The sequence below is a fragment of the Diplotaxodon limnothrissa genome, linkage group LG11, assembly GCF_057381915.1.
Source record: "Diplotaxodon limnothrissa isolate DT_005_m linkage group LG11, D_limnothrissa_male_GT1.1, whole genome shotgun sequence".
In the NCBI taxonomy this organism is placed as follows: domain Eukaryota; kingdom Metazoa; phylum Chordata; class Actinopteri; order Cichliformes; family Cichlidae; genus Diplotaxodon; species Diplotaxodon limnothrissa.
The window spans coordinates 14,376,657-14,446,922 of NC_140606.1; the positions used below are offsets into that span (position 1 = coordinate 14,376,657).

At 39.5% G+C, this 70,266-nt stretch overlaps 3 protein-coding genes across 3 annotated transcripts; 2 read left to right on the top strand and 1 right to left on the bottom strand.

Moving 5' to 3' along the window:
* Positions 1 to 17,623: 17,623 nt before the first annotated feature.
* Positions 17,624 to 23,746, top strand: ncam3 (neural cell adhesion molecule 3). Its single transcript, XM_085365165.1, has 17 exons — positions 17,624 to 17,827; positions 18,209 to 18,280; positions 18,437 to 18,634; positions 18,737 to 18,871; positions 19,124 to 19,270; positions 19,406 to 19,523; positions 20,068 to 20,222; positions 20,328 to 20,461; positions 20,645 to 20,780; positions 20,930 to 21,097; positions 21,247 to 21,363; positions 21,612 to 21,614; positions 21,742 to 21,869; positions 21,962 to 22,130; positions 22,323 to 22,509; positions 22,599 to 22,703; positions 22,798 to 23,746. Exons 1-17 carry the CDS (start codon positions 17,764 to 17,766, stop codon positions 22,838 to 22,840), a joined length of 2,079 nt encoding a protein of 692 aa, XP_085221291.1. The 5' UTR covers positions 17,624 to 17,763; the 3' UTR covers positions 22,841 to 23,746.
* A 10,893-nt stretch (positions 23,747 to 34,639) lies between these two features.
* mroh1 (maestro heat-like repeat family member 1) lies at positions 34,640 to 59,286 on the top strand. The gene is made up of 46 exons (XM_085366235.1): positions 34,640 to 34,770; positions 35,430 to 35,533; positions 36,533 to 36,635; positions 36,778 to 36,923; positions 37,703 to 37,834; positions 38,222 to 38,384; positions 39,162 to 39,260; positions 39,422 to 39,573; positions 40,193 to 40,333; positions 40,527 to 40,619; positions 41,791 to 41,869; positions 42,191 to 42,304; positions 42,527 to 42,600; positions 42,768 to 42,890; positions 43,382 to 43,489; positions 43,733 to 43,877; positions 44,077 to 44,117; positions 44,580 to 44,721; positions 44,965 to 45,017; positions 45,243 to 45,350; positions 46,055 to 46,174; positions 46,288 to 46,410; positions 47,031 to 47,177; positions 47,850 to 47,876; positions 49,140 to 49,262; positions 49,360 to 49,439; positions 49,772 to 49,913; positions 50,054 to 50,149; positions 51,139 to 51,243; positions 51,346 to 51,481; positions 51,694 to 51,806; positions 52,029 to 52,181; positions 53,181 to 53,237; positions 53,500 to 53,597; positions 53,748 to 53,913; positions 54,110 to 54,279; positions 54,393 to 54,530; positions 54,722 to 54,836; positions 55,005 to 55,151; positions 55,228 to 55,294; positions 55,435 to 55,556; positions 55,960 to 56,109; positions 56,234 to 56,368; positions 56,548 to 56,650; positions 56,811 to 56,876; positions 56,962 to 59,286. The coding sequence occupies exons 3-46, from the start codon at positions 36,614 to 36,616 to the stop codon at positions 57,036 to 57,038; spliced, it is 4,911 nt and encodes a 1,636-aa protein (XP_085222361.1). The 5' UTR covers positions 34,640 to 34,770; positions 35,430 to 35,533; positions 36,533 to 36,613; the 3' UTR covers positions 57,039 to 59,286.
* Positions 59,287 to 64,174: 4,888 nt separating this feature from the next.
* Positions 64,175 to 67,528, bottom strand: ccka (cholecystokinin a). Its single transcript, XM_085365166.1, has 4 exons — positions 67,429 to 67,528; positions 65,307 to 65,386; positions 64,864 to 65,047; positions 64,175 to 64,308 (listed from the first exon to the last, which is right to left on the bottom strand). Exons 1-4 carry the CDS (start codon positions 67,526 to 67,528, stop codon positions 64,175 to 64,177), a joined length of 498 nt encoding a protein of 165 aa, XP_085221292.1.
* Positions 67,529 to 70,266: the final 2,738 nt, after the last annotated feature.

A 70,266-nucleotide genomic window follows, 5' to 3' on the forward strand; every position in this document is an offset into this window, starting at 1 on the left:
GAACGTGACAAAAATGTATTTTTTGCAGAACTGTGCAAACCAATTCACATGAATATATAATACTATTAATAACATTGTGCAAAAGAAGGCTTACAGAACAGAACGCAGACAAAACGAATACAACAGTTTTATATATAAATGAATAAACCAAATCCTTCCTAACTTGTATCAGCTCTATACACTAACAGATTTTGTTACAGAGAAACTCTGAGTTAAAGAGTTTCTTTTTCAAGTTTGTAATAAAAACAAAAACAACCAAACAAATTAAATATTTAACCAACAAAACCATTTTATGCATAATACTGCACATTTTCTAAATCGTGCATAACATATTACCAAGTTGTTACCAGTTATAAGTTCATTAATTATCAAAAACTCAAACAACACTAGATATTGAATTTCTATTAATTTGGTTCCACAAATCAGTGCAATCTTACTAGTCATCATAAAATAGACTTAATTTCTGTTCCTGTTTATTTAATAAATCTATTTTTATTCTTTGGTGTAAATGCTAAAGAATAAAAATAGAGTTTGATATAAATATATACTTGTGTGTATTTTTTAAACAAATCAACATAAATTATCTTCTCTTTATAACTTAATTTCATACCACTGCCACTCTAACTGTCCCATGCAGCCTGTGGGTTGTTTGCAGTACGTGGGCGCATACACGTTCAGCATCTTCGCCACATGATGGGCCCTCTTCCTGACTAAACCAAAACTAATAGTATGTTCATATTTGTAACTTTTTCATTTTGGCCTACGTTTTGTTTTTCCGTTGGCATAAAACACGATGGAGCCACTCCAGTTATGTCCTGCATTATCCATTGGAAGGAACATTTAATTTGTCAAGTTTTCATCAGTGACTATCATTTAAGAATTAACTTAAAATACATTTATCCATTACGCTCAAGATTTCTAAGTTTATTTTCTGATATTTATTTTTGTGAGACGTTTTTTCCCTCTGTATCTGCTAAATGCAAACATAGACTTTAGCAATCATTGACTCAAACTACTAAATTACTTTAAAAAAAATGTTGATGCACTCTCCTTAATTATTGCCTATTGTCCTTCAGTTTTTTCTGATGTTTCTTTTTTTACATAGTTAAAGTTAAGTTAAAGTAGTTTCTGGAACAGCTTCTCTGCATGTGCCTCTCCCCAGAGTTCTGACACTATTTCAATTACATGGTGGCCTTTTGTCCCCAGGGGAAGAATTGGGTGTGTGTGGATCTCAAAAAGTAAATGATGTGCTCTAGGACACCCACCTCGCTGCCGCCTTGTACCCGCTGGTCCTGCCCTGGGCTGCCCACAGGATGCTATCCTGCTTTGATGCTCTCATCATACACACACACACAGCATACAGTACACAAGATAACTAATAGTCCCTTAGAAGATCCTGTAATCTTAATAAAGTTTGCGACAAGCAGCCAGCATAGTCTTCCTTAGTGTGTTGACTTCCATCACCCAGAGCACTGTTCACACTAATCAAATGATTTTGCATTAAAGGTGTTTTTGACCAGCCTAAAAATGACAAAACTGTTTTTGTCCAAAAATAATTTGGACAAAGTTGCTTTGAAATAACATCTAGCAGAAACAATTAACTGGAATAGATGTAAACGTGAGCCTGTGATGTGGGCCTTGTGATGGCTAAGCGGTACTTAGCCATCACAAGGCCCCCCCCCCCTCCCCCGCCCCGTTAAACAAGTGGTTGTCTACAAAAATATCCTGCTGTTGTCTTTATAAGACACATGCCGCCAGCCCTCCCTAGGGTCATATAGCCTGCTGTAGACATCTGCAGATAGACCAGTGATAGCATACAGTGCATCTAAGCATCCGCCCAGTCTGTATGACCCAGTCCCAGAAAGGCCAATAAACTGTCACTGTTGCGTGTTGTGTGGCATATGTTACAGGCCGCTATCATTCATCACAAATACAAAGTGGGTGTTTCTCCATAGCTCCATTTTTATTAATTTAGAGCTTATGTGCATTTGATGCTTGAGACTGTTCATGCGCTCTCTGGTTTTTATACCTAATGCTTGCATCTCGCTTACACTTATCTGTCTGTGCTCTCCTTTATTGCCTTTCCCTTCACCCCTACACCAATCACAGCACTGCCTGTCACTGAGTCTGACTGTCCCAGAGGTCTCCTCGTGTTAAAAAGGGATTCTTCCTTCCCACAGTCGCCAAGTGCTTGTTTATAGCTAATTGTTGGATTGCAACGATTTTCTCGCTAACATTGTACGGTATATACCTTATGACAAAAACCACCCTGAATTTGACTGTTATTGTGAACTGCTGGCATATAAATACGATTGAATTTCACTCAGTTATCTACATATTTCTTCTCTGTTCCTCTGTTGCCACTGTTAAAACAGCACTCCTCTATCTCAGACATCTGGTCATAAACTCATAAACAGGTAGTTAGCATTTGCAGATATATGAAAACTTAAATTTCACAGACACACACACACACTCACATAGACGAACATACTCCTCAGTCACGCCCCACCCAGGGTGTCTGCACAGTTCCGGGCCGTGGGGCAATTAGGAATAATGGCAGGAAGCTAGTTAGTGTTATCTCATGTCACGGCGGCCTCCACTGGCACTGAAAGACCCGGGACCGGTCACGTAGAGACACGGACAGTCAGACAGGGAGCCTGGACAGAAAGAGTAGGAGGAAGAGGAGGCGGAACTGTAAGAGAGCCCTTGGGCAAATGGCCTAAAAGGACACCAATATTATTATTATCATCCACTGGGCTGTATGTTAAATTAGAAGTCACACTTGAAAAAACCAAGTTTTGTCCCAAAGAGTCTTCTAATGTGAAGATAAAATTTAAAATCCACACGTTCACATATCAATAAGCTCATAGTCCAGCGCAAAGGGTTCCAGAAATTTGGCAAAAGTGACCTAATGTCTCATCTATATGCCACTGCTTCGTCTGCAGTGTGGCTCCTGGCTGCAGTTAAGATGTCTTTCTATTGTTTCAGCAGCACGTTCCATTTCCTGTATGCATGACACTGTGCACATGCTTAGGACTACGTGGGTGTGTTTTGATGGGGGGCGACAGGGATGACGGTAGGAGTAGCGCTGAAAAAACGTAAGAGGATGTGGTCAGGGAGGCCCAAAAAAGACTAAAGAAAATAAACAAAGAAATCCCTGAATGAGGCTCAGGCACAACAAACAGTCACGTTCACCAGCTTCAGGTCACATCGTCAGACTGGCAGGCACACAGTGCTTGGAGAAGTCATGCTTCTGCAAGATATGTGTCAAGATCTGGCATTAATGTGGTATGGATTAATAAATTAGCAATGCTATGAGTGGGCTGTTGCTGAGAAGAAACATGCTGACGACATAAAGACAATTTTTAAAAATCCTATAAAAGTAATTTTGACAAATATGCCTTGTCTATGTGAATCCATAGTCTGTGTTCCACTACAGATTTTATCAGAAGGTTTATCGATGCTGACACTGGCCTGTTGTTGTGGACACAAATCTGTTGTGCGGAGTGAACTTTCATATCTCTTTGCGGCAATCTGTACTGAGTTTACTATGTATGAAAGTGTGGGGAATAAAGTGAGCTTACCGAATGTGTTTATTTGTCAGATCTTCTCTTTTCCCTTTTATCGTCGCACCATTTCAACAAAAGAAAAGGCCTCTGTCAATAGAAGAGGCCGAGATAAGACCGCAAAATACCCCAACAAACGATTTACAGTAATGCCGCATGTTACGTGCCAGTTTGCAAACACTGTCTTTAAAGTACATGAAGGTCACTGTTGCCACTATAATGAACTTCCTACGTATAAATCTGTCGTGTTTGTGCTGATTGTTGCTAATCTGCAATAATCTAAGTGGGATGACTTTCCAAACCTTCAGTGAAGCCTGTGCTCGCAAGTTCCCGACTGTATAAAGATCCGCTCTTTATTTTTTCTCACTCTGTCCAGATCAGAGCTTAAAAAGCAGTTGTTTGTCAGAAAGCATCCTTAACGGAAACCCTAGTAAAATATCAGCCACTGCCAAAGCACACTGTTTGGACATGTGTTCATTCACTCATGTAATGGCAAAAAAATAAACTATAAGACAAATAAACAGGCCTCTATTTTGGTAAAGTTTGTATTTGAGTTAAGAAACTGGGCTGGAATTGAAAACTTCCCACCAATTAACAATGTCAGCGTTTGGGTTATTTATTGTTTTATAAGCAAACTTTTTTTTCCCCCAAATGGCCAAATGATTAAATTTGAATGACCTCAGAATAAATGTGTGATTGAAATTCATCCAATGGCCAAGGCCAAACTGAGCCCATGCGTACGCTGCTGCAGAAGCTGCTTGTAGATAGGTATGTCCCTCTGTTTGTGTGCAAAAATAGCTGATTAGACTAAAGATGTTTAATTTTAGATGAACTGTCTTCAGAGCAGCCTACCATCTGTCTTCCTTCTATTGTTGTGGCTGATTGTATTTTGAATTTCAGTGACGTACAGTAGCATCGGCAGGCTCAGCTATAGTAAAACTAATTCCAGGGGAGTGGCTCCCAATCACAGACTGATGATGGATTGTGTGAGTGAGGAAGAATAGTGAATTTCTGAATAATAACAATGCTAAATACTTTTCACTCGTTTGAAAGCATGCCTGATATGCTGACTTCTTTAAGAAGAAAATATCTTGATGTTCTATCAGGAAACAGCTCTATTTTTAAGTTAAAATAAACAAAATGTAAAATGATGTAACTGCAATGCTCTGATGTTGGGTTTTTAAAAAAAAAATCACAGCAAGGAAACTTCACCGACTCATCTGCAGCTGGATCTGCCAGAGTGGGTCTGGATGTTCTCGATGTTCAGATGAAAGCTCTGGTGAGAGACTTTATGGCGACATCCAAGATTGTTTAGACTGTGGGGCTGTTTGATGAGCGACATGGCTTTGGCTGAAAAACCATTTCTTACAGTACTTTGTTTAGTCAATACATTTTAAGAAAAACATCTAAATATTTCCTGTTGCCCCTCTGGGGTCACTGGAGTGTAACTATAGTGCTTTACCTCTGACCCAAATCTTTCGTGATATCACATCTCATCAGAGAAAACCAAGCAATCAAATATTAGAAGGTCATGAGTATCACCTGTCTTTGTCCTCTGTGTATTCACTATGAGTTTCCTGTATGGCAAAAGAGGTCAGGAAGAGAGGAGCACCGAGCAGGAAACTGTGTGGGTGTGTTACTCCCATTACGACCTGGAGAAATGTGGAGGTGCAGGGTCGCACAAGATGCTGGATGAGTTCAGAATAGCCACACACAATGCACGTAAAAGTGGTATACACACAGACAGCCCACTGCGGTGTTTGTTTATTAGGTATTTATGTGACAACAATGGCTGGTGTAAACAGGGTGTCATGACCTCAGGGCATCTTTCTGTCTGTATTTCTGTGTATAAATACACTTTGTATAAATTTAGCAAGACGCTGCAATACTATCACTATCACTTCTTTTGTTTAGAGCCCGGTCCAGCGTTATTTTAGTAACAATGGCTGTGTCGCAATTCAGGGTCTGGATCCTTTGGAGGCCGCATTTGAAGGCCGATTATTTCACAGCGATGCGATGAAGGCGGTCCAAATTGGAAGGTTGCTCCAAATGTGGCCGACAAATGCATCCTTCATTGCCCGAATTTGAAGGATGGGTTGGGTGTCCTCCGTGGTTTGAACACCCGGTCAGCTATCGACCTGACTGGGTGGTCAAGGCTCACTAGAGCCGGCGAGAACAGCGAACTCCTGGCACATCATTTTCAAACCCTGCGCGGTCTTTATCTACTCAGGTTATAGATAAGTCACTTAGAACTTAAAAAATGTCATTGTTTGGCTTTTTTAAGTGTTTTATGAGTAAATTGGTTTGGCTGAGATTAAAGTTATAGTTTTTACACAGCTGAATAGACGTCAAACAGAAAACTGATTAAACAGAAGTGTGAGATGGTCGAGAATTTGCTCCAATGTCCTGTTACATTGGGGCAAAAAAGTATTTAGTCAGCCACCGATTGTGCAAGTTCCCCCACCTAAAATGATGACAGAGGTCAGTAATTTGCACCAGAGGTACACTTCAACTGTGAGAGACAGAATGTGAAAAAAAAATCCATGAATCCACATGGTAGGATTTGTAAAGAATTTATTCGTAAATCAGGGTGGAAAATAAATATTTGGTCAATAACAAAAATACAACTCAATACTTTGTAACATAACCTTTGTTGGCAATAACAGAGGTCAAACGTTTACTATAGGTCTTTACCAGGTTTGCACACACAGTAGCTGGTATTTTGGCCCATTCCTCCATGCAGATCTTCTCGAGAGCAGTGATGTTTTGGGGCTGTCGCCGAGCAACATGGACTTTCAACTCCCGCCACAGATTTTCTATGGGGTTGAGGTCTGGAGACTGGCTAGGCCACTCCAGGACTTTCAAATGCTTCTTACGGAGCCACTCCTTTGTTGCCCGGGCGGTGTGTTTTGGATCATTGTCATGTTGGAAGACCCAGCCTCGTTTCATCTTCAAAGTTCTCACTGATGGAAGGAGGTTTTGGCTCAAAATCTCACGATACATGGCCCCATTCATTCTGTCCTTAACACGGATCAGTCGTCCTGTCCCCTTGGCAGAAAAACAGCCCCATAGCATGATGTTTCCACCCCCATGCTTCACAGTAGGTATGGTGTTCTTGGGATGCAACTCAGTATTCTGCTTCCTCCAAACACGACGAGTTGAGTTTATACCAAAAAGTTCTACTTTGGTTTCATCTGACCACATGACATTCTCCCAATCCTCTGCTGTATCATCCATGTGCTCTCTGGCAAACTTCAGACGGGCCTGGACATGCGCTGGCTTCAGCAGCGGAACACGTCTGGCACTGCGGGATTTGATTCCCTGCCGTTGTAGTGTGTTACTGATGGTGACCTTTGTTACTTTGGTCCCAGCTCTCTGCAGGTCATTCACCAGGTCCCCCCGTGTGGTTCTGGGATCTTTGCTCACCGTTCTCATGATCATTTTGACCCCACGGGATGAGATCTTGCGTGGAGCCCCAGATCGAGGGAGATTATCAGTGGTCTTGTATGTCTTCCATTTTCTAATGATTGCTCCCACTGTTGATTTTTTCACACCAAGCTGCTTGCCTATTGTAGATTCACTCTTCCCAGTCTGGTGCAGGTCTACAATACTTTTCCTGGTGTCCTTCGAAAGCTCTTTGGTCTTGGCCATGGCGGAGTTTGGAGTCTGACTGTTTGAGGCTGTGGACAGGTGTCTTTTATACAGATGATGAGTTCAAACAGGAGCCATTCATACAGGTAACGAGTGGGGGACAGAAAAGCTTCTTACAGAAGACGTTACAGGTCTGTGAGAGCCAGAGATTTTCCTTGTTTGAGGTGACCAAATACTTATTTTCCACCCTGATTTACGAATAAATTCTTTACAAATCCTACCATGTGAATTCATGGATTTTTTTTTCACATTCTGTCTCTCACAGTTGAAGTGTACCTCTGGTGCAAATTACTGACCTCTGTCATCATTTTAAGTGGGGGAACTTGCACAATCGGTGGCTGACTAAATACTTTTTTGCCCCACTGTATATTTTAGATAGCAACGAGCAGACGGCTGAGTTTATTAAACTCCACCGAGACAGCAGTGACGCGAATCTGAAGCCTAGACCGTCCAATTTCACAGCGTTGCACAGCCTCTGGATGCAGCCCCTGCATTGAGACACAGCTAATGACTATCTTACAGACATGACTGCAGACCACGGCATTTTTGCACCTCATACATTTAACTACGGGACAAGCAGAAAAAAAAAATCTTCCAAAATTTAACTCTTAAACTGGTGGCAGGCATTTTTTCCCACTTAGATAGAGTCTTGTTACAATGTTTTCTTTTTTGTTCAAGTTTTCTGTTTCATCCCTTTCGCTTGCCCTTTTCCATGGTTTTCTTCCTTCTCTTCTCTTTCACTGCACCGATCACCTATTTCAATATGCAGTCACAAACAACGATTTTTACACATCTGCACGGCATAATCGTGCACTCAGCATCAGCACATCCACTACAGCCGCACAGCGCATACAGACATATAGGACCCACACGCACAAGCGCCTACACACTCGCTCATACAAATTAATATGCATACACATAATCAGACTTATGGAGCCTCTTGCCACATATTTTTTAAAACTTGACTGATAGATAGTAGTGCCTTTTTCCACACTCACTACACATACACAACTATGGAATATCACATGGAATATGCATGGAGCTTGCTCCAGAGAACAGAGGTTAAAGATATGTAACCAGCTTAAAAAACTGCAGGCAGATGTACTCATAGACTGTCACAGCTACAGATGAACTTAAAACACCCGAGTTTCCTAATGTGTTCTCTGCCTGCTATAACTCTAGACAAAGGGGAGTAGCATTTTAATACACAAAAATATTAATGTTACATACTCACAGTTATAAATCCAGAGGGCAGATTTCTAATCATTAAATTATCTGCACTTAACAAAACGTTTTGTATTGTGAGTACATATACTGGTATATAAACTGTTTAAAATCTACAGTTCTTTCAATTAATTGCTTCTTTTGTTATTCTTCTTCTACCCAACTGCAATCTGGAAATGTTAAATATTCCTCCTAGGCTTGCAGATGTAACTGCATTAAATCACATCCCACTTTTAAGGAAAGTAGAAGATGATCTAGATCAGGGGTGTCAAACTCAAATACACAGTGGGCCAAAATTCAGAACTGGAACAAAGTCGCAGGCTAACGTTAATATTTATTGGGGAAAAAATCGTCCTCTAGATATAAGAATGAATCTTTTCTTATGGACTCAAACAAGTTTTGCTGAAAAACTGAATATGGAACGAGCAAAGCTTAAAACTAAACAATATATATATTAGCTGTATAATACCAGTAGGCCAGCTCTAATAGTAATTTGGTATGGCTTTGCCAAATTTGGCCCGTGGGCCAGAGTTTGACACCTATGGCCTAGATGGAAGTCTCTACCCATATCACTCATGGGAAGAGTCGCTTCAAAACAAATGAGGGTTTTGCCAAGAATCAATTATTTATTCTCAATGATCCCGCGTAAACCATCTCCTGACTGTTTTAGATCTCTGGAATTTTCCATTTCTAAATTCCTTGGGAAGATAAGCTCTTAAAAAACCCTACAAAGGACCAAGGATAGAGGAGGACTAGATCTGCCTAACTTTCGCCACCACTTCTTAGCCAACAGGCTACAAATTCATCTCAGGAAGGTTAAAATACACTTTCTTAGATGAGCCCTGGCTAGATGTAGAACAGCCATTATGCAATTATATAGAGCAGGGCTCTCAAACTCACAGCCCGTGGGCCACTTGCGTCCCACGTTGTACATTAACGTCAACAAATATAATGCAATTTGGTCCTTACTTTACTTTTTTTGTTGGGGAGGATTTGATTGTTGTTGAGTGCAATGCTAAAATGCGTTCTTTAAAAAGCAAAAAATGATTTAATATGCAGGCAATATGAGCAGAGAGTACAAACATGTTGAGGGATTGGCTGTGTTAGTTCAGTGAGAGAGTTATTTGTAAAGAAAACTTTTCTTTCACCAGCAGTCAAAAACTAATGTGTACACTTTAGTACGCAGGCTTCAAACTACCAAAACTCTCCTTTAAAGAGGACAAAGTCAACGTCTCAAACCTGTCAAAGACAGTATAGCAAGGAACACAGACTGAGGGGCCATGAGCAGAAGGAGAGATTTGAACCCTAGTGGAGAAACCTTCTCATTAAAAAGTGTAAAAGAAACTTTCACAGGCTGCAGGGGAGGGCTCAATACAGTCAGTCTGCGATGCACTAAGAACAGAGTCAATGATCTGAACTAAAACACCCGGATTGTGACACTTAAACCTCACTCGCATCTGACAGCTTGGGTCATGTTGTTCAGCCAGGGCTCAGATTTAGTTTTTTATGCAGCTCAGCTCTTTAGTCTGGCCGCATAAAAACTCTGTAATTTGTTATTATAGATGTGCTGAAAGCTCCCTGAAAAGCCTTCAGTTGATCCAAAATGCAGCAGCAAGAGAACTGACAGGGTCTAGAAAGAGAGAGACCATTCATCCTCCCATGATGCACTGTGTGTGTTTCGTCTTCACTCACCTTTTTTCACTCACTCTGGATTTATACACCTCTCTACAATGAAGTATTAGTTATTATTAATCTCTGGTTCTCTTCCAATGTGTTTCTTTGTTAAACAATTTATATAAAATATAAATTTAAAAAAAAAGTCCGAATTTCATGCCCATGTTTTATTTACAGTAGAACATAGAACGTATATCAAATGTTTTAAATGGGACTGGGGCATTTTGAATTTAATGGCAGCAACATGTCTGAAAAAATTTGCGATGGGAGCAATAAAAAGCTGACAGTATAGGGGGTACTCAAAAGAAACATATGGTTATTATGTTGGTAACAGATCAGTAACATGATAAAGATAAAAAAAAAAAAGGGCAAATAATCACCAATCTGCTAAAATATGCATCTACAAATTATGAAATCATTTCAGAATAATGTTGCTCAATGTAAAATTGTGAAGACTTTGATTACCTCATCTATAGTACATAATATCACAATGCAGCATGCAGCACACAATAAACTCAATTAAGACAACACATACTCAGACAGCTTGATGGATTCGGTCTGTACTTAATGTCTACCGTTGCGCACATACACAGACACATGTACACAAGCCTTTGCAATGTCGTACGTGCACTGGCTAAGCATCCGTTATCATCTGTGTGCAAGCACTAAGTACTTCCTGCATCGTGATGTTAGAGAACAACAATACTGTGACCGCATGAATAGATTTCTTGGCAATGATAACACGATTCCTCCTCATTATATTTTCTATTAATATTTTTGTCTGGAACTTTTAATTCACCCGTGTCTGCAATATAGTTTTTATAAAGAACAAATTTGCATAAATCCTGAGAATCTGGAGTCATTTATGTAGTCTGATCTGATCAGAGATGAATGAAACTCGGATGGAGCAATGTGTGTTAGGAATGAAAAACTGTCCTCTGGGATTTGGAAAATTATTTATCCGTTACATCGCTCCATTGCACAGTTTTTCATATGTTCATAATCTGCCAAATTCTTTTGTTGTACTTGCCTCACTTTTCCATTCTTCAAACTGGAACGAAAACTTTTGCCTTTTTTCGAGACTCTGAACATTTGGAAACTGTTTAAACTTTTAAAAAGTTGAACTTAAAAATGTATCTAAGTAGCTTTTTAAAAACAATACAAAAAACATGAGCCAGGATTTTCAGCATAATGAAGACACTTGAGGACAAGCACATACTCACAGCGGTCTGTTTTGTTCACACAAAGGGGAGAGCGAGGGTGGGCCTCTCCTCAGTCACGAGAGCCTTGCTGTCTCTCACTCCTTCCTGCCTGTCTCGTCCTCATATCTTCAGCTGCTCTTGTTCCTGTCAGTCTGTACATGTTCGTGTATGCAATTCTTTTGTGTATTATCTGTCCTTAGACACATTTAAGGTCCTCTGTGTCTTTGACACTGAAACATGTTTTTTTAATAAGGTCTTTTTATCTTAAAAGATACATAAAAATATATACTTCTACACTTCTAAATTTCTTCAAATCTAACTTTGCTTACCTGGTTAACTTTAACGTACAACTTAAAACTAGCTAAAAGAGATCTTGGGATGTTATGTTGAATTTTTCTTTTCTTTTTTTTTTACAGACTTACCTGCTTTTAAAGGTTTTGTTAAAATGTTTGCTCTTCTGTGAAAACGAAGACAAACAGCAAGTTTCCAACTCATCTTTCTTTATGTCTCAAACTCCAACAAAGAAGGAGAATTTAGTTTTTTTTTGCTTTGTTTTTTAATCAGCATAGTTTAAAAAAAAATTATTATTCTTTACTATTTTAAGTCTATATGTCTACCATTTTAACTTATGTGTAGCCTTTAAACACATGAATTGAACATGAAAGAAGAGTTGTTTTTATTTGTATAGCAAATATTTGTTATATTCTGATCCACCAGAAAACCCCTTTAGCATCATTTTCTTACCTGAAAAGCCAACAAAGGAGACATGTTGGCCCATTGCGTGACCCCAAAGCCAAAGACAGTTCACATCCTGGAATCAGTTTTTCTTTTACACTTTTTAGAATTTTATTTCATTTTTTTGTGGTTGGGTTTAAGGATGGATGCGTCCTTCTAGATTTGGAAGACAAATTAGGCTTCTGTTATGTACATAAGAAAAACAAATCATAAGCCATTATAAAATTTGATTTGTTCAGCTCAACCAAAGGTGCTTTTTTTGTTAGATGTTTTAGCTATCATGCTATGCTTGGCACCACCTGGTTGCTGATACTCTGGAACCTGAAAAAGCAGATTATACAGAAGGAATATTGTTTAATAAAGTCTTAAATATTTTGTTAAAGATGATCATACTGTCATTATTGGAATATTTACTGAATTTCAGATAAGAGATAAATGAATCTAAACAACTTCCAAAATCTGGCTTGCATTCTTTTCAATAGTCCTAAAGTATAATAATTAGTATAAAGTATAATAATTTAATCAATTTCAATATACTTCTCCCCTTGATGTTAGAAAACCCCCCAAAACAAAACAAATGGATTCCACCATCGACAATATGGTACACAGCTTTACTTAGTTTTAGTATATTTTGTTTGAGTATATTAACTGGATTTAGTCTGTTTTTGAGCATTTGCTTGTGAATTTGCATGTATGTCAGAGACAGTTTGGCTATAAATATATGTAGTTATAAATATAAGCGTAATGTTGAGGTTTTGGCACCAACAGCTGGAACAATTGTTCTCAATTTGTTTATTTATTGGCTACAATGACAAAACAGAGGACGTGGACACCGTTACCATGCTGTGTGTGTGTGTGTGTGTGTGTATATTTGTGTGTTTGTGGATGGTGTGTCTTCATCGAAGAATGTTGTCTTGGGTAAATAAATGGCACATAGAAAGTACGATAGAGTTTTTATCTGGGAACGCTGTGTTACCGGATGTTAAATCTGTTTGTTTCCCACTAATCTCTGCAAAATGTTCCAAATGGAAATAAATTTTACACATTCTGCCAAGTCCTTCTTGGTCTTGTTAAACAGAGAGTTATTAATATAAGTACAATTTTGAGTTTTTGACAAAATCACCTGTTGTTCTAAGTTTATTTGTTTATTTGCCACAAGATCAAAAAGAGGGGTTGCAAAAATTCTTAGATGTCAACAGTGTTAGAGTTAATATTAAAAAATACTGTCTTGGGTTAATGTATAACTCACAGGCAAGAAATAAAGCTCTTGGATAATGTAATGTGTAACAGTTTATGGCCACTAGATAGCCCCAAAAAATGCTGCTGAGACCAACAAATGGAAAAAAAAAATGAGACAAACATATATATGTTCACTATTTACTGATTAGTCAGTCTCTCTGTTCAGGTAACATATATGTTTATGTATTTAAAGCTGTTATATTGAAACTTTCCTTTAGAAAAAAAACAAAATAAAAACAATGTGATATTTAGGGAGGTATGTAAACTAATGTCGTCTTTGCAAGTAATGTACTCTCAAAATTCATACTCACATTTACTTATGCTTACTACTTACAGTTTCATTTTTAGCTGACAGTGCATTAATACACGTTAAGCTTTAGCCTCACTAATTACTCTAACATGCATGTCTTTGGACTATGGGAGGAAACCCTAGTACCCAGAGAGTATGCAGGCCTCCAGTCGTGGTTCTAACCAATAACCTACTAGCTATAAGGCAACAGTGCTAATCACATCATTACTCCTCATGATCTTTGTGTGACCACTTAGATGTGTGGTTATTTTGGATTTTGCCTTCATAGCGCTTTGGGCCTGAACTAATAAATTGTTAGCAGCACCATGAATTAAAGCAAGACTTTTGTCAGTTTTATAAATTTTGCTAGTAATCAAGCAAAAAAAAAAAAAAGAGACTCAAATAAATATGATGCCAACAAGATCTGTGTGTGTGTGACCACCGTCGTTAAACGCCCTCGTTATGAGCGCACTCTGTTCTAATGAGCCATAATAACACCTCCTGATAATCAACCTGATAGGTGTCCCCTTTGGGCTCTCCAACCTTTGACTGGCTGGCTGGACGTTGGTGTGGAGACACTGATAGGCTATCAAAGGGAAAGAAGGAGAGGCAGGCTGGCAGTTGGCCAGTGGAAGTGATAGGACCCAAAGGAACAAGACTTGACTAACATCACATAGATGAAACACAGTGGCATAAACTGTATGCGTGCATGTGTGTACACTTTTACACGTTTAAGTTCATAACACTGATCATCATTACGATCTTTATGGTTATGATCAAAAGGGATGTAAAGTGTTCCCTATTCGTAGTTACTGTGTTTGATTTTGTCATAGTGGATTCCACGACACTCGGTGGACAAAGGTATTGGACGACACGGTCTCTCAGTTTTTGAATCCAAGTATTTTCAGTCGCATTTCCACAGGTGTATGAAATCAAGCACCTAGTCGTGCAGTGGACCTGAACAAACATTTGTGAAATAGTGGATCGTTCTAAAGAGCTCACTGTAGTTCAGCACAGTACTGCAATAGGATCCACCACTGCAATAATCTCAGGCACAAAGTGGCAGATAATGTGAAGTTACAGAGTGAGTCTCTGAGCACTGAGATACATAGCGCATAAAAGTCAGCAGCGCTCCACTGCCTCAATAACTGCAGAGCTCCAAGCTCCTCTGACATGAACATCAGCGCAAACACTGTACACCAAGAGTTTCAAGGCATGGGTTTCCCTGACTGAGCAGCTCAAACAAACAGTGTGGCCCAAACAGTCTTTGCTATTTTGTCCCATATACATGGCAACCATGTAGTATATGGGATTATGTGGCAGACCAACACTTGAATTTAGCACATTTATGGTGATGTAAACAATCGTGTTGTTTTTTTGAAACCAAGAGTGACCAATTTGGACTAAGTTATGAACTAATGTTGTACCGACTTTGGTTAGCAATAGATAGTTAAATCCACCCACTATAGATGCTGGATCCCAAAGATCATATCTAATTCTTGCTGACATCAAAATAAATTAACACATTAAAAATGGGCACAGGCACAAAGATGGTTAGAACACTTAAAGCAAGCCTTATTGAAATGTAACTGCATTAAAAAATGGTCTAAAAATGCTTCAGTGGGGAGCCAGGACTCTTTGCACACCTTTAACAATGCACAATTTTAAACCCTGATAAGATTTAAAGATAATCCTCAACAACATTAATCAGTTCTCATGAAAGGCACTGCATTTATATTTTGATATATCAGAAGTTGTTAAGAACAGAATCACTGATTCAGCAGTAACTTAACAGACCATGATAGATTCACAGAGCACGTAGTACAAAAAAAGCACCTACATCATTTTGCTTTTCATTGATTACTGCTGATTGTTTATTCTTGCTTTAATCTGATGTGAGTAGCACACGCTTGCTCAGTGGCATGTCTCATTTTGAGAGTGACAAGAGAAAAAAAACATTCTCCCGTGAAAACACAACATTTATGTCACCTCGTCACTGTATACACTTCGCTCCTTTGATTTGACGTCGCTTTCACATCTCAAACAAAAGCCTTTTTTTTCAAGGTCTGTGATCAAATGTAGCCAACAATTAACACTACCAAAGGCGATCCCAGAATACGAGCTGTTTTGCAAAGTTAAGAAATTGTTTTCTTTGCAGCAGAATGGGCATCACTGTGGTTTGTTGATCTCAGCTTCCTGCAGGATGTAAAATGTCTGTGAATGCGAGCGTTGCCATGCTGTATGTGCAGTCTGGTGCGCTTTCTTGAGAAGAATGTGACCCTCTTTAAATGAGAGGAACAAACGATGGAATGATAAAAATATCTTTCTCCATCTCTTCTTTCCCTTGAGGGCTGCCTCCCCTCACTTTCATCCGGCAGCCTGAAGGGACAAGGAGGGAACAGGGTGGAGAAGGTGAGAGAGAGGGAGCGAGAGAGGGGGAACGTGAACTTTAGCAAATGTAACTTTTTAACTGCAGATTTTAAAGAACCTAATGCCTCCTTGGTAATGAGAATAATACAAATATTCCCATAAAATGAGATAACAATTGTGTCCTTACACAATGCAAACTGAAGGACAGAGCATGCACATACACACACTGATGTGATGTAGAGGTATATTTAGCGATATATGCAATGTAAATACCGTACCTAATTTGTGCACATTGTTTATTCTGAAGAAAAATGTTGTTTTGCAGTGTTATAAAAAGTGCAAATGAAAAGATAGAAAAGAAGATAAATATGAATTAAAACAGGCCAACCCAACAATACTGGCAAACATACACTGTTAAAAAGAAATCCTAGAAAAACAGTAATATTCTGGCAGCTGGGGCGCCAAAATAATACCATGAAATAACAGAAAATAACTTTCCCATAAAAATAAGGTTTTTTTCAGTAATGACAATACAGTTGGTTGCCCTAATTTTACATGGGATTTTGCCTTTTTCAAGTGCTTTTAAACATTAAATTAGGAACATTTTAATGTGATCAAGCAATGAAATTACCTATAAACAAAGTCAATGAATGTGGCAATATGAATAATAATACTTAAATGTACAGAAATATACAGTTAACTTAAATAATAGTGGATTGCATGCCCTGGGACAGACTGACAGCTCGAACCGGCAACCTTCCGATTACAAGGCGAACTGCCAACTCTTGAGCCACGATCGCCCTATATAGCAATAACAATTATTATTTGATGTAAACAAAGTTTATAGGAATCATGTTATATATTTTTCCATAGCATTACATTTGAATTTAACAGTTCAATCCTTCACATAACGGACAAATATTTGTGCAATCATGATACATCTGTGAATGTATTTTAACAATCTAAATATGCATATGTACAGACAAATACATTTAAAAAACAAGGACATTATGTTTTATTACATTACAGTGATTTTACATTAATTTACATTTGAAATGTGAAATCACAGACTATTGATGTAAATTTAATGATATTCTAGAAGAACAGAACAAAACTGCAAAATACACAGTAAAATACTTTTATATTAGGACTTGTTCTTACAGTGTAGGCAGTCACATGAAATGAACTTACAAACATATAAACAAGCAAATCTACTATAATTGCAATTTTTCCCATTCTTGATGCACATTCATGGATTACCTATTAGATTGAGCTTTTCTGTGTCACACATTTTCAACTGCTCACGTGACCTATGCGCTGATAGAGCGTGCCGAATTGAATTGAACTGGCCGAGAAACTGGAGGGGAGCAAAGCAGAATGCGGTGAAAAAAATGAACAAAAGAGATAAAGATAATAGAACGTGGGGGACCATTTTGAGCAAAACAAAAAGAGAGAGATTAAGGAAAAGATGAGAGGAGCAATGACGTCATTCACTCACCACATCCCAGTTTTCTTCCTGAATGACCCAAAGTGACTCTGCTGGAGTTTTAGGAGGGATGAGAGACCAGAAGTCTGTTCCCCGCCTCCTCCTCCTCATTTCCTCTCATCTCTTTTGCCCTTGTGCCCCTATATAACCACTGACATAGACCCTGTTTCTCTCAGAGTGGTGCTCGGTGGATAGGATACAGGTGTTTGCCTGTCAGTTTCATACTCAGACAGATTTATTTTTTGACTAGCTGATTTTTCTGAATTTGATTTGCTGACAGCACAGTTGTCGTTTGAAAGATCGGTAATCTGCAGACAGGTGAGCAAGATGAACCAACCAACTTGCATCCTGACATTGGCCTTGCTGCTCCTGCAGCTGATGGACAGCATAGGTAAGATCTGCTGATGTTTTTAATGATTTTGAAGTGGAAATGCAGAGTTGTCAGAGTGGGAAAACTGAGACTGTGGTCTATGAAAACTGTGAAGTGTAAGGATGAAATTATTCAAGAAAACTATGCTTTATTGAGAGACACATCCACAGAGCGTTGGAGTGTTTGAACTGGATTTACTGGGGAGAGATGTGTTGTGCATGTCATTCAACTGCTGTCTGTTAAATGTTTAACAATGAACTAAAAAGTCCTGATAGGTGATTTAGGAACAACAGTGTTACTGTGTTTGCTTTGGATGAGATGTTGCTCTGTGTTTTTCTTCTTCCAAAGAGAGGAAAAACATCCCAGACTAAAACCAATCTCCTCTCCTGTCTTCTCCTCCAGATGCTAAAATGAGCATCATTTCCACTAAACTAGATATTAAAGTTGGAGATGAGATCTTGCTGTTGTGTAAAGGTGAGTCGTTTATATTTCTTATCTAATTGAAACGATTCAGCATGAACATATTTTGCAATCCAGCTTTATACTCTTGTGAAGGTATTAAAATAAGGCTACAAATTATATTTTTTTCCCCTCTCTTTTTCTTTTTGACCTTCTTGTCTCTCCTCTCAGCTGGAGCAGAGGGAGACATAACCTGGCAAAAGGATGGGGAGGACATAGATGATGAAGAGATTGTGAATAAGTTGGACGAGGCCTCCTCCAAATTGGTAATTAAGAAGGCTACAATGCAGGATGCTGGCAGGTACACCTGCCACTGCGATTTTGACAGCGGACATAAAGATGATGCTCAGATACAGCTGTTTGTTTATGGTACGTAACAGCTGGCGGCACTTTTTCCATTTAAACTTTAAACTCAGTAAAATGTATGCTAGGACTTGTTGCTTTATCCTTAATCTTTTCCTCTTCTGTCAGATGGGCCATCCTTTGGAAGCACTAAGACCTACCATGAGTTTCTGGAGGGTACAGATGGGCTGGTACCCTGCCTGGTGACTGGACAGCCACAGGTGGATGTTCAGTGGTTTAAGAACCAGCAAGAAATCTCTAATGGTAAGAGCAAAAAATGGGAACATAGGACCTGATGCTACCCTGCAATATGAAGGCTTGCTTTGTGATTTAAAAAGAGCGTTTTGTGAACCTTTTGTGAACATTCAGTTTCCCAAGCAAACTCTCCTGTAAACTTTAGAGTCGTAATAAGCAAAAGTTAGTGTATGACTATCATAGCCAAAGCTGCTCTAATCAATATTTCTGCATCAAAATAGTTTTTAGTTAATTTTTTCTGCCTTTCTTCTCTTGCTTCAGTGGGAGGGCATATGCGTAAGCAGTCTGATAACACGCTCCGTATTGAAAAGGTGAAGAGAGAGGATGCTGGGACATACGTGTGCAGAGCTCAGATCAGAGGGAGGCCGTCAATCTTTATGGAACTCTCTGTTTCTGTTGTTGTCAATGGTAAGTGACTGTTTTGCACCAACACATTCATGAGGCTGAATTATTATCATCACTTCCTCATTGAGTTTTAGAATGAGATTAACAAACAAAAAAAACCCACCTGAAAATGTACTGAAACTCAACCCTCTCCTGCAGCTCCCCCGACTGTGAGACTGAGAGAAGAGGTGAAGAAAGTGTTGGCTGGACCTGAAACTAACGTCTCTTTGTTGTGTTTGGTGGACGGTCTGCCACAACCCAACATCACCTGGACCATGTAAGACCACATTTTATGATTTAATAATAAAAATCAAATGTATGGGCTGAACACGATCTGAGCACGTTACATCCCTCTCTCTAACGGCATCACAAAACCTCTAAGGTTAAACTTGTCTGATTTTTCACACAGTTCATCCTTTCCTTTTTATTTAATTCACATATATGCATGCTTGTCACAAAATGTAAATAATGTTGTTGTTGTTGTTGTTTTTATTGGTTTTAATTACCACCATAGCTGAGGGAAAATGTACAATCAGCAAAGAAACTGGGTCACGTTGTGTTGATGTTTGGACTAGTCCCCCTGACGCTCTCCGTCACTAATGTAGCGTGACATCTACACTGTGCATCAGCGGGTGGAGCAGAGTGCACGTGTCTAAGGGGGCTGTGTGTGTGTGTTCCTTGATTTCCAGCTTTATCTCTGCCTCCCTCTCCTGGCCTCGTTTTCTCCATTCCTGATATCTAAACAGTCTCACTATCTCATATTGCATAGCATATTAACATGAAAAAAATAAGCAATTTTCTATTTATTTCATTTTTTCCAGGCCTGTTCAGTTTAACCCCTCCCGTCATCACTTCAACTCAGACAGCAGCCAGCTGACTATACAGTCTGTTGTGAGGGAGGACTTTGGGGAGTACGTCTGCACGGCCACCAACAAGATTGCTGAGAGCAGCGCTACCATCATGCTTCATGTCTTTGGTTGGTTTGATTGTGTTTCACTTTAAAAACAGCTGTGCTAGAAAAACTCTTTTTAAATCTTGTTTCAGCAGTTTGTGTCACGATCATTGATGTGTTTCATTTCAGAGGCCCCCGAGGTGTTTGTCTCAGCAGAGCAGCAGCGTGTGTTGGTGGGTGAGGCTGTATCTGTGTCCTGTAATGTGACTGGCCATCCCCACCCTGAATTACACTGGCTCAACAAGCAAAATGGACAAACACTGGTAAGACTGTATAAACATAAATACTTAGATTCAAACAGCAAATTGTGTAGCTGAATTCAAGGACCTATATGTAAGCACTAATCCTGAATTGAAAAATTTGATAGAGCCCATAATGTTATATGGTTAAATATATGTAATGTTTTTTTAAAATGTTTTTACCTTCTGTCTTTTTCTCTCTGTCAGAGTTCAACTTCAGGCCGCGTGCGAGTGGTGGATAATGTGTTGATGATTGATGAGGTGGTGCCCTCTGATGGTGGATTGTATTCCTGCATGGCCATCAGTTCTTCTGGAAATGCATCAAGAGATGTCGCCGTATACAGTAAGACGTTGTCTCTGTCATATATGGTTAAATGGAGAAAGTGCCTTTATACTTTATTTATAACACCAGTGCATGTTCTGTTTCTTTTATATTAATTTGTGTTTTGCTGTTCCCTTTTTCATTTTTTTCATTTTACACCCTAACTTCAGCTCAGCCCGGTCCACCTCTCTACCTGTCAGTCTCTGCGGGTCCAGCTTCAGTCCACTTCTCACTGAAAACCACACCTGTGAGTGGAGGAACACCCATCACAAGTTTTGTCCTGCAGTGGAAAGAAAAACCCACAGAGCAGTGGAAGGAGAACACCGTCCCAGCTACAGGTGAAACACCTCCTCTTTCCAGCCGTGTATATGCATCAGTCATCATTTACACTTTCACCTGCTCACAAGTAAAAGTTTTATGAATGTGTGAATGAGTAGTAGGACTTGAATATGTGCAGTATCTGATGCTGTTTGTGTGTTTTTTGTAGATCCTCTTGTTATCAACCTCAAGCCGTACACTTCGTACACAGTACGTCTCTCTGCACTGAATGCAGTGGGACGTGGAAAGTTCTCTGAGACACACAATGTCCACACACAGGGAATACGTAAGTTCTTCACACATTACCAACATATTATATAAAGCATACATTGTATCTCTAATTCATTCCATAAATTTAAATAGGAGTGAATGAATTACTGGTTCACACTGTGCAGGATGCTTGCTGATGTTTTTGTGGTACTACATCCTTATCTGCCATCATTACTTTTTCTTTTCCATGTCATCTTCTTCCGTCTCCTGATATTCACTCGCGCTGTTCATCACATGATGTAATCCACCGTCATCCATCCTCAGAAGGTAAAGTTCTCACAGTTTTTTGCTAAACTAACCTGACATGCTAGTTTAAGTAAATCAGTCAAATGCAGTGATCAGGTTTTAAATATTGTTATGAATTCTTCGTGTTTTTCTTGCGTCGTTCCCACAGGTGAACCTGACAGTCCAGTTCTATCCTCTGATGAGATGAAAATAGAGAGCAACACCTTCTCTGTCCCTCTTAAACACACGGTAGATGGTGGCAGCCCTGTGTTGCAGTTTAATGTTCGATACAGACAGGTAAGAGACAGCATGAGCCTGTCTTTGTGTTTGTCTCCATCAACCCATTTCCCTTGATTAAGTCCTTTGGTTGCTCTGCTGTCTTTAACCAGGATAAAGAAGAGGCTGAGTGGAAGGAACTGCAGATGCCACCTGATGCTGACTCTGTTTCCCTCAAAGACTTGGCTTTTGGCTCAAACTATCAGCTGGAAGTCTCAGCAGTCAATGCCAACGGTTCCTCCATACCTGCCACATTCAACTTCACCATCGCAGAACAGTCTGGTATGTGGCCTCTTGAGATCTGCAGCATATACGGAGCTAGAAGTTATTCTTAGAGTGTAATTTATACATTGAAAAACTGACACTCATACAAAATCACAGCAGATCTACCTGAATAATAGAATTTTCTTGTCAGAATAAAGATGTTTAATGTTTTCTGTTTGCGCATTGAGACTTTTTCCTCTCTCCCACCAGCCAAGAGCGGCATGACCAAAGGCGCTGTGGTTGGCATCGTCATGATCATCTTTCTGGTGGTATTCATTGCTGTCGATGCCACCTGCTGCTACAGAAACCACTGCGGCCTGCTCATGTGCATTGCCGTGAAGCTCTTTGGGCAGAAAGTTCCAGGAATCAAAAAGCTGGAAGAAGGAGGTGAAAAGGGGTAAGTGTTTGGAATAACCTGGAGGAGATGAAGCTTATATCATATATTTCCATGATCATAACTCATATATTTATGTGTTTTGTCTGCAGAGAAGTAAAGCTGAAGGGCATGTCCACTCTGAAAAGCAGTATGCAACAGGTGGGGGTCCCACTCAAGGAAGGGAAATGTGACAAGGCCCCACTCACCAAGAATGAGTACGTTCATTTTCTCCCACACACTGTAAATCTACACAGATATGTCATAAACATGCGTTGAGAATCTCACCGACTACTTCTTTTCGTCTCGCAGGAAAACCCAACCTGATAGAGACCTGCCCAGCATTAATGCATGAGACAAGAAAACAAAGACGGGAAGATTTCATGTACTTTACAAAGAACAGAAGAAGAAGTGAAGTAATGATAGGTGCCATGGGAAAGGGCAAACACTTTAACACTCCGTAGGGGACTGGCTGACTTTGGCCTGACCCAAACCTCTGAACGGTTTCAGTCAGTGGACAGCGATTCTTTGTGCAGCCTCTCGTGACAGCACCGTCCTCTCCTCAAGCTTCTAGCTGACCTGGTTGATACGTGACTGCAGACAGGAGATTAGCAGAAGTTATTTTGTTACTTTGTCTGCTTTTACAGGGTAATCCTCATGTCTGTGGTTTACAGGCTAAAGCCATTGTTGTTACTTTCTAACTTTACACTTGATTTATGAAAAAAAATCATAAAGACACAACAAAGGTTTGCCTTTCACATTTGAATGTTACACAGGCGTGAGGACCTAGTTCATTTTGGTTTTTGTTACTAACTTTTTATTATTACTGCACTGTGGCAGCTCTACTAACTTATGTCTATGACAAAATATCCTATTAATGTAACACCAAATATGACAACTTTACCATGTGGACTATTTAAAGGGCAATATATACTAAACCTACACATAACCAACCTTAATTTAAAGTATGCTAATTTGTGTTGGTATTTATTGGGTTTAAAAGCCGTACCGTGACTAAATGAGAAATGTTGTAAAAATGAAAAACATAATTGGACTTTTTAGCCAGTTTTGTTCTCAAGCACTTTTTTAGGAAAAGTTTTGAAGCTCTGCTAGTGTCACTGACCACTTAGGGGACCTTAAAATGAGATCCCTCTTTAAAGTACCTGTAATAATAGCCGACATGTATGATATGGTTGCTAGACACAAAACTGATTGATGTAACTCATTTTTGTATTTATGACCAAATTAATGATTACAGGACGCAAGCTGTTCAAACGACAATTTATTTGAAGTATCTTCGAATTTTTGAAGGCGATGCATGTTTGTTTTTATATTATGTTTTTCACTGTACATTCTTGTAAATACATGTTACTTCTTTCTCTTTGTGTTTTATAAAAAACTTTGACTTGGAAAGCAGCTGTATGTCTCTTTTACTCACCAAATGAATGTTTTTCCCTTTTTCCTGGTGTAATTATCTCATACAGTAAAACTATGAACACTGAGAAAACCTGTTTTTTCTTTATTGACTAAGCCTATCACAGTTACATATAACACCTGGCTACTATATTTAGAGAGTTTAAGAATATAATATGTTCCATTAAAAAAAAGCCCTGCATGGAAATGACTGTGCTTCCACAGCTCACTGAGCGCCATGTTCAAATTTAATGTAAATGTATAAAAAGAATGATGACATGTCTCTGCTTCCTCCCACTTTACAAAAGTGAAGCCAAAAGCTTCTACAGTCACTGAACACAACATTTATTTAGCAGTTTTTAATTCCAGATCAACCAAGTATTGACTCCAGTTGTGCTGAATGGATTTCTGACTTAAATCCTTCAAGTAAGCAAGATGTACTATGTACTATAACTCACATGACTACAGCATTAAAAACCTTATTGTTCAGTCGTGGTATGCTGAGCTAATGTTGGTATTTTGATATCCAAGCAACTTTTTTGATACCAACTTTTTATCTTTCTCGAAATCCAGCTGTGTATAAACAGAGTTAAACTGTAGTCTCAGTTGCTTTCTTCATGTTTGGATGTTTAGGATGTGATAAACTCCAGTCACGTAAACATCTGTTGACTTCTGAAGAAAACATCAGGACTAGAAAACAAAGAAAAAAGTCTGTCTGCAGATGCAGTGCTGTGTAATAGTGAGTGTGATCAGCATGAGTATGATGTGGCTGCTAATCTGAATTTCTTCTTTCATGTAATATAAAATGAGATTGACCACAGTTATGACTGATGGCAGTTTTTTCTGTACAATGTGAGAATGGCCCATCATGTCTAAGATTACACACCACCTGACAGGCAGGCCACAGTGCTTTGTTTTATATAGTGGTGAGCGGCTATGCTGTCTCTATTCCTGTTCACCTCATACACCTCAAACTGTCAGTACAGCTCTGCACTAACTCAGTGAAAGCTTCTGCTTCTGAAAGTGAAAAAGCACTGAAAACTCCTACTTTTACAGAGGGACTATTGAGAGCGTCCTGAGCAGCTGCATCACTGTCTGGTCTGATGATAACTGCACTGTATCGGATCGCAACACCCTACAACAGATAGTGAGAACAGATGAGAACATCACTGGAACCTCTCTTTCCTCCATCACAGACACTTATCGCACCAGCTACATCCGCAAAGCCACAGGCATTTTGGAGAAACCCTCACGGACACTATTCGCCCGGCTGCCTTCTGACAAGAGGTACCGGAGCATTCGGGCCCTCACTGTCAGACTGACAAACAGTTTCTTCCCCCAGGCTGTTAGACTCCTGAACACTCAGTGACTGGACTGACACACACACACACACCCTCATACACGTCACTACCAAGCACTTATCTGCACAATTTCATACACACACAGACAGCACACCTTCATACACCAAGTTACTTTTTGCACAATGCTCAGTCATTTCTATTGCAGTTGTGTCTGCACTGTCTTGTGTCTGTAACGTTCTGTTCTGTCTTGGTTTTGTTTTTGCATTTTTTGCACATTGCACTTTATGTAGTCCTGCGTTGATTGTGTGTTATATGTCATATGTAGCACCAGGGTCTTGGAGGAAGGTTGTCTCATTTCACTGTGTACTGTACCACTGCACATGGTTGGAATGACAATAAAGCCACTTGACCTTGACCTGTCTATCTCGGGCCAGGATGTTGATATGGAGCAGTATAGATGCCTGAGCATCCACATTAACAACAGGCTGAAATGGAAGACTGTATACATTGACTTTATTCTTCAGCAATTTACACTGAACATTGAAGTTACCATTTTAATGTCTTATGATTCGATTTCTGTGGGCGGGGGGGGGGGGGGGGGGGGGGGGGGGTGTTTGGTTTTTTTAGCTCCTTTGTTTTACTTTATTTCATTTATATCTAAATAATTTAACTATTTTCTTTTGAGCATTTTTTTAAAGCTATCTTATTTATGTAACTTTTTTATAGATTGTGTTTTGGCTGATTGAGCACAATAATTTCTTACTTTCAGGAACAATTAACATATATTTTATCCTTTATATAGTAGAACTGTCCATTCATCCATCCATTTTCTTCCACTTATCCAGGGCCGGGTCGCGCGCGGGGGCAGCAGCCCAAGCAGAGAAGCCCAGACCTCCCTCTCCCCAGCCACCTCCTCCAGCTTGTCCGGGGGAACACCAAGACGTTTCCAGGCCAGCCGAGAGATATAATCTCTCCAGCATGTCCTGGGTCTGCCCCAGGGCCTCCTCCCGGTGGGACATGCCCGGAAAACCTCACCCAGGAGGTGCCCAGGAGGCATCCTTGTCAGATGCCCGAACCACCTCAACTGGCTCCTTTCGATGTGGAGGAGCAGCGGCTCTACTCCCAGCCCCTTCCAAATGGCCGAACTTCTCACCCTATCTCTAAGGGAGAGGCCAGCCACCCTTCGGAGGAAGCTCATTTCTGCCGCTTGTATTCGCGATCTCGTTCTTTCGGTCACTACCCACAGCTCGTGGCCATAGGTGAGGGTAGGGACGTAGATTCACCAGTAAATTGAGAGCTTCACTTTTACACTCAGCTCTCTCCTCACCACAACAGACCAGTACAGCGTCCGCATCGCTGCGTCCGCTGCACCAATCCATCTGTCAATCTCCCGTCACTCGGGAACAAGACCCTGAGATACTTAAACTCCTCCACTTTGGGGCAGGAACTCATCCCCGACCCGCAGTGGGTACTCCCCCCTTTTCCAGCTGAGGACCATAGCCTCAGATTTGGAGGTGCTGATTCTCATTCCCACCACTTCAGGGGTACTGCCCCTGATCTCCACGCAACATTGTAGAGGTGTGTCAACCAAGACAGCCCTACAACATCCAGAGCCTTCAGGAACTCGGGGTGGACCCCGTCCACCCCAGGGGCTCTGCCACCAAGGAGTTGTTTAACTGCCTCAGTGACCTCGCCCCCAGAGATTGGCGGGTTATCCCCTTCGTCCCCAGATTCTGCTTCCACCACGGAAGACGTGCCAGTGGGATTGAGGAGGTCCTCGAAGTATTCCTTCCACTGCCTGGCAATTTTCTCAGTCGAAGTCAGCAGCACTCCACCTGCACTGTACACAGTGCAGGTAGAGCACCGCTTTCCCCTCCTGAGTCGCCTGACGGTTTGCCAGAATCTCTTTGGGGAAGTCCGAAAGTCTGCACTGTTAATAAGAAGTTTATCAGTCCCATAGATGCTGGCCTGTTGTTGTGTGTGTGTGTGTGCAGCGGACGTTGTTATCTATCTGGGTAGATCTGATATGTTTACAACGTGTGAGAGTGTGGTGAAGAAAATTGGTTTACCAAATGTGTTTATTTGTTAAGTCCCCTGTTTTCCTTTCATCATCTCCCCAAGGCGGCTGCCAAACAAAAGAAAGAACTTCTGTCAATAGTAGAGGCCGAGATAAGACCCAAAAATACTCCAACAAACAACTTACGGTAATGCTACATGATGTTACGTGCCAGTTTGCAAACTCTGCATTTCTTTGACTAATTTCCTCCATTTAAATTTAACTAATGAGATTGTTACAATCTAAATGGGTTGACTTTTGACTAAAACCTCCCGAGTCGCCATCAGTAAACTCCACTGTATAAAAATACATTCTTTAAAACAGACACTTTTTTCCCTTCTCTGAGATGTTTTTTTGACAAACAACCACTGATATCTGCTGCTGGCAAAACAGTGTTATATAATGACAACCAAAATAAAAATTAAGTCAAAATAAACAGGACTCAATTCTGGTAAATTTCATAATTGTTAGGTTAGGATGGAATAAAAAATGTCTGCAGATGTTTATGTTATTTCTCTATCTACAGGTAAACTTTTTGTTTTTCATAAAATGGAAAACAAGTATAACCATGTCAGAACAATTATGTGGTTCAATATCATTTACACCACATGTAATGGAAAAAGAAAAGCACCATCCATTCGCTTCCGGTCATCCTTTTCGGGGTCGCGGGGGGTGCTGGAGCCTATCCCAGCTGTCATAGGGCGAGAGGCAGGGTACACCCTGGACAGGTCGCCAGTCTGTCGCAGGGCCAACACACAGGGACAGACAACCATTCGCACTCACATTTACTCGCACATTCACACCTAGAGGCAATTTGGATTATCCAATTAACCTATCCCCACAAGCTGCATGTCTTTGGGAGGAAGCCGGAGTACCCGGAGGGAACCCACGCAAACATGGGGAGAACATGCAAACTCCACACAGAAAGATCCCGGCCTGATGGTGGAATTGAACTCAGGACCTTCTTGCTGTGCGGCAACAGTGCTAACCACCGTGCAGATAAACTTATCTAATTAATCACACAGTTCATTCTTTTCTTTTTAGTTAGTTAACATATATGCATGCTTGCCATGAAAGTAAATTTACCTTCATTTTTTCCAGGCCTGTGGAGTTTAACCCCTCCCGTCATCACTTCAACTCAGACAGCAGCCAGATGACTATACAGTCTGTTGTCAGGAAGAACTTTGAGGAGTACGTCTGCACGGCTACCAACAAGATTGCTGAGAGCAGTGCTGCCATCATGCTTCAAGTCTTTGGTTGGTTTGATTGTGTTTCATTTCGAAAGCAGCTGTGCTTTAGTCAGATTTCAGACCAGAAAAACACCTTCTGTCTTTTTCTCTCTGTCAGAGTTCAACTTCAGGCCGTGTGCGAGTGGTGGATAATGTGTTGATGATTGATGAGGTGGTGCCCTCTGATGGTGGATTGTATTCCTGCATGGCCATCAGTTCTTCTGGAAATGCATCAAGAGATGTCGCCGTATACAGTAAGAGTTTTTCTCTGTCATATATGGTTAAATGGAGAAAGTGCCTTTATACTTTATTTATAACACCAGTGCATGTTACTGTTCCTTTTAAATTAATTTGTGTTTTGCTGTTGCTTCTCACTGAAAACCACACCTATGAGTGGAGGAACAACCATAACAAGTTTTGTCCAGCATTGGAAACAAAAACCAATCACTGACAAAAAGTCATCATTTACACTTTCAACTGCTCACAGGGGCGTAATTTCCAGGGGGGTTAGGGGGGTTACAGTGTCACGCCAAATTGTCATACATCCAACTGCTCTAAGTAAAAAATTCAATCAATTCACATGCACATCAACAGGCTCCCATATCCCAACACTTCCAGTGAGACGGCAAACAACGCAAACAGAACAGACAAACAACAAAACAAAACAAAAAAAGAAATCCAAAAGAAAAGGTAAAGCAGCAGAACTTCTGTCAGTGTAGCCCGGAGAAGCAGTGGCGCCCAAGCTATAAAAGTTATCAGCCACCCACTGAGGCCTACACTTCCGATCAAACAGCGTCGCTCAATTTGTTAACAAAGTAGCCCATATGAGGCTTCTGCAGAAGCCAATAAACAGTGTTGGGGAGTAACGGCATGTACCACCGTTACGTACACTCAACAAAAATATAAACGCAACACCTTTGTTACTGCTCCCATTTCCCATGGGATGGACGTAGAGACCTAAAATTCATTCCAGATACACAATATAACCATCCCTCCCAAACAGTGGTCACAAATCAGTCCAAATGTGTGGTAGTGGGCACATCTGCCATATTGAGATAATCCATCCCACCTCACAGGTGTGCCACATCAGGATGCTGATCTGACATCATGAGTAGTGCACAGGTGTACCTCAGACTGCCCACAACAAAAGGCCACCCTGGAATGTGCAGTTTTGTCTCACAGCAAAATGCCACAGATGCCACAAGCAATGAGGGAGCGTGCAATTGGCATGCTGACAGCAGGAATGTCAACCAGATCTGTCGCCCGTGCATTGAATGTTCATTTCTCAACCATAAGCCGTCTCCACAGGCGTTTCAGAGAATATGGCAGCACATCCAACCGGCCTCACAACCGCAGACCTCGTGTAACCACACCAGCCCAGGACCTCCACATCCAGCAGGTTCACCTCCAAGATCGTCTGAGACCAGCCACCCAGACAGCTGCTGGAACAATTGGTTTGCACAACCAAACAATTTCTGCACAAACTGTCAGAAACCGTCTCAGGGACGCTCAACTGCATGCCCGTCGTCCTCATCGGGGTCTTGACCTGACTCCAGCTCGTCGCCGTAACAGACTTGTGTGGGCAAATGCTCACATTCGATGGCGTCTGGCACGTTGGAGAGGTGTGCGCTTCACGGATGAATCATGGTTCACATTGTTCAGGGCAGATGGCAGCTGAGAATGTCCCAGTTCTTGCATGGCCAGCATACTCACCGGACATGTCACCCATTGAGCATGTTCGGGATGTGCTTGACCGGCGTATACGACAGCGTGTACCAGTTCCCACGAATATCCAACAACCTCGCACAGCCATTGAAGTGGAGTGGACCAACGTTCCACAGGCCACAATTGACAATCTGATAGACTCCATGCGATGATGTGTTGCACTGCATGAGGCAAATGGTGGTCACACCAGATACTGACCGGTTCTGGGTCCCCAGATCCCCAATAGCGCAAGAAACTGCACATTCCAGGGTGGCCTTTTGTTGTGGGCAGTCTGAGGTACACCTGTGCACTACTCATGATGTCAGATCAGCATCCTGATGTGGCACACCTGTGAGGTGGGATGGATTATCTCAATATGGCAGATGTGCCCACTACCACACATTTGGACTGATTTGTGACCACTGTTTGGGAGGGATGGTTATATTGTGTATCTGGAATGAATTTTAGGTCTCTACGTCCATCCCATGGGGAATGGGAGCAGTAACAAAGGTGTTGCGTTTATATTTTTGTTGAATGTATTTAAAATACAAAATATGAGTAACTGTCCCTGTACTAACGCTCGGAGCCGCGGACCTGTTTTATATACACGCGGAATAGTTTTCTATACGAGATCGCTGCAAAAAGTGCAGCCTTACCTAATGTCCACCTTACTGTTACTCATTTATTTTATATTAAAATTTAAGAATCTAGTTGGTATTGGTATGGCGATTATCCTTCAGTAATAGTAATAAATCACACAGCAATAGTACTTTCATGTAGTTGTAAAAAGCATGAAAAAATATTAAGTAATCCAAAGTAATCAGAATACGTTACTCTCACTGAGTAACGTAAAGGAATATGTTACAAAATACATTTTAGGGCATGTATTCTGTAATCTGTAGTGGAATACATTTTAAAAGTAACCTTCCCAACACTGCCTATAAACACACTTATTTACCACCAAGTAAAATAATAAATGACACAAAATAAACACATACCAGCAGCGATGGGAGGCTTCAGGAAGATAATCCGCAGGTGATAACATGAGTAACACCAATCAACAAAAGTACAGCCAATTCAGGCTGAGGAAGTCGCAACATGTACGCAACTCCTAACTGTAACACCCAGGGAAGTCAGGTGACCGAAAGGCCGCATGCGGATAACAACAGGTGAGCGATTCAGGGACACTCAGATGGCAGCTACTATTTATAGTAGAGCCATCTAATATGATTGGTTAGTAGTTGGATTAAAAACAAAAGTACTGCATACAGTATTCATTCTGCTACACAGAGAAGTAATGCTGAAGAGCATATCCACTCTGGAAAGTATGCAACAGGTGGAGGTTCCCACACTCGCTTATGAGGTCGGTCAGTTCACAGAGATGAATATGAAAACTGTTTAATATGCTGTAGGCTACAAACAACAAAAGAAGAGAGAGGTCAAATATACTAAAACGGTCTGATTTGGGGGTGAACCAGAGCTCTGCATTTTTGCAGTGAGAGGACGGTGGTTCTGAATGTAGCCTCTTTGTCTTTGACAGCAATGTCCACTCCTCAGGCTTCTACCCGACAACAGGGTGACTACAGGGAGGAAATTCTGCTGAATGTTTTGTTGTTTATTCAATTTGTTCACTGCAGGGGAGTAAACGAGATGAATCAATGCTGCACAGTGAGACCAGCAATTTATTTCATATCAGCAAGTTTTCTAATTATATGTCTTGGTATAAGATACACTGCTGTAATATGCAGACTCTACTTCATCATTCCTGGTACAGAAAGCTTATGTTAGTCTTTTGAAATGTAAGCAGTGAACTTCCTCAGGAAATAACTGATGTCCAAGTCTCTTTTGTCCCAAATTTGTGTGTATAAACAGAGTAAACAGCAGTTCTGGTTCCTTTCTTCATGCTTAAACAGTGATAAAAATGATAAAGTCCAGTTCTGTAAACAGTTGCAGACTGCTGAGCAGAACGTCACAACCAGAAAACGACAAGTGAAACATACATATCTTACTCTTCAGAGAAGCAAACCTGAGAAAATGTCTTTTTCACCACCTAGTGCTGATCTTTTTTTTTTTTCTTCCAGTATATTGAATAAAATGCAAGGTTTTTCCCCACCCTAGTTCTATTTTTCTTAAATGAAGCTTATGGGAAGGTTCAATGTCTGCTCGCTCCCATATGCTGCCAAATAAATCTAAGATTTATCCACTTTCCCACGCTGTCAAGCTGCTTGTGTCATCGCTGGGCTAGTCCAGTCATCTTCTCTCTGCCTTTTCCCGGCCAATCAACATTCGTGTCACGTACTTAAAATCTCACTGCGCATCTGTCTTTCTCCTTCGCGGACTCCTTTGTGCAACCCACCTCCTCCCCGTCTCCACTCACTCATCACTCAAGCTCCATTCAAGCCACCTTCATCTCCACCACCAGCATTTAGGCCATCTGAGTCTAACTGCCAAACATTTATCTGTATTATTATTGTTGTTATTATTATTAAGTCTTTGTTATTATTTATTTAGTCTAAAATATGTTGGCATAAAAATTAAAAAGGGCTATTGTAAAATTGCTAAAATCAATGTCAAATATAGATTCGATTCTTTCATTGCCTGCTCAAAATTTGCCCAAAACTTTTATTTGAGGCAATTTAATATTTCATTTTTCATGTTTTATTAAAAAGAAACTGACAGGCACAAATTCACTATTTGGGACTCAAACACAGAGTTTGTATACTTGATGTTTTGTGCTGATTAATAAAGTGTCTTGCATGCAAATGCTCCAAATTAAAGAGATGGTCCTCACCTGCATCCATCAGATAGAGGAAGAGAGGGAATCAAGATTACCGCATCCATTACTGATGAACATTTTCACTGTAGCTCTCTTTTAAAATGGCCATATATGTATTTAAATGACTTCTGAATATATGTTTAGTTTTGACCAATACAATCTGTTGATTGTTTCTTCACTTTCTGTGTATAACTTCAGTTGCCTAAAAGTATTAAGACAGTAATTTGGTTTAGATTTTCACAGGTCAGATTCGGGTTGCCTGCATTATACACTGGGCTGCCATGGCAAACTATATGCTGTAGTGACATTTTTCCTCCTTCAGTGATTGGTCGCCAACAGCTTTGAAAGTCAAAGCTGCAAAGCATTTGTTAAAGATTAATTAAGATTATTTAAATCAAGCATTTTTTAAAACCTGGACAACAGTGTGTGGCTTGCTCTTTGTCCTGCAAAAGAATGCTAAAAATCCCAATTTGGGGCGTTAAAAATGTAAAAAGAATCTTTAATGCAACATCTATAATCTCTCCTTAGCACCAAGACAGATACAGTCGACTGTTCTTTCTTTTTCTGATTTCCTCTCACAACAAGTTCAACACAGGACCTACAAAAAATGCTTAAAGGTGCGACAAATGTCAAATGTTGAACTATATTTGTTAATAATTAGGCATGTTCTATGCTTTCTATTGTTAGCTAGTTCATTTACATATCTTTGGACTCCAGTCACAACTCTATCTGTGAACACTTGGTCATTATTATAGTCCATGGTTAGACCAACGAAGAAAACTAAAAACAAAGAGAAAAAACTGAATCTGCACAGAACTCTTAAGCACTGTAGTTAATATGTAATGAAAACTATCATCACAGAGAGAAGTGAACAAATAACGACAGAGGTGAAACTACTTCCCATGCGACAATGTTAGGGTGGATCATTAGATGGCAGTATTTCCCCACGATTTTAACTATTGCTCCAAGAGACATGACAAATATTCTTTTGGGCTTTTAAGTAAACATTTCAATCTGTAAAGTCTTTATATTCTTTTGGAGATGACATTTCCTGCACACATTTAATTTGTGTAGAATTAGAGCACAGTAACCAAGTCAAGATTGGAATTTGTACTTTTATTGTTTGATGAAATAATGTGGTCTTTTCCCCAGTAACCCTTGTTAGAGTCCTAAAAGACATAAATATTAAATCTATAGTTAGAAAAAACATCTACTTTATCAATCAATCAATGATTCAATCAATCAATGAATCAATCTTTATTGACAGACGTTTCGTCTATAAAAGGATCATACCCTTTTTTTTTAATTCATAACCACAACTCCATTACAGTATGGAGATTTGTTCTATTAGTACTAGTATGTTAAAATTGCGTTTGTGCTCCATTTACACTCACACTTACGCTTGAATGTTTTTCTTTGAGTAAATCACATCAAACACCCACATCCACTTTATCTTTTTTTAGCCGTTTTTACTTTTTTTTTAAAATAATGAATTATGATGAGGTACCCAGTTTACCCAACAGAAATAAATACTAATTTGATGACGCACTTGAGCAAGTCAAAGTCTCGATACCTCTCGGTAGCAGTGAAAGTGGCAGCTCTATGTGTTTCAGGTCTGCACGCTAGCCACGCCCCCTGCCTGATGCGTTCCTGCTGACTGAAAGCACATGACCAAGCGTGTTTACACCTGCAGTCTTTAGTCAGGCGCTAACGTCAACTGTGACACGGATACGCAAGCCTGTTTTTTAAACCAAGATAAGACTTGACCGTGGGGTGAGAGATTATTCTTTGGCAGACCCTCGGCTGGTAAGTTAGCCATATTAGAAAGGCCGCTGTTTTGCTTCAATAAGAAGGCTAGTAGCTCTTCCGTAGCAGCAGCTGCTGCTAGGTTAGCACACTAATGACTCTTGAGTAGGTTGCGACAGCAGCATCGCCACCAAAGCAGGTAAAAGCTAAAGGTTTAACAGTTCACTCATGTATAAGTGGCTTCACTTCAGGCACTCTACTTAGCTTAGCCCACACGGTGTGTTTGCTTGCAATGTCATCGTTCTTTATGGTATAATCAACGTAAAATTACAATAAATGACTGAACGAGCTAGCAACGATTCAGTTGTTGGTTATGTTAACCCTTTAGCACAGCAGGTGTGGCGGACTGATAAAAAGTTAAGTCCTATTGACCAGATAGTGGCAGTTTTTGGTTGAATACAGCCTTAAACTCATTAATAGGTGTTAGCGTGTCTCAGTGTGAACTTGTCACAGAGGTCACAATCAACTGTCTGCTCTCAGGTAGCTTCCCGCAGGTTCCCTGTGTCTACGTGAGTTGTTGTAATCAGAGGTTAAACTGAGATTTGGCAGGTGAAGGCACAAAGATTGGCTGCAGCAGGGCCAAATAATTACTGTGAGTTAGAAGTAAGTTACATAAAAATGTGTTCTGTGATGTCCAGTAGATGTTTCTTTGTCTGCAGATTGTGATCAGCTGAACTGCCATGCTACTCCGATATTCCCTGCTCTTTATGGATTTAACCACCTGAATTCAACAAGATATAAGCAGATGTTAAGACAGTAAAAGGTAGACTTCGGTGAATGAGTCTAATCCGCATCAACTTAATCACCTTAAATATAAACTCATGTAACCCATTAGCAGTACCCAAGATATATTCAGTTCAACATACTAATTCTCTGTAAACTTGATAACAATACTGCAAACTAACCAGTGTAGCATGCAGTAAACTGCCTACTGCCATATTTTCATGTAAGCATTTGCAAAATGTTAGGCAAAAACATAATTCAACAACACATCATGCATAATCCAGTATCTGATTTAAAACTCAGAGACTGCTCAGCATGTGAAAATCCCATTCTTTAAAAATAAATAACTCATCTTTCTGGCATCTTTCTCCATATGTCAGTGATGCATGTTAACATTTTTTTCCTCTCCCTGGGAAAAAAAAAGCAACTGAGCATTTAGCTCACGGATGTATTTTGCAACACACTGCACGGATATAGTTTGTGCATTTGTTGATATTTGTTGAGCTGTTTTAAAGTTACTTTTTACAATACTTCCCCATTAAAAATCATTTCTTACCTCTTCTGTGGCACTAACTAGATGCAGACTACCGTGAAACCTTATTTAAATCAGCACCATTAATTGCATCACAGGGATGAAAAGGAAAAAGGGATGTGTTTAAGATGTAAATGAACCATGGGATGTCATTGTTTTCTTATTATTGAGCAAGTGTCTCCATGCCATCACTGGAAACAAGCACAACTCACTCAATAGTAAGATGCACTAACCTCTCTATCAGATGTAATTAATCATTAACTGAAGGCGGTGGGATGCTATTTCAGATTGTTCCAACCCACTTTAACCCCTGGTTGTCATGTTTTTGCATACATTACTGCACATATTTGATAAAGGAACATCCATACTGGGATGGTAGTATGAACATTTTAAATGAATCAAATGATTTTGGTTGCTCCCAAGTCAAAACAGCAGTTTATTTCCAATGAAAAAATGGCAATATTAAGAACAGTATTAACTGTAAATACTGTATACTGTCTTCGGTAGCTCTAGCCCATCTGTATCCCAGGAGAAACAACCCCTCTTTGGCCTCTGGCTCCAGGAAGCCAGAGCTCCTTGCTGTCCAACATGGATGAGACGGATGTTGAACGTGAGTCTCTTCCCTTCCCTACTGAAGGCTAAGCCACATGTATTTGACATTGGTCAATTCAGCTTTCTGAAATGTTGTCCATCCACTTATGTTTACTCCTTTTCTGCTCCGATATGCTTCTGAGGTTGTGTTTTCCTTTCAGAGGTGACCCTGGCTCTTCTTGATGCAGCCACCGATAAAGACTCAGAAGTCCAGGAACAAGTCAGGAAGTCTATTTTGACTCTGGGAAAACAGCAGCCAGACCGAGTGTTGGCCATGTGTCAGGACTACCTCCTGAAACACCCTAAGGTAACAACCCAGAATAGTGAGAGTCCTTAGGAAGACGAAAGTCAGCCATAATTACGTAACTAAGAAAACAACTGCAAAGTCGTTTAATGTTTAAAAGCAATATGGACTGTTAAATCTATTTTGAGCCTGTTTTTCTGCCTTTTTTTCCCGCACACAGATGCAGAGACTTTTGATACCGTTGTAGCCACTGAATTCATTCAGTTCATTAGTTGGCTTTTTTAAATTTAGATGGTGTAAAATGTTCTTGGTGATATATTCTTTGCTTATCTAAAGGCAGTCCCTGACATTCAGCAGAAAACAGAGTCATGCTGTTATGTTTCAGATTAACTGCTCCTGTAGCATTTTAATTTCCTGTTTCACTCCATTGTGTTCCTGTTCTCCTTTATGTTAATGACCTTGTCAGTGAGGCTGATACTGTTTTCATCTTATTAATCCGTCAGTATCATCATGCTAAAATGTGCTTAGGGAGACATATACTATAACAGAAACTACCACAAAGGCTATTTTGGAAGCTCTGCCTTTCTATGGACAGATTTTGACAACAAGGTAACACAGCTTTGGGAGATGCAGTCATCAGATTTTACGCTTGTACTGACATCAAAATGAAGGCTGATTTCTGTGTGGTCGGAGAGCTTATTGGCATAGTGACTGATGTTATTCCATCGCAGACCAGCCTGTGGTCCTCTTTTTTTTTTTTTTTTTTTTTTTTTTTTTTTTCTCCATGCTTTTATATCGCCTCTTCATATCTTCCTCTTCTTCATCTCATCTTTCTTCTGTAGCTGGTGGTGAGCCACAGAGTTGTGATTCTTCGGACTATTGAGCTGATTGTTAGCTGCAGGATAGAGGAGATCAGTCCTTCCAGGATAAAGAGTATTATCTCCCTGGCCTCAGATGAAATGACTCGATCAAAGGTAAATTATTTATGTTTGTGAAGGTTCTCAGTCGCCCAGGTCATCGTAGTCTAAGGAGCTTGGAAAGAAAAGCATCTGGACTTCTTTAAGTGGACCTTTCACCTCTCATCCGAGAAGCTTCTTCAGTTCTTCTTCTTTAGAGCTAAAGAAGCTGAGAGGTGTAACGTCTTCAAGAAACTTAAAGAAGTCCAGATGTTTTTCTTTCTAAGCTCCTTTGACAAAGGTAGAATATTTACTTTTAATCATTGATTTTTGTGTTTTTTAAGAGTGTGGACATTACATGATTGAGTTTTGATTAAGATATCTTAAAAGCCTTAGTCATACAGTTTCGTGTGGCCCCTTTCTTACATCCTCTTCATTGTTGTTCTGCCTTCATGGTTGATTCAGGAGGTCATCCCAGACTGGCAGCAGGCAGCCAGTAATATCTTGGTCGCGGTGGGTAATAAGCACATCAATGACATCATGGAGGAGATACTAAGCAAGTTCCAGCCAGGGGTCCTGCCTCACTTCTTTGTAGTTCAAACACTGGCCAACCTCTCTGATTCAAATGGTAAGGACATTTTTACTGGCGTACATGAAAGGAAAAATGTGCAGTCTGTCTTTAAGGAAGCCCACATGCAGGCCAGGGTAGGATTTTGGCTGAGAAGAAAGGAATTGAGCGGTTGCTGAGAAAAGCTGAACCTGTTAAACCTGTCCAGTAAGAGCACTTGCAGGTCAAAGATTTTGCACAACACCAGGATTTTTTTCTTTCTCTCTGTTTTTTAGGAGCACTCTGTGATTACAAATGATTAGGGCTCATTTTTTCCACTAAGTATGGAGTCATACTGGCAGCAGTAAGATATTTTTCAAAACTTCTGAGCTGATGTGTACTTTTCTAATGGATTAGTAAAACTTATTTAGAGCCCTGAACTTCAGTGTCTGTGCTCCAAGTATGGCAGCTACCAAAGTAGCATGTCAGGTAGTTAAACAGAGTTTGTCAGTCTTTAAAGGGCCTTTAAAGTGCGGCTGACGTTACTAATCCTACATTTGAATTTGAGCATGTGTTTTATGGCATGAATGAAGTTGTTGTTTTTTTTCTCCCCAAACTCCATAAAATGAAATCTGGAATAACTTAAAAGAAAAATAATCAGAGTTGTCTGAACTACTCATGTCTGAGTGTCACTTATTGTGGTAACAGCCAAATAACTGATAGACAAATCCATTTGAATTATTGTATAAAAATTAGTCTCATAGTGCAAAAATAATGCCAATGTATGTCTCACTGCTGTTATAGAGGAAGAGGGAAATGTAAGCGTGCCATAAATGTGTAATCTGTTCTGTTCTCTAGTTTATGGCATGGTGCCGTTTCTGAATGCTATTCTGGGAACCATGTTACCCATGCTGAGCATGGCAAAACAGGACAACATAAAGTGGGTCTTCTCTTCTGGTAAGAACCACCTGACCTGTTTTCCAGTGGTTTCTTAGATTTTGACTGAACAAACCAAACAAAAAGTGCAGCTTCACGATGTTCGCGTGTTTGCTTTGCCTGCTCTTTACAGTCACACGGCTTTTCTGTTTCCTGTTTTGTTGTTTTTTCTCTCCCTGCAGCTCTGTCTCATTTCAGCGACAGTATCTTGGAGTACCTGGCCAACTTAGACAAGGCTCCAGATCCTTCAGTCAGAAAAGACACGTTCTCCAGTGACATCTATGCTGCTTTTGAAATCCTCTTCAATAACTGGTTACAAAGCAGAGAGCCCAAGGTAGGTTGATCGTGCAAGATGATATGAAATGCAGTGGACTATACAACTGAAAAACCACCTACATTTTGCAAGAAGTCATGGGTTGAGGCATTGTTGAAGGAAGCTGAATCATTAAGGAAGCAGAAGTAAGCCATCCAAAGCTGCAATGACAAATAAAAAAATAAATGATAAAAGCTAAATTAATTTTCTCACAGAGAGAACACTTGGTGTAATTTACTCTCCTATCCTGGAGAGACACTGTTTTATTGGGAAATTCCCAAAAAAATGTTTTTTGAGTTTTCTGGAAGGTGCAATCTGTTTTAGTCAACAAAAGAGAGTCACAAAACTCAACTAGAAGAGGGTGACATCTTTACTTTTTGTACTGACTCTATATTAATCTGTGTTACTGAACCAAACAATTAAACCGTTTGTTGCACAATTGGGAAGATACAACTGTTTATTAGAAGAGTATTTAGTTAAATTATCTCAGAAAGAGGCTTGTTCTGGGAACTAATATTTATTCAATCACAGGTTATTGATGTGAAGGTCATTCTTATTACACATATGTCCAAGTACTCACCTAATCTTTGTCATCTCTATCACCTCATATTCTGACTTTTCTTTTCTGTTTGGCTTCCAGTTGAGGCTGACAGTGGCTGAGGCGGTGGGATCAATGTGTCATCTGATGGCCAGCGATAAACTGGAGGAACAGATTCCCAGACTTGTTCCTGCCATCCTGTCCCTGTACAAGAAAAACAACGAGCACTACATCATTAGCAAGGTGGGCACAGTGTGATGCATCAGTGTAGGGATTGTTTATTATGGGTTTTTGTAGAAAGTATAATTTATGTAAGGAAATGGAGGACCATTACTCTCTGAGCATCTCTAAACTCTGTCCTGGCTTTAAGTAGAAGTGCATCTTAAACTGAGTCTGAGCCTTTGCGTGAGTGTACCTGTTTTGTTTTTCTAAACAGAGTCTGTGCCAAGTCCTAGATGCATCTGTTAACATGGGCAGCAGGGTGCTGGAGGCACAACTGGAAGCTCTGCTCTTTGCACTGCACCAACAGGTACACCTTAAGTGCATTTCTTTGCATGGTAATAAATTGGTATCATTGATTGTATAGTGTATTGATGAGAAACAAATGGTTAGAAGAATTGTTTCTCAGTATTTCTGTTTGGTGCTGAACTACTTATGGTATTGAAAGCACAAATCTGTGAATGAATGGACTGGGTTAATTCTTGCGAATTGCTCACCTGTGCTGCTTTTCTTAGTTGATGAATCAAATGACCGTAACTGTTACTGAGGTCACACATTTTCACATCCTTGTGACTCAGCTGACACTTGGCCTGATGCCTGCGTGTTGCAAAATTTCACCTCAACTACGTAATGTGATGTGATGGCATAATGTTACAGCAGCAGTGTCTGTTACAGTTCCTTTTGTAATTTTTTTCCCTCCATTTTATATATGTAATATTTAACGGTGCTTAAAAGTGCATGTTGCTGTTAAGAATGTGTTCCTACAACATTTTCAGTTCTTATTTTCAGCTGAGAAGTGTACCCGAAGTGGGAAAGTGGTGGCACATGAAGCTTTTCAAAAACAATAAACACATGTGACTTTGTGCTGTAAAAACAGACCATGTGCTCAGACTGTTAATTTTTTTTATTATGGTTTTCAAAAATGCACTGGTCCATGCAAAAATGAACTCATGTTAATATTCTCCCATTCTTCAGCAGCAGGAGAACACCATCATCCCTATATATGATACAGCTGCAGGAGAGCGTTTATACAAATGTTTTATTGCCTTTAGCTGCTTGATTTGCACTCTGACTTGTAGATTATGAGCAGAGTCCTTGTTATGTAAAATTATATCAGTCCCATTTTTAATATACAAATGCAGTGATTCGTATTAGGTAGATATACATTTCCTGGCTGTCACTGATCCAAACACACATCTGCACCCATGACACCCGAAGCCACAGAAACCAAATTAGAAAACTGTATTTTATCCATGCTGAATCACACATACGCTGTTATTATCACAGCTGTTTTAATACAAGGGATAAAGGTAATGGTAAAAATATTATTTAGAATAATGCGACATGTAGCACAATTGTGTTATAGTGAGCCATTTTTAATGACATCTAAAATAATCTAATCTACCGCGACCATTATTTTCCTGATGTAACTAAAAGTCACCAGAATAGACACCATGATGCTCTTCCCTTGTTTCTACCAGGTGTCTGCCCCTGTTGACTACAGTAACCCTCCTACTGTCAAGAACCACAATGAGGTCCTGCGCTGCTTCAGTTTGATTGGTACTAATTTTACTTTTATTTTTCTTCTTATGTTGATGTGGAGTGCACAGTGACAGCTGAATGTTGTCCGGTCAAGCTTTTCTATCTGGTTTAGCTCTGGAGAGTCACAAGAGCAGTAATGAGATGTGCATTAGCGTGTTAGACCCAGTTTCCACCACAGGATAATTGCATTAACTGTGGCAGTTTGTGGACTGCTCTTATCCTCTGTCTTGCTTTGCTTGCCTTTTTTTGACCTGATTATTACATCTGTGTCAATTTATGCATTTCACATTTAAATGTATTTATTTTATTTTTTTTAAACTTCTAATTCTCTCCCTTTAGCGAACTCTTTCCCAGATCGCCTGGTTATGTTTGTTCTTCAGAAGTTGGAGAACAGTAATGAGAGAAGCAGGATGGGCTCCTTGGCTGTCCTCCGTCACCTCATCAACTCCTCCAGTAAGGAAATACAATAACAGCTCCAAGCATGACACACACTATTCCCTGATCACACACTTGCCTGTTTTACGGCACACAGACATTTCAAGACAAGTAAGAAGCAAATTGTTCAGTTTACCTAAATCACGTGATAGTATTTATGTATCTATGTGTGCATACATAGAAGTGTTGATTCATTTGATTATTTAAGACTTTGCCTTTATTAGTACCTGTGCATTACAGCTTCTACTATGGAGAGCAAGAAGCTGCTGATTCTGGCCAGCATCAGACAGCCGATGGCTGACCACAGCAACAAGGTAACGCGCGCGCGCGCACACACACACACACACACACACACACACACACCTTTTTATTTTATTTTTTTTGACTATCATGCTGTTAGATGGATGAACATATTCTTCTTGTGTTTTACTCTTTTCCTTAAGCTTTTAGTTGTTTAGACAATGATGTCATTGTTTCCCAGGTGAAGAAGCGTGTGGTCCAAGTGATCAGTGCCATGGCTCATCACGGCTACTTGGAGTTAGAGGGAGGAGAGTTACTGGTTCGATTCATAGTTCAACATTGTGCTTTACCTGACACGTATCAGGTACAACTCCTTTTGTGTTCATTTCCCCCTTTTTTTTTTTCCTGATTTGTATGGAAGTTCTCTGTTAGTTGCATTTTCAGTGCTGTATGTGTGTGTTAGTATGGTGGCTTTTTGTTGTATATATGTACACAATGTACAAAATGGTAACAGTAAAAACAAATATCATTTTCTGTTTTCCATGTGATTAAAATCTAAGGTGCAAACATGAATGATGACATGCAAACAAGCCCATTAATGCCCAGACATTCATAATCATTCATAATTCATAATTCACAAATGAGCTTTAATACTTTATCTTAAAGTCTATAAGATTAATGAACTATATGGAGCTGAAAATGACAGATTCTGCAGATGTGAAACATCAGTCCTCTCACAGATAACCTGAGGACTTTAGCACCCCAGATTAAGGAAGAACTGTACAGAAGGACCAGCAAAGATGTTTTTAAGTAAAATATGTATTACTACCTGTGCCCTTTTCTTTGTGTCTTCAGCGGAGTCAGAGGCCCACAGATCCAGAGGAGGTAACTAACGAGTCACTCAGGTCAATGTGTGACAACACCCTTCATCTCCTCACTACCACTGTTGGACGACTAGCCGATGTATGTACCCTTTCTACCAGTCTGATCTGATAAATATTGTGTATATATATTAACATGTGTTGTTCAGGAAACGGTGTTAGCAGCAGGTGTTTCTTATGTCTTTATTTTATGCTGTGCATGTGTGAAACTTCCCTGACTAGTAGTGTAGGTCAGTTAAATTTGATTTGTACTACTAGTCAGTTAAAAGTGTTACGTTTAAGAACTTTGCTGTGATATTTAACATGTGTGTTTTCTTGTTTGAAGGTACTGTGGCCAAAGTTGCTGTTTTATCTGACCCCTTCACAGTACAGCAATGCCACTACTCCTCTTTGTAAAAGTCTCATAGTGCTGGGCAGCAAGAAGAAAAATAACCAAGAGCCCAGCTTCAAAATCGACTTTACACGGGAAGGTACATGGCTATAGACACTTCTTTATGTAACGTGTGGAAAGCAGTGTGCTGTAAGGGGTCTATGTTGAAATGTTGTGTGTGGAAGTGGAAAAAATAATATTATAAATAACTTTATAAGCATTGAAATTTGTTCTTACGTCTCTTGTTCTTGTTCTGAATGATCAGTTTAACCTAAACATGTCTCATCTCTGTCCTTTAGTCAATCTACCATCTCCACAAACACTGATGATCAGACTGCTGGTAAGCAAATATAGAAGCATCGGCTAAACCTAATTCCCTTTTTGCATCTTCAGTATTCAAATAAAGGCTTGCCAAGCATCCCATCTAATAATTGGCTGGAGCAAAATTTTTGTAATAAAATTAAAAAAAAGAAAATTAAACAAAAAGAAAAAAGGACTGCATGGATTTATTATGCTAATTTAATCCCCGGGGTGTGTGTGTGTGAGTGTGAGTGTGATCTGCATATAATGATGGGGTGTTATATGCATACTGTGAGTGAAAGTTAAGTCTGTATGTGTGTTTTTTGTGTGCGTGCATGCGTTTGTTTCACTCTCTATGGCTTTTAATCCCAAATTCTTTGTAGTTGCATTTTTTTCTCTAGCTCCTCCTACCACGGAGCAATAACCAAGTTAGACAGATTTACTGCAATTGTTTGTCTTTTATGTGATCTGTGATATAAATGATACGTATCTGTTTTTGTAGGTGAATGCAGCTTTTCCATTCAATAACAGAGATCATGGCGCTCCGTCCCTCTCTCTCCTCCAAATCCTCAGTATTAACATTCACCCCAATGCTGAGGCAGTCTGGGACAAAGAAATAGCTCCACTGCTTACAGTACTAGAGGGTATGAAAATATGTGCACATACAGTAATCATTTTATGCATTTATTTGTATTATACTATATATGTGCTTTGCTGTAGTTACACAAACTGGCACTTTTGCCCTTCAGGGGTTCTCATGCTTGGTTTTTGTTTTTGTTTTTTTTTTCTTGTAAAGATGATCGTCACCTTGAGTGTCATCCTCATGCACAGTATTTTTCACTATGCTGCTGCCAGAGCTTTCTGACTGTGGTTTTTGGTTTTAACAGAGTCCGCTGCAGAGAGTCTGGATAAGAAGGAATGGGACAAGAGGTTACTGGAGGTGTGTGGGTTTATTTTTAATATTCCCTCTTCAAATGCATTAGTGATTTTCAGCTGAATAAAACAAAAATATCGTCCCACTTATTTGGGAAGAGAGTGAATGATGGTTGTCATCATTATTAGATTATTTATATAGTTAGACTGTTATGATCCCTGCTTCGTCAAAAAACATTTAAGTCAATTAATTTGATCAAAGTCATCCTAACGGTGCTAAAACTGTCCACAGCTCTTGTCTAAAACCCTGACAGCACTTGATGATGATAAGTGGGTATGTCAGTTGGCAGCTGAATCAACCAGATACCTCCCTACATATAACAACGCCTTAGAGGAGAAGGTAGGTACCTTTTTAACAGTAAAGGTTTATTAAATCAGTTCAGAGCTGCTAAGACTTCAAAGCAAACTTAATTTAGAAGTGAAAAATATGGAGCAGGTAGAGGGTGGTAATAAATCTAAGAAAAACGTCAGAATTTCTGACAGTAAAATTGTCAATTTCCAAGAGAAGAAAACTGCAATATTCTAAGATTTCCATCACAAATATGAGACCACAGTTCACACAGCACACATTAGCACTAAAATGATGCCCATGGTACTCCTTGTGCATATTTTGGCAAGACTGTGCAATGAGAGCTGATGCCAAACGTTCATCATCTCACCCAAATCACCAAGTTGTTTTCTTCTAAATGGGTCCATTTTTTTTCATGCTAATATTATGAATCATATTTAAATCACAAGTATTTCTTCATTCTTAAATCCAATCGCAAGGTATAATTTGATTTGGTCATCTGCTGCAGACATAATGAATGCTTAGCAGAACACATAAAATTTATATTTATTTATTTATATATATATTTTTTGATTGCATACAGAAAGTTGAAAAGTTACACCTGACCAAGGGTGTAGCTTGAAAATAAACAAAACTTAACTAGTAAATTTTGTATAGTATAATTGATATCACAGATGTTCCTCTTATAGGAGAGAAAGATATGAAAATGCTGCTTAGATATTTATATAATGAGCCTTTTTTTTCCCTTTTTTTAGAGCTTCCTGTATCGATGTATAGGAGTGACTCTCCAACACTGTTTCAATAAAGACCTGGTCAAAAAACAGCTGCATGAAGTTCTCCTCGCAGCTCGGCACAATGATGCAGTCGAAAGAGAGGTACCTGAAACTGTCACCTGACAATATTCTTTCGTACAAAACTCATGTCACTTTCGATGTTGTTGCACAGGTTTATAGTCTGACTCTAAATTCCCGTCATCTGCATCTCTCAGGGAGTGGCGATGGGCGTCGGTCTGTGTGCAAATAGCCACTTGGAGGGAACTCTGGCCAAGCTGGATGAGTTTGGAAAATCGGATGCCTTCAAGAAGTCACCGAGCATCTTTAACCTGCTGAAAGTACGATGGAAAATGTGCAAATAACAAGTTTCCTTATGTTTATTTTATGTAGAGCAGTGTTCATTTAGACGTCAAATTTTGATTTGTTCACAATCTTTTGACCAAAATCTCATTCTAAAAAAATCTAAATTCTTGTAGTTTTAGCTAAATATCATAAGATATGAGACCAAATCTGACGTTGGCTACATTATAAAGTGTGAAAGAGTGTCAAGTTTTGTTGGTGACAGTTTCTCAACACTGTTTATTTTCCTTGACATGAAATATCAAATGTGTCCATATGTCTACTCTTCTCTTCCTCTCATATGTTAATTTAAGATCAGAGATTACTTCTGACTGGATCACTTCCATATTCCCACCCGTCTATACACCTGTCTCTTAGATAGTTCTTATTGGATCTTGTCTCTGCAGAATATTTTCAATATTTTTTTTTCGTTGACAAAAAGTGGCAACACATCCCGTCATCGTTTTTGTCCTCGAGCATTATTTTTTATTTCCTTGTCAGCTTGTTTTTATTAGGAAAAAATGTGACAAAAATTATTGGTTAACAAAATGAATACTGATTGTACAGTTTTTTTACAAAAAACAAAACGGCTGGTTATTCCTTTCTTGTCTAACCTCAGGAGCGTAATGATGTCGAGGTGGAGAAGGTGAAAAGCACATTAATCCTGTGCTACGGTCAGGTGGCTGCGAACGCCCCTCCAGAAAAGATTCTGAACCGCATTGATCAGGACATCCTACGCTGCATCAGTAAACATTTCAACACCAAGGTATGGAAACACAGAGAAACAGTCCTGTGATTTAGTAGTTTGCCATTGTTTGAGATGGTGTTGCTGGGTGTCACAGACTCCTGCATCACTTAGGTCAGCGGTCCCCAACCCCCTGGCTGGGGACCAGTCTGTGAGTCGTCTGGTCTGTGCCGCGAGAGTTGAGGCTTAGGTGTATATATTTGAAAGAAATATTTACGCATTACCATAGCGACCAGAGAGCATTAAGGGGCAGAGAGGAGGATGTTACTCTCAATGCTGTCGGCGCATTTCAGGAGGACGCTGCTAATAAAGTTACACAATTACACAGTGAATTTGCCTTTATTATTATATTTACAAAATACCACAGTTTTTGTCTTGGTCGTATCATTTTATTTTGTTGTATTTATCCGCAACACCTTAAAGGCCAGTCTGTGAAAATATTGTCTGACATTAAACGGGTCTGTGGTGCTAAAGAGGTTGGGGACCGCTGACTTAGGTGATCAGACAGTTCATGAGAAGAAAGAGAAAAAACAGCAAACTGAGCTAAGATCCAGGTCTGATGCTACAGGCAGTGAACAAGGAAACTCTTAATTTTAACAGCTTATTGATGAACATTTTATTTGCCTGAATCCTGCAGGAATCAGGGCTGTGTTTGTATGTGAGCTCATTCCTTATCACCTTTTCTTTATGCAGGTTCTGGGGATTAAAGTAGAGACAAAGGTATCGTCACAGGAATCCAGGAGCTTTGTCTTTAATCCTTGCTAGTTAACATTTCCTCTTTCTTCAGTTTGATCTCACCCTCCTTTCTTAATATATTTCTGCATAAAATCTGCATACTTTTGGTGATATTGTCACTAAAATCATACATGAAAGTCTTCAATTTGAGAGCGCTGTGCAGTAAAACAGCCTTTTCATTATGCTTCAACCCAGCTTCACTGCATACATGTGAAGTTTCACGGTGCAAGAGCACCAGACTTTACTGTCCTCTGAAGGCATTCATGTATGATCGATCACTAACATGTTTCCAGTGTGGTGGTGGAGTTTATGTTGATTTTTAAAATGCAATTTAAAACTTTTTTACAATCACCTAATAGCAATGAGACTAAAATATATCCCAGCTAAATTTGGTTGTTGAACCGTCGGAAACCATATTGAGCATCACTTCTTATTGCAATAAGGGACCGTGGTGTACTTCTGGGAAATGTAGCTTCAAAGTGATGCATCACTGAAAATATCTCACACACTCACTTCAGGAAAGCTTGAAAGATTTTTTTATCTTTTGTTGTCGGCTCTCAGCTACAAAGAGCAGATGATAAGAAACTAGCAGACCACCTTTCTTACATTAGTCCTTACTAAATAATATTCAGGTTTACGACAATATTGTATTATGTGTGTGCTGTTAAGCTGTTAACATTTTGTCTTGTGATTATAATCATTTGGGGCAAAGAAACAGCTGTGTTTACGGCATTGTTCTAGTCAGGGTGACATTGATAAATAACACCTTCAGGTCCGTCTCTCTCTGTTCTTCACTATAAGCTCTACTCTTTCTTTCCTTTTGCCTTATTTGCTTAAAGGTTGATTGCTGTTACATTACTCACTGGTGACTCGCACGCTGTGTGAACACCTTTTATGTCTTACTGATCAGAGCTTGCAGATGTTGTGTTGTTCTACTGATCACCTCACATTTCTTTCCATCCATAGGCATGGAGGATCAATCTGCAATATACATGTTGGATTGATTTAATTAATTAGCTGACTGATTTATTATTATATGTATTTTATTGTTTATTTTTACTATGCTTTGTTTAGAGTTGTGTCTGCTAAAACAGGTTTGCAGTGCATCTTGTTCATTCTTGATAACGGAGACTGCCTCTTGACCCGAATCATTTTCTCTCTTTGTTTTTTTTTGTTGTTTTTTTTATGTCTTTGTGCGTCATTTGTCTTTATTTTGTGCACCGTCATCTCTGCATTTTCCCAATACAGGACCTGACTATGAAGCTCAGTTTGATCCAGAGTGCTGGCCTCATAGCCAGAGCCATCAGTGAGTGTGTGAAGAAACAGGGCTACATCTTCTCTCGCAAGCAGGAGCTCATTACTGTTATGCTGGTCAGTGGAAATTAAGGGCCAGCTTCTTGTTACACAGTAATTGCAGACAGTAAGAACAGCAGACATGTTCTTGTCTTTTATTTTTTTCACTGGTCAGGACTTCATTAAGGCAGAGCAAGCTGATGCACTGAGGACTCCAGTACGCCAGCTTGTGATGAGCACGTGTGCCAACCTTATGTATCCTTCACTTCAGTGAAGAAACTGAACTTTGCAAAGTAATATGACACAAATTAAGTCCCTTAATAATAGAGACTAACAGCTACTGAATATATGTACAGAGCGCTTACTAATAAATGAGTGTTTGTAGTAGTTAATCTTACTGTTTGCACTGAATGAACTGTAAAACTTTGATTTGGGGTGACTTCCTTTTGCAGACTTAAATGATAACCACAGAACTCAAAGTCAACAGAAGACAAATACGAGGCAGCACTTTGCTGACGTGAAATGAATCATCAGTGACTGAAGCTCTGTCATCTCCCAGTGTTTTATCTTTGACCTTAATGCCTCAGTCCACTGGACCCTCCGATGAGCGAGAATGAGAACTTTGACTTGCTAAAGGTGTGTATCAACAGTGTGTTCTGTCTGCCAGCTGAGACGAACACTCCAGAGAAAACTAAAGAAGAGGAGCCGCTCGACCCCAAGCAGAGAAAGGTGAAGTGAGATAGACTGAGATCTGCTGTAGTTTGTTTGTACCACCTCTGATCTTTATAGCAAACTTTGTCTGTCATTGTAGCCAAGTATTTTAAATGCTGTCATGCTGTCAGTCAATATATTCTGGTGGATCTCTACAGGCGCTGTACAAAGACACGCTGGCTGCTCTGCAGGAGCTGCTGAAGAGCGTATTGGCTAAAGATCCAACACCCGACGGTTTACAGAATGTCTTTAAGGTGAAGCCTGCCGCTTCAGCAAATGCTCTTGTTTTCACTTGGCTATTCAATATGTTATTTATTTAATTTTTAAAAAATAAATGAGGTCATTTTGTCATAAGATTAAGGGGCTGATGAAAATCTTTACTAGTAGTTTTGGTCGAGCAGTAGAAGAATGGGGAATAAAATCAATACAGAATAGTATCACAGTGTTTTACATGGTGATAATAGATCGATTAAGGGAAACAAAATATCAATATTCTATTAAATAAATAATACTTCTATTAGAAAAATAATTTAAATACTCTCTTACCATCATCCTGACATAATGTTGACTCAGTTTAATGCAAGTGAGAAACTGTCCAACACTGGACACACTTAGCTCGACTAAAGCTAGCTCCTACTTCAAAGCACGCTGATGGCTCAGTCACAGCAGCCTCCTCACGCTCCAGCATTGACAGCAGGTTTTAGTGAAGGGTCTAAAGCAGGATCTGCTTAACAATCTCATTTAAAGCACAAAAAATAAAGGCAATAACTTTATCTTATAGAGTAAAACAAATACTGAAATAGTTTAACTTTGAAGACAAATCACCTTTTTAAACTGAAAAATAAATTCCAAAATATGCTTTTGAATATATTCAGCATATGTTAAAAGTACAATAATATTATATTGTGAGTGAAGTATAGTGACAATATTGTATCATTAGGTATCTGGTGATTCTAGCACTATTTATTTCTGGTTTTAAGTGCATGATACAAATTGCTCTTTCTCTGCTTTTAATTTTAGTTTCTGTCAGTCCTGCTCACGACTCCAGTTCCACAAATAACTTTATAAAAATCTTTAAGTATTGTAGACTGCCATACAGTAATGATTGACTTTAACATGCCAGTATCATATCGTAGTGTACGTGTAAAGCTCTTGTAAAGGACAAAGTAAAGCACTATACAAATACAGGCCATTTACCATAGTGTATGTAACCTGCGTTTTCTGATGTGACTTCCTTGTGCAGCACATTGAATCATGGTTGAGTTCTGGACAGGACCACGAGAGGGAGCGAGCTATCACAGCCACAGCTCACATACTGGCTTACTACCTGGATAACCTGACTGTCAAGGTACACACAAAAACATAGGGCAGATATATTGGTGACAAAATGTTTTTATAATTCAATGGATAATCGTGTAATTACCATTTAACAACTCAAAACTTTGTGTAGAACATGGTGTCTTTCCACAACCTTGGAGCTCTGCTGGGCCGCCTGTCTCCACGCTGTTCGGACCCTGTCCCTGCCGTGCGCGCTGCTGCCGTCGAGTGCATACACACACTCCTTTATATACAACTTCGATATGAAGGTACAGTCATGTAACGCTTTGACATTTTATACATTGTTTTAAGGAAGTACCATGTCATAAAGTGGGGAAAGGTAAGGAGGCAATGATGAGACCCTGTCTGTTATTTTGTAATTAGTTTATAAAAGGAGCAGGGGTTGGATAATCTGGAGTTGAACTGTGAATAATTATTGTCAGTGTAAAACTTATTTAAATATTTCTATCCCTGTTCCTAGGATTCTCTTTGGATTATAAGGATGAATCTGTGGACTCTCTGCTGTTGTTAAAGGATCGGCTGGAGAACCCTGACCACTCAGTTCTGTACAAGACCTGCTCAGACCTTACCAAGGTACGCGCAGGAGAGCTGCAAACTGCTTTATTGCTCGTGCTCAATACTTGTTTTCTTGCCAGTGTGGATTTTATCTTTTAGTATGACACTCAACAATATGTTTGTGCAGTTATCTGTTGTAATGCGTATAGTCTGTCACACTCTGTCCACCATAATGTAGGTGTGTGTGTGTGTGTGTGTGTGTGTGTGTGTGTAACTGTATCTTTCCCTGCATGAAATCAGGTGATGAGTAAGCGTCTGCCTCAGCAGCAGCTGACGACATTGGTGTTCATGCTGTTTGAAGGGCTTGTCGACAGCCAGACAAACTGCTGCCGAGCTTCAACTGTCATTCTGAATACTCTGCTCAAGAACAGAGGAGGCGGACTACAAGATATGGTAACGCACGGACTGCCTTTAGTTGCATTTTCTTATGCCTGTACAGTCATTGCATATGATATAAAGTTGCAAAAGAGAAATCTCTGGAATCACTGACATTTCCTTATAAATAAATGTATACAACATTTGCCTACTCACAAATTTGGGGGATAGCTTTCACAGAACCTTAAGAAGAGGCATTTGAGCGATCCGCCAAGCAGGGAAAAGCAGCAACAAGCACTTCTAAAGATCTGGATGTTATTCAGCCCGCGAAAACAACTAATTGTCTACAAGTGAATAAAATTTAAGACTACTGCTACTCTCCTGGGAGTAGGCGTCCTTCAAACATCAAAGGGAATAACACTCAGTCTTGGGAGTTGAAGAAGACCAAAGGGCTGCAAAAAACGGCACTGTAAATCTTTAAACCTTGTTAAAGTCTTTGTTCATGTATTCATAAAAAACACTGATCGGGAAAACGCCTAATGAAGGGGAAAGTTTTTTTTTGTTTGTTTTTTTTAAAGACCACTTTGAAGGTACAAACTACATTTAAAAACTCAAGATTGGCTGCTTTGCAACCCAAGGGCCAAGAAATCTTTGAATCAATGAGTGAGCAATAAATTCAGAACAGAATTAAACAGCAAAGTGGTTTACAAAAAAAAGACAAAGAAAGGAGGAAATTCCACTTTTTTTGAGCCTCTTAGCTCTGACCTGATTCACATGATCTGGTGTGACCTGTAGAGGCCTGTTAGGTCAAGACATCCCAGAAATGTTGATGAAATATTTCTGAGAATTAAGCAGGACATGGAAAGTATAGCTGTTACTGGTTTAGTTAGATTGTGTTTGTCTAAAATGATCTTGATGGCCGTACAGATGACATCAAATCAAAAGTCCTGCTAAATGTAACCAGCTTCACAGACATGGTTTTGCAACTGTAACAGTGAAGTGCTTTACCTGCTGCTGTCCTGCTGGATCACCAAACACAGCGATTGTTTGTTTCTGTGTTGTTTGGTGTGTATGTAGGTCCCAGAGATGCTGGAGGTGCTGCATGTGCGTCTGCAGAGCGTCACAGAGGACCAGGTAAAGACAAACATGAATGCACAATTCATATATCACACACTTAAATTATTCAGATATTGAGCGTTATCAGCATTTACAATTTAAAGGATTTCTTATTATCCCCATGTTAAAATAACAGAGAGCAAATTAGAAGAATACCTTTGAGCCCTATTTTGCAATGATGAGCCGTTTACTTCACAACTCTCTTACTTTGTTTTCTTGCAGGTACTTAATGAACTCACTCGCTTTGCTAAGAATAACTGTTTTATTGTATTATGTTCAGGTGAGAGTGGCAGTGGGACAAACAGTACTTATCCTGGCTTCTCAGCATCTACAGACTGTTATCAATACACTAGTCAACCAACCACTTCCTTATGACAAGTAAGTATAAAGAACCTTTAAATCCTCTTCCTCAGCATGACCACATGCCAGCTGTTTTTTGTCTTAATATAAGAAAGAATTGCTCATATTTTAGCTGTAACAGATATTTTCTGGGACATGTGTGAACATGAAGCGTATTTGTTCGTGCAGCTGGATCAGTGAGATGTGGATGGCTTTGGGAGCAGACCCCATTGTAGCTAATCAGATCATGGAGATGGTGATGGAGAAACTTAGCATCATGGCACCCTACGTAGACAAGAAGGAGTCATTGATGAGAGGAGGAACAACAAAGGTGGCTACTAATCAGCCACTGGCTGTAAGTTACAAAGTGACTCACTACATGTAAATTGAGATGCAATTGTTGTGCACAGGACACACACATATCATGAAAGTCTGTTGTACAGACTACAAAGAAATTAGCTTGTGTTTAGTTTCTGGTGCTGTTTTTAAACTTGGTAAATTTACTATAGATAATTGATGGGTGTGAATGTTGTGTGACTTTTGTCATTCAGATGACATGCGGTCTCAAGGAGCTGTTATTAAACGGTCAGAGTCAGGAGCCAGCGGTCAGTCTGTTCCCTCGGCTATTCTCCTGCCTCACTGTGCGACTGGGAGCGAGCGTCGGAGTCTCAGCACCAAAGGACAGCAACTCAAAACACACTGCCTCCATCCACGTCGCAGGGTACTCATCTTTTTTTTTTATGTATAAAATAAATAAATAAAATCTCTGTCAAGTTAGAATGTCAGGTGTTTCTGTGGGTGAACTTTTGGATCCAATCCTTTCTTCTCTTCCAGGGTAGCAGCTGAAGCACTGAGAATTTTGTTAGCACGAGCCCAGTTAGATGAGGTGATGAAAAAACTGGATGAGGATAACGCCTGGGATGCAGTGAAGGAAGCCAGTACACATGTTAAAGGAGTGACACTGCTAGCAAGGTACAGATATCTTCATGTTGCACATCAGTAAAGCTGTAAATCTCTTTTAAAACAGTACACTGGAAACACTATGCCCTTGTTTTGCATTTTATCCAAACCCTGTCTTATTAGGAGTTAAAATGTTAATTTAAATGTGCTCTAAATGTGCTATGGTGTCTTTGTAAACAAGCGTTTGTTTGCCTTGTCCTTAGGGCGATGGCTAAGCATGCTGGTCCCAGATTGCCTGCAATCGTGGAGTGTCTGTGTCCATTACTGAACAATATCTATGAATGCCAGCGAATCACTGTCACTGCTTTCTTTTCTGAGGTGATAAACCCAGTGATTACATGTCTCCAATTCTTATCGTTATATCTAAATTGCAAATGACTAAATGAGTATCTTTAGCAGCTTCATTGGCCAGCAGCAGGAGAACAACAATAAAATGTTTTTTATTTATTTTATGTCTTTTGTCACGGTCTTATCTTGTGACTCCAGCTGTTGAACCATCATGTGGTGACAGAGCTGATGTTAGTAGATGTGTTAATGAACAACATGATGGAGAGGATATCAGATCCATGCTGCACGGTCCGCATGTTGTCTGTGCGAGGGCTGGGGAACATAGCCGTGGGCTCACCTGAAAAGGTACGCACACTCACAGCACTCGCACTCAGCCACCCTAACTGTTACGACACTCACTCACATGTAACTTTCATATTAGGTGAATAAATATGCCAAGGAGCTGCTGGCAGCCATGAGTTCAGGAATGGAGGAGAAAGATGATCCAGGTAAGTCAACAGCAGATTAAAAGTGAAAAAAGGTAACGCTAATAAACATTTGTATCTAATTCACTGCAGTGTTTCTTAAAGCGTACATGGTACAGTCATTAATCAGATCTCTCTCTTTTTTCTATATAAAACTGAAACAGGTAAACTGATCACACTTGAGGCCATGTCAGGCTTGTCTAAAGTTCTTGTCCACCTTGACAAGAAAAACGTTCACCTACTCGCGGTCTACATCTTCATGAAGATTAAACCTTTCTTGGAAAGTGTAAGCTTGGTCTTTATATATATGTCCTGTATCATGTTATTAATCAAATATTAATCTAAATAAAGTAACATTTTGTTGTATTTTATATCAATATTTCTTAAAAGTTCATTCACATCTGAGGTCAGTTAGATTTCTCAAGCTTTGTTCAGTCCTGTGAGAAGATGACTTTTTAAATATTCAGACGCAAGGAGGCTTTATGAGACACCTGTACGTTTGTGGCTTTTCAGCAGGTGTGCCTACTAACAGGGCCCTTTTTGTAGGCACACCTGTTTACCTGCCTACACCTCTGTGCCTAATAAAGTGAAATTTCCCATTCCAACCTACATGAGACGATGAAACAGGCAATGCACTTTCTCTAGTTGTCTAGATAAAATGCTAAGTGCCGCTTCTGACTCTCAACCAGGAGAACGATGACATCCGCTGTACTTCCATCCATCTCATGGGTAACCTGTCCACGTTTGGCTCAGGAGAGCAAGTGTTCAAAGACCAGATCCACAATGTTCTGGTCAGCCTGCTGTTACACCTGGTTGATCCAAACCCGGAGGTGGTTAAGGTAAAGTTGGAAAGCACACACAAACTGTGACAGCAGCTTTCTCTCTTATTGCAGATACACTTTAGTACTAGAGGGTGAGCTGTTACATGCTGTCATGTAAAAGTGGATTGATTTGTTTGTTTAGGCGTGTAAGTATGCGATGCGAGTGTGTGCTCCTGTAGTGGGATCAGAACAGATCACAGCCATGTTTCAGAACCACCTACATGAAGATAAGAGCTTGCACTACGGAGAATTCATCAACGACCTCACAAAATACCTGGTGAGCTGAGAGACCGTCTGAGTTAAGCTTATTTAAATGTGGGGAGATAAATTCAAACCGTTAGTTTTAGATTTTGTCAGCTTTCTGTCCTGATGTTTGCTTTTCTCACCGCAAAGTTACAATAAATCATAATATAGATGCTCGTTTGTGATGCTTATTGTGTGTTTTGTGGGCTGTAGATTCAGGACTTTCCTGGCATGCTGAACTTCTACCACATTTCAGTCATCCAATTCTTCAAGAGTAACTGGCCTGAGGTCAGAGCAGGAGCTGCCATGTTTATAGGTATCACTGCACTTTAAAAGATCACTCCATATTATAAACTGAAGTTCTATCAATAAGCACGAAGTGTCAAATGAAAACCAGCCTCTGTGTCAGTTAGGTTACAGTATGATAGTTTACAGATGACATGTGATGATGATGATGATGATGTATCCATCATCAGGGTTCATGCTGGGAAATCTTCAAGAGGAGCATCACTCCCACCTCAACATGGGCACCATCACTAAAGGTAAAGTGAAAAAATCCCTTCATTTCCTCTCTGATCTCATTCTGTTTGTTTGCTGGTTTTAATATTTGTGTGCGTTCGTTTACAGGTTTGGTGATGCTGCTTCAAGATCCAGATCCTGTTGTGAGAGTGAAGGCTGCTGAAGCCATGGGACACTTCCACTGACACACACACATACAAATACTAGTAATTCCTTTACACATCAGTGGTCGGTATAGATAGTAATTTAATTGTTTTTTTTAAATATTCAGCACTCTGTGTTCCAGTGTGCAGTCATTCTCAAATTATCCAAATAAACTAACTGCAGACTTTCATTAAGACCAGAACAGGGACCAAAGAGGAAGAAGTGAGGAGTACGAAACCAAACGGTCACATGATCATGCCAATGAAAACTAAAAACACTGTCACACACACATGCAGATGCATTTAGCTCTTATAGTCTTAATTTAGCCCCTCTCACCTTTTACTCTGGTACTTGAAGGAAGAGTCGATTCTTAATGGTATTTTAGTGACCCAGGACTGTGCTCTTTACAGATAGACCTCATCTGTAGCATCCTGTCAGTGTGACAGCGACAACGAGATACACTGTGTTCTCTCGATCAATATATTATACGTGAAGTTTCTAATGCGAACATGAAAATACATTTAAACTTGAGTAAAACTTTTTTAGAATAAATATAGTTTCTTTGAATACAGATATATATATATGAGCAAGTGAAAGTTGCACATTTGAAGTACATGACTAGTTCACGTGAGCGTGGTTGGTAGCTTGTGTGTGTGTGTGTGTGTGTGTGTGTAGTCATGGCAGCATTTTGTGACCATGTCAGTGAATGTGGAGTTTAGTTCCAGAAAATCTCCGTTACAGGTAGTTGCAGTTTAGTGAGCTTGGTTTTGGTGTACTAAAGACCCCACCCTCCCCCTCACCTTTTGAATCTTTAGCCACTGCTGAGCTGTTTCCCTGCCCTCAGTGAAGACCCTGTGAAACGTGCTTAGATCGATTAGATTTGTGGTTCCACGTGGATGTCTTAAAGTGAAGCATAAAATAAAAATAAATGCACGAGAGCTAGAGCAGATCAGATTTGAAGGGTTGACAGTGTGTCTGGAGGATGTGAGTAATTAATCCATATCATTTAGCCACTAAATCAGCCACCAGTAACCAGCCAGTAGCTGTTAGTGTTTCTATAACCAGCAGGACTCAAGCTCAGTAATGGGAACTGGGTAAGAGTTTGCCTATTGACTAATGCCAGGCTCACCATCACTGTTTAATGATGCTGTTTATAAATCACTACCATCTCTACAGCTGTAACAGTCATGTCTTCAGCCGAGGCTTTTAAAACTGCTTTGATTGTCTTGTTTTATCAGCATATGGTTAATTTTGTTTTTTAATTTCACGTGAACTTCACATTAATCTCACGCGTACACGTTAATCGCCTGGAAAAAAAAAAATCTTTGCCAAACCTCCTGTGTCAACCCTCATAAACACACCAGCCAAAATCATATCAATCCATAACGCTGAGAGGTGTCACATTATTTAGAAAACGAACTCAATTCCAATTAATAATTGTCAAAAAGACAATTGTAGCCAATAAAAGGTTACTAACCTAGTGTTGCTTTGTCAAACAGTCCAGCTAAACGTGATGAAACCAATGCCAAATATCTACAGCCTCATTATATTGTAGCAATGCCGTTAATGATTTTCCTTTATTCTAACTTCGAAAGCACTTGATCCTTGTTTAGTTTTACAGTTGTTGCCTCTATTTGTGTGCTTTTAGGTACTGATGTGTGTGAGCAGTGTCTTATACGAGAATGACTTGAACACAGGACCTTAGTATTTATGTCTCCAATCAATGTGCTCAAAGACAATAAGTCGAAAATAATATGTTGTGCATCCACATTCAAATCGATTTTGGGGCAGAAATTTCCAGAAACTCTGATTAAGGTGATAGCGATGCATCGTTTGTTGTAAAGTTTACCTCTGATATTTCCGTTGCACTTTTAAGCCCTGCTTAAGTTCAGCATCACAAGTCTTCTTTATTTTTCCCTGTTTACTTTTGCACTTGAACAATTGAGACACATTTGTCTCTTAATACTCACATTCACACTATAAATGTATTAATCGCATACATAAGCTGCTCCTGGATCTGTTTTTGCTAGCCCTACAAACAGGGACTCGTGGCCTCCTGCACTTTCTAACACTATGGCTCGGTTTAGGGTAGTTGGTATTATTCTGTTGTTGTAAACTTTGTACAACTGATATTGATTGTTTCATGTCTTCCTGGTTTTTAACATGTTCTGAATGTCAGATGGTGATTATTTCAAATGTGTCTGCGTGTTGGAGCGTGAATGTGTGCATGTCTGTTTTCAATAGAGTGTGAGGACGATGGTAATCAGTGCATCTAAAACGAATAAATAAACAGACCCATTATAACATAACTAGTCATTTTGTATTTTTTTTTTTTTTTTTTTTTTAAATACCTTTTTCAAAATGAGTTATACTCTTACTACAGCAGATCAACTGAGTTCAGGACTTTGAACGAGACTGGATGGATAAATCTGAGCTAAGAGACCAGCAGATACCCACCTGTCTATATAAAGAGACATTTTCATCCTGTGTGCAGATAACACATGCCACCATTTTTTAATAAAGAGAAATTTTAGCTGAAATTCTTATTTCATATGTGTGACATAGGTGTACTCACCGTAATCATGCAGAAAACTTAGAATAGAAAGTGAAAAACTTCAGATGACTCCAACAGAGAGCTACAATGTTCTTGTGTATTCGATGAGCCTCCAACCAGGAAGCATGTTAACAGTTACATTCATACTGTCCTCAAGTGCAGCTCAATGACGATTTCTCTTTATCCAACAACAGATGAAACTGCGCTGAAAAATCAGTCAAGCAATGCCACCAATGAGTATTTCACTCATTACATTAAATTCATTGAGTTGTCTGATCATTCAACATGTTTTCAATGTAAACAGAGGGTTACCAAATTATTACTTAAGGTAATATAACCATGTTGTGTTCTATTACATTGGTCCTTCTTGTGTTCTGCACACGAAAACATAGAGTGGTGACAGTTCTGTGACGGCACATCAAAGTCAGTCACTTGAATATGAATGAATGTTGTGAATGTTAGCACGTAATAGAGCAGGCAACATTATGAGCTGTATTTGTGTATAAAGGCAAAAATGAAAAGTATCTTTCATTACAAGTTTGTGAAAATTCAACTCCAAGCATGTGTGAGTCTTCTTTTTCCTGCTGTTCCCACAGAAGCCCCACAATTCATCTCTCACACATCTTTGCACTTTTTAACAAATCAATGAGGTAATTACTGCACACAACAGTCTGTGGAGGTCATTAAGGTATCCAGTAATCGACTGTTCATATGCTGCAATACCACTTTTTTTTTTTTTTTTTTTAAATGTGTGTCCGTAAGTCTGCAAATTAGTAATGTAATTACACTGCCTGGCCAAAAAAAGGTAACCACCTGGATTTAACTAAGCAAATGGGTACAAGCCCTCCTATTGGATAATTACTGCATAGGTCTTTCAGCTGGCAACAAGTTGTTTAACCCCCACTGGTGCAATGAGTTGCTTCTCATTTCATAAACAACCATGTCGAAAGACTCATCTCGTGGTCGTGGAAAAGATGATAGTGTTTGGAAAGGGTCAAATCATTGGCATGCATTGATAAAAGATAACATCTAAGGAGATGCAGAAACTACTAAAATTGGATTAAGAACTGTCCAACGCATTATTAAAAAGTGGAAGGGTTGTGGGTACCCAATCGTCTTCGAGGAAGAAACGTGACCGGAAAAAAATTGATTGTGATCGGATATCACTTAAACATTTGGTGAAATCTAATTTTAAAAAACAACAACAACAACAGTAGAACTCAGGGCTATGTTTAATAGTGAAAATAAGAGCATTTCCACACACGCAATGCAAAAGGAACTCAACAGATTGGGACTGAATAGATGTGGAGCCCAAAAAAAAAACCACTGATCAGTGAGGCAAACCGAAAAAAAAAGAGGCTTCAATTTGCTAGGGAGCATAAAGATTGGACTGTGGAGCAATGAAAGAAGGTCATGTGGTCTGATGAGTCCAGATTTACCTTGTTCCAGAGTGATGGGCGCAACAGGGTACGAAGAGAGGCAGATGAAGTGATGCACCCATCATGCCTACTGTACAAGTCTGTGGGGGCAGTGCTGTGATCTGGGGTTGGGGTCTGTGTGTGTTTCAGGTACTGCCCTCTCAAAGACTGAATGAACCAGCATTACAGCCATGGGTCATTGTGAGCATCACAGGGAAGGTTGAAGCCGCCCACTGCACCTGTAAGGCCGGAGTCCCGGAGACCTGCACCCATGTCCCTGCTCTTCTGTTTAATGTAGAAGCAACAGTGTTGATCTGTGGCACAAGGACTGTTACAGATGAACCTGCATACTGGGTTTTGCTGGGTAATGTGACCAAGATACAGCCAGAGGTTGGACATAAGATAGACTTCTCCTCTTCAGCTGCCCAAAAAAGGCTCTTGATCAAAACATAAACAGACCATCCGTATTGAAAGGTAAAAGAAAAAACACTATCATCATCAATACAAGATGTTGGTAAAAAAAAAATTATCCAACACTGAATGGAAATAAATCTTGTGACATTGCAGAAGCTTATTGAAACAATGCCACAGCGAATGCCTGCTGTAATCAAAGCTAAGCCAGGTAGTGTATCTTAGTAATTGTGAGACTTCTTCTTCAAAATGGTTCACTTATCTCATGGCCTCACTGGTCCAACTTCCAGTAGATTTGAATGAATCACAAGTAAGCCTGCAATCTGGGACAGAAGTACTCTATTGTGATAATATTTTAGTGTAAGGTCTTTAAGCTATGATGGGATTTTTCATTGTCATAACATCATAACTAATATTGGTAAGTTAATATCACAGTAAGTTGATAAATCTATGAATGATTATCTGTCTCTCTGCATTGGTCCTGTAACAGGCGACCTGTTCGGGGTGTCTCCTCTCGCTCTATGGCAGCTGGGGTCAGTTCCAGCCTCCCCGTGACTTTAAATTGGATAAACGGAAGAGAATTCCTTTCCACGTGTTCATCAAAGAGCACCTATCAGTATATTTATATCACTTTTGCCAGTTTCGCACACAAAGACTTCAAGTACAAATTTAATTAGAAACAGAGCCAGAGTTTAATTTGTCTTTCTGTTTTCATATTTGTGAGGAAGATAATTTTTTATTTTGCCCCTCATCAGCATTTAGTTCATTTCACCAGGAGATTTGTTTTTATTATTTTAGGGCTTTTTATTTTATTCACAGTACTCATCCTAACTTCATTGCATTAGGACTAACAGATCATTAACATAATCCACTTTAATTAATCCCCAGGCACGAACACAAACACTTTTAAAGGCAAAATGAGCTCTTTGAGACTTAAGTCTGATTTAAATTATAACCTTTTCTAGCTACCAGCTCCTTTGTCCCAATGCTAATCCCTGGAAAGCTATTTTACTTATAGTGGGCACAAATGAAAATGTTTTGGCTTTCTTTTGCTGAAATCCCACACTGGGTTGCACCAAAGGTTTGTAAAAAAAAGAGACATCCATTCTTTCTCTTCTGCAGTGATCAAATCTAACACTATATAGAGAACTGCCCCACCACCTGTGCCCTGAAACCATAAGATCATGAGACTGAAAAGAAAGCGTTTGAATTTCTTGCTGACATTGGAGGAAAACAAAGCTTTAATTGGAGTTTCACTGAATCTGTAGAAACAAATGATTTAATACAGAGAGTTAACCTTTATATATAATAAAGGCCGTTAAAAAAAGAAAAGAAAACATTTCTAATCTGTAGATTTAATATCTGCAGCATCCTGATGTTATTGTGTCTGCCACTGAAGTCCATTATGCAAAGTCAGGGAGACTCCCAGGTATCAAACAGACAACACTTTGTGCTTGTCAAAACCTGTTTTGCCCTTTTCACACTGCACACTGCAGCAGCCTGCCATGTTAGCCACTTTTCACCCAGTTCTCCCAGTTTCTAGCACGATCAAAGATTTTTGAATGATGTGTCACATTCAGTGTTGAGCATGGTGTGATATGAAACAACATGCTTTTTATTGTTGTGTCGTTTTTGTTTTTTTATTGTGTAATTTTATGAAGATTAGTTTGCAGAGGACACCTTAAGGGCACATTAAAAGTCTACAGATACATTCATACAGTAACGCTCAGTAAAATTAAGCATTTTAACAGTACTTTAAAATACGAATGTCTAAATCCTAAGACACTGATTTTTCTCACTGGAAATATATTTAAAGGGTGTTATGTTTAACAGCTTTTTGTAATTTTTGCCTTTTAACAGTTGAAGTTGTTGGACTTACAGTGCTAAACAAATTAATTAGATCTCCACCCAGTGTAAGTTTAATGTCACAGAAGCCCTAAATTAACAATAATGGTAATTGCCAAAATCATTTTTAATGTTTCTGTAATGGGTTAATCCAGCAGCATATTAATCGAAATGATGTTTTTAGTGCAGTTCTCAGAGCACTGGCTTAAATTTAGTCATATAAACATGATTTATTGCAGACTAAATGATAATCTTTTTTAGTTTTAAACAAGTTTTGACTCATTGCTAAAATATTTGTGATTTCTTAGTTAAGCTCTGTATATCCACTGAAATGGAAATGTGGCATTTCCCATTGTTATACCAGACCTACTGTTTCTTCACTGATCTGTTAACACCAAAAAGCTAACATTGCATTTGTCAAAAACAACTTAACTAACAATGAATTTATGGTAACAAGCATCTGCTGTGTAACCAATGTCTAATAGCATTAGCAGATCGTGAGCTACTCATGTAACTTTAAGTAAGAAAGTACTACCAAACAAATTAAAAACTCTATGCTGGTCAGAAAATTACAGTGACCCCATATTTTAAGAAATCAAAACACCTTTTTTCCATGAAAAAACTTTTTTTGTGACTCATTTTTAGTGATTACCATCCAAACCACAGAGAGAGTGAGGGACTAAGAAAGCACTGCGGGATGGACAAGCATTGCTACCTTTGGTCTTAACAGCAACACAGATATACAATAATGTGCCGTAAGTTTTGGATTGAAGTTTGTGGTTCGTAGATTGAAGGATATGTGCTGAGATATACTTCTCACTAAGTCAGCTCTGGTGGGCTGAGAGTGCAGTGTGAAAAGGGCTCCAGGTTTTTTAAAATAAAAACTTTAACTGGTGATGTTGGAGGTTTTGGGCTCAGCGTTCGAAGAAACAAAGCCGTGCCTTCAGGACTAGTATTCGTACTCCTCTGCACTACGCCGTCCGAAGTCCATCCAGCCGAGATAATCTCTGTCCTTTATCCTGTGGTTGGGGGGGAGACCACTGGCTCTGCTGCTGAGGGAGGATCTGGTGTGGTAGGCAGAGCCTAGAGGAGACATGGATGAAACAAACTAAACAAAAGAAAACATTCACTGCATTTCATAAAACTTATGTTGTTCTTCTTCTTTTTTTTAAACTACCCATACTGTATGATAATAATATACGGTCTATCTTCCAAATGGCACTGTTGATCTAACTCATGCTGACTCGCTGTGTTTCTATTTCTGTCCATGAGCTCAGCAGGTCTCGTAGTCACACAGCGTTTACTTGAAAGAAAAAAACCGATGCGCGGTGACAGAGGAAGCAGAGAGTGAGGTCAGGAGGTAGGCAGACGACTATGATAGAGGGCGCAGGCAGAAATGTTAGGGGAGTAGCAAGCGTGGAAAGATGAAGAGAGGAGGCCAGAGGGAGGTGGGAAATGCCAGATGGTGGGACTGAAACACAGCATGAATGAACGCAAGCTGCAGAAGGATGGATGTGAGGAAGAGGGAAATATGAGCATGTAATGAGATGACAAGTAAAGGGAAAAGGGAAAGGCGGTCATTTTATTTTCTCTTCCCATCCTTTGTTCTCTTATTCTGTATCGGCAGTCTGATCACACCTTTCCTAGAGATGAGTCTGGCCAGAAGCTGGTTCAGGCTGTCTGGAGTGTCTGCGTCCTCTTGGTGCTGGCTGTAGTTGATAAGATGCCCTGAGAGGGGCGCTGGAGCGGAGCGAGCCTGCCGTTTCAGGCTGGGAGAAGGGAGAGATCCGCTGCCTGAGAGAAGAGCCGTACTTTCAGCTGTCTGTGGAGAAAATGACACATTTATGAAATAACACATTTAAAAAGTAATAAAAAAAAATAAAAAAATTCAAATGAAAAAAAATATTTATCCTCCAGTGGAAAATTGAATCCAATTGTACCACGTGGAGGCAATTTAGACATTAAAGTTTGTAATCAGGGTCCTACTCCACTTCCCTTAATTGGCAATGTACGCGCTGTTTAGCTCTGCATAGTGTGTGTGTGTGTGTGTGTGTGTGTGTGTGTGTGTGTGTGTGTCTTACAATTGATTGTGAAGGCAGACTCAGGGAACCACTGGACAAAGCAGCCAGGATAACACAAACACAGATGCCTACATTCATGGCTGGATGGAGAGACAGGGAGAGAATAACAGTTAAACAAACTCAATAGCACATTTCCAGTTAGTCTTTATTTGCTCTTTACTGCCTCTCATCTGCCCTCTTCTCTCTTTCTGTCTCACCTCAGCTTGCTAAGGGAAAACAAACCAATGCAGGCAATATTGGCTTTGCAAAAAGCAGCAATAAATCAATTTAAGGTCATTTAAACACATCGGGTGAGAAAGAGATGACTCTTTAATGGTTCTGCCTCGAACTACAGCAAACATTATTTCATGTTTCATAAATACTCTCCTGCTCTGCCTGTGACAGAACGGCTTCATGTTTACACACAGACACATACATGTATATGTATGTGCTGTTTGGAGTTGCGGTCTCTATAGTCGAATGTTGATCTATGTGCTGTTTTTTGAACGGGGCTCACAGGACAGTCGGTGTCACACAGAATCAATACATGAAGTTTACTCACACTGAAAGCAGAGGCATGAAACCTTTTTAACCCCTCATGTAAATACATATAATATTATTAAACATAATAATAAATACATTTATAGATGTTTCTTATTAATTTGGTTAGAAGATCATTTTGATGATTTATTTATTTTATTTTGATCTTGAAGCCTGCCAAAGCAGCATATTATCTTTGATGAATAATGTTTTACTCCCGAAATTTATTTCCAAAGGAAAATGAGTTAAAGTGGATAATTAGATAAAACCAACAGCAAAAGCTGCTTGGAGGCTTTCAATCTCAGATAAATCAAAAACCCCACTGCCTCAGTCTGTCACAGTGTTACAGCGCTCTGCTGCGTCTCTCTGTGTTAATATATTTACTAAGTCAAGGATGATCTTTTTACAGCCCATAAACACCAGAACATAGATATGCAGGAGAGCATAACTTTGCCATGGTTTCTACCTTTGCAGAACAAATAAAAAAATAAGTGTTTTAGATTTTTCATTTATTTTATGTACTGAGTCTTTGTTCTTAGTCTAGATCCTTTTGTACCGTTAACAGTCCAGAACGTCTTCTAGTCGTTGTTCACTGGTCAAATCATTACAGACGTGCAGGTGAAATCGCCCTCCTCTGCAGTTTTAAACCAACTGAAATGGAGAATTTCTTCTTGTGTGATTTTATCACCATAAGTCCAGTGAAACGTTTGGTTTGAATAATTTGTTTAAACGGACACAGCGGTGGTGTAAATAGCCATTCTGCTCATGCTAATATAATTCCTTTTAGCAGCTGGTCATTGTCTCTCAATCATTATGTAATAGGCTGGTAATGATGTGATAATGTAATGTATGTGACAGCTCTCCTCTCCTCTCCTCAGAAAACAAAATGAGAAAATAACACTTTTACCCATCACTACTTAGTTTATACACAGAGATTAAAAAAAAAAAAAATAGCTCCTATGAAATGTGATGAGGAATTTCTTTCCTACTTTCTTTTAACTCCAACTCTTGGAATGATAATTTTATCCACAACAAAGGTCAAATGATGCTCACAGAACCAGCAGCTTCTGTGAGCATTTAAACACAAACACAGAGTTTTCCTCCAGATAAAAGTTAGGGGCAAAATTAAATTTCTTATGTGGTCATTTGGACACTCAGACATAATTCTCTTTCAGCTCAGCTTTCAGCATGGATCTATTTTTACTCATCTGTTACTTTTTAAAGACTTTTAATCATAAATATTGTATAATCTTTTAATAATTCTGTTTGGCTCGTGTATGAATATAATTTTCTTTCATTAAAACCCACCACTCACTTAAATAAAGAGAAGAAAAGATCCACTGTAATAAACATTTCATTTGTGCTCTAAAAAGGCAAAAGAAGAAAACGACATATAGATGGATAACTATCTATATAAATACCAGTCCAGTCTTTACTTGTCTACAGTATTCTCATTTTCAGTGTATAAATAACTGAAAATGAGGGGACAGGACACCTCAAAGCATTAGTGAGTGTGTGTAACCATCCTCCTGTGACAGGAAAACAGAGAAATAAAATGAAGTTTTAAAATGAAACAAACTGCAGAGAATATTTTAAACCTTACCTGCAGCTGTTGAAGTAAACCAGGAGAGGCTGATTTGAAGATAGTGAGCTTTGCTCCACTGATGAGGCTGTGACTGAGTATGAGATTGAGAGAAGACCATACTTTATACTGACAGAGAGGGAGGGGGAGGAGCCTCGGCCTGTGGGAGGAGCCTGGTGCTGGTGCAGAAAGTGACAGCGCTGACGCCAGTGAAGACGCAAACATGCATGTAAACTTAGAAAGCATAATGAACGCTCACACACACTTCCACATGTACCCACGCCAATCTAGGAGAGAGAGGATTGGGACAAAGGTGGCAGCTTTAAATACACCTGTGACTGAAAATGAGGGGTTAGTATTTTGAATCCAGTAAAGAGACGCTTTGGGGATCTTTAACTGGTTTGCTGTAGATGATAACAAACTTGCAGGTCAGTGCCTTCGCCAGCTGCAGCGAGGCTCTAACAGCTTTAGCTGATCAAAAGCAGGGACACTGTTCATGTCTGACGGCCTGAAAATCATCCTGGGACTATCTTTTCTTTTTTCCACTGATGATCTCTGATGAAATTATGACAGAATGAAGTGGAGAAGAATGAAACTCTGAGACTTCTAACGAAGCCTTTTGGTGTCATGCACATGGATCCACTGTAATCTCGTGGATGTGTCATGCAATCAAACAGACGTGAGTGTTAAAGATCAGAAACACATACGGTACTTGCTTATATTATCTCCTGTCTGAGTGTGTACCTTCATCAGCGATGAATGTGTATGAGCTCTGTGTACAACAGCTTTTCTTTAAACAGTAAAAACATCCCCAGTGTCTTCTTGGCATCTTTAAATTGTTTAATTAAATAGAAGTGGGATCATTTTGTCAATCTATGAAGTACTTAATTAAAGAAAAAATCCGAATCACAGCTTGTGGGTACAGCACTTATACACGAAACAGTGATGCACTGGCTATGAGTGTGAATATGTAGGGTTTATATAACACATGTGGAAGTTTTGAAATAAAATTCTGCTTTTTAATGTTTGATTAAAAATAAATAAAGTAAAATAACATAAAAATTCAGTGTCTCTGAAGGCCAGAATGAAAGTAACAGCATGAGGATCCCTTTCATATATATTTTACAGATTCGAACGCTGGAATAATAACACCCTGAAGTGCAAACTGTGCTTTTAAAAGTTCATTAAAACCTAATGATCTATTTTAGCTATCATCAAATTGTCTGAGTCAAAGGATTCATTTTACAACGTTGTTGTTTGCTGGAGCTGAAACATACAGGACTCAGGTACATTACACCTGTTGGGTAGATATAAATGGCTGCTTTCTTGCAGCATTTTTGTGAATCCTGTTAAATTCTTCAGTAGTTCAGGTACCGCTGAGTTTACAGAAAGGTATTAAAGTACTTTTGAAACATATTTTCACTCTCTGGCTCTTCCTTGAAAATCTAACTCCCCTGTGGATGCATCCTGGACCTTTAAACATATAAAGTTCTTTATTGCAGCTCCCTTTTGTTATGAAATGTTGCTTAATGTCAGTAAAGCCAGTGGACCTGCACAAATTAAAATAAACGAATATTTGCACAATACTGTACACCAATCATTCACTTGCTGTATATGAACAATGGATTTTAGCCATTCTCTGTCATTCTCTGTTGCGCTGGTCTTCATTTCTCATTCAGTAACTGTGTCAGACTGTTCTTTTTCCATTTATTTTCCTATTCAGACTTTTTATTTTATTTTATGTGAGCTGTGACCTGGCACCGGGAGGATATTTAAAGTAATTTTTTTTTTACCCAGCAGCGCAGTCCCACCTCTGAAATGAGGAAAACGTATCTTTCAATTCAAACCTGCAAAAAAGAAATCAAAGATGTGTCAGAAAGTTGAGAGAGGATTACCTAGCATACCTGCTTCTGCATATTGATCCTGGACTTTAAATGCCAGCTCTTTATGGAACTTGGAGCATAATAATTACCACAGGAAAGACAAGAAAAAGCGATTATAACAGCATAAATATTGCAAAAAGCAGCATCCAATACCAGTTTTGGTACTGAACACAGATTTGTCCTGATGCCAAGTTCACTAAGAATCACTTACAACATGTTGCGTTAATCTTCAGTGATTATTCTGCCTTTTTAAAAAATAAAATACCCAAACAAGGTGTTCCACACAGGCCTGTGGCTCATAATGACATCACTTCTCAAAGGAAACATACATGCACACAGATTTTTAAGGAATGTATTCATATTTATTCTCTCTGTCTCTCCTCCTGCCAGCGGGTACTTGATTTAATTGCACTCTTGTGGTGTATGGGTCACAAACCTCTTCAGTAGATGGACCCTCCATTCTTTAATTAACTGGTGCGTTTTCTATTGTTGGACATGAAGGGAAGGTTGGGTGCAGAGATGAGCACAGAGGTGGGGAGTGAGAGGGGGCAAAAATGATGATGATTATTAAGCATTAACTACATACACTTAAAAACATGCTGATTGCTGATGGAAACAGTTAGATGCTTTTTTTTTTTTTTACTGGTAAAGGTTTTTTTTGCAGCCATGTGAAGACAAAGGCAAAATAATGAAATAAAAAACTGGGAGCTCAAGGAATGAGCAAGAATTTCATCTTCTTCAGCATCTGGATAGTTTCAGTGGCTTTTTTTAACCTCCAAAGTCTTCTTCAAATGTACAGAAGTTTCTCCTTTTCTAAACTTTTAGCCAACTATGACCGAGGGTGTCATGATGAAGTATCTTTTATCTGGAGTTTAAACACATGTAATCCTGGAAGCCACTGGTATTGCAGCTGGGACAACATGAGCAAAAGCTTCCAGGCAGACCCAGCAAAATCATTTTTCACAGAAACAGGAAA

Bases quoted from the DNA above. Each gene is read 5' to 3' on its own strand.
- mroh1 (XM_085366235.1), top strand. From the start codon at position 36,614: ATGGATGAGACGGATGTTGAAC. The intron at 52,182-53,180 runs GTAACGCACGGA...GTGTGTATGTAG, and splicing joins GAGGCGGACTACAAGATATG to GTCCCAGAGATGCTGGAGGT. The intron at 55,295-55,434 runs GTAAGTCAACAG...AAACTGAAACAG, and splicing joins GGAGGAGAAAGATGATCCAG to GTAAACTGATCACACTTGAG.
- ccka (XM_085365166.1), bottom strand. From the start codon at position 67,528: ATGGTCTTCTCTCAATCTCATACTCAGTCACAGCCTCATCAGTGGAGC. The intron at 65,048-65,306 runs GTAAGACACACA...TTTTCTCCACAG, and splicing joins GTCTGCCTTCACAATCAATT to ACAGCTGAAAGTACGGCTCT. The intron at 64,309-64,863 runs GTGTGATCAGAC...TGTCTCCTCTAG, and splicing joins CAGACTCATCTCTAGGAAAG to GCTCTGCCTACCACACCAGA.
- ncam3 (XM_085365165.1), top strand. From the start codon at position 17,764: ATGAACCAACCAACTTGCATCCTGACATTGGCCTTGCTGCTCCTGCAG. The intron at 22,510-22,598 runs GTAAGTGTTTGG...TTTTGTCTGCAG, and splicing joins GAAGAAGGAGGTGAAAAGGG to AGAAGTAAAGCTGAAGGGCA. The intron at 22,704-22,797 runs GTACGTTCATTT...TTCGTCTCGCAG, and splicing joins GCCCCACTCACCAAGAATGA to GAAAACCCAACCTGATAGAG.